This window comes from Euleptes europaea, chromosome 3 (assembly GCF_029931775.1).
Source record: "Euleptes europaea isolate rEulEur1 chromosome 3, rEulEur1.hap1, whole genome shotgun sequence".
Classification (NCBI taxonomy): domain Eukaryota; kingdom Metazoa; phylum Chordata; class Lepidosauria; order Squamata; family Sphaerodactylidae; genus Euleptes; species Euleptes europaea.
Genome location: NC_079314.1, coordinates 103,535,608 through 103,607,696, shown reverse-complemented (window position 1 = coordinate 103,607,696; position 72,089 = coordinate 103,535,608). Strand labels below are relative to the sequence as shown.

Below are 72,089 nucleotides of genomic sequence, written 5' to 3'. Positions count from 1 at the left end.
AATCCATCCATGTAAACAGAAAATGTGGGAGACGTGCACAGTTCCTGTTTACCTTGCAACACCCCCGCCCCCGGTGATTGGTCGTTTCCCGGGGCAGGGAAGGCCCTCATTGGTCAATTTGAAACTGGTCAGTTAGAAACTCAACTAGGTCAGACTTTTAGGTCAGGACAGGTTCTACATTTATGATAGAGACAGAAAGCTGGCATCATGCTTGGCTGCAAACATACAAACGGGAGGTCAGGTGTCAAGAGATTATATTGTGATTTTGAGTTAAAATCCTGTATGTAAGTGTCTCAGGATCTGTCCTTGTGAAGCATAATTATGCACCTGTATGAGGTTAGTTCTAGCCTCATGTAATTCAGCTGGGAACTGTCAGAATGTTACTTTGACAGGAGAGCCTTTTCCGTCCGTCCTACAATCCATACATGGTCATTTCATACATTGACATCATTCAGCCACCCACTTCCCATCTACAAATGGTGACTGTATTGTTGATTTGAACACTTTCTGTTCCCATGTCTCCTTGAGTTGTTTGTGGCCATGTGTGCTTGTCTTTGCAAAACATTTTGCTGACAGTACAGGTTATGACCTTATGACAGGTTTTATGACCTTGTGACTGTCTGGACCCTTTGCTCACTTCCCCTTTTTCAACTCCCATCTGTTAGTTTCTTTGGGTAGAGTCCAGATTCCCCCTCCCTTCTCTGATCATAACCTGCCCTCCATGTCTTAAGTTTGGCTGTACTTATCTGTGTACCTTCTTATTAATCCTATATGGGACACTGGAATCTTTTAGTGTCCTATTGCTTCGTCCAGAAACTAATAGTTGGTGGTATTTGAAATTGTCTCCTGACCTAATCAATGACACAGCAAGCCTTTTCCAAATTCTGCTCAACCTTACTTTCCTCTCATCCTGATCAATGAGATTCCAGGGCTTCAGCATAATTGTTTTACATCTAGGGCATTGCCATCCTTTTCCTTAATGTAAGCTAGTTTGGTTTCTCTGGGGGTTAGGGCAGGATGGCCAGATCTCACCTCCAGTGATTTCCCTGGCAACCTTTCAGGGTGGTAGTCCTTAATCAAGGTCGAACAACTCCCTTTCCTACAGATTCCTAGTGTTTACCCCTTTCCTATACATCCTAAGTTAAAAGCCATATTTATATATGCTACCATAGGTGAACAGGTAACCGTCTCTCTCAATGGTAATAAATGTTTGACAGTTGGTGATCTAGATTGAAGGTTGGCCTAAGCCTGTTAACTCATCAAGAAAGTAATTAAGTAATTAGTGGGTAATTAACAACAGGGCCAGGTGTATATAAAGAGTGGAATCACAGCAGGAAGAGAGAGCTTGGTCTTGGCTTAGCTTGGATGCTGGCAGGGACCACATTTTGCGTGATTATCCAGAAAGAAGCCTGAAGGACCAGAGGAGTTAGAAGAATTACCTTTTGGACTAAACAAGGCAAGGAATTTTACTTCAAGGCTGAGCTGCTGAAGAGAGCTGGCTGGAATCTCTGTAGCTGTCAAGTTGGAAGTTATCCTCAGGATTGGTGGCGAGGAAGAGTTGAGGAGACTTGTTTTGTAAATATCTTGCAGAGACTGCACATTGCTGTTTTGTAAGTTTTTATTTTGTAAATAAACCTTTTTCTAAATTTGCTAATTAAAGGCTTATGAGTGCTTGGAAGGTCAAGACTTTATAATAATGGGAGGTGGCATCTAGGTGTTTATGGAGACAATGACCTCAGGAAGCCCCCAGTTACCAGTGAGTAAGGGGTGAGGTTATTACATCAGGTCATTGGGCTGACAGATGCAAGCAAGCTTTACAGCTCACAAGCGAAGAGATCATCGGGTTTCCTCGGGAAGTGCTACATCTCATTGCATTGCAAGCAAGCTTTTCAGCTCACAGGTGAAGAGATATCGGGTTTCCAACACTAAGAAGCGCCTTTCCTGGGTGGAAGTGTGTGTACCCGCATCGTTCTACAGGATCAGCGACGGATTATTGTGGCAACCCCAGGATTCCTGGGTAGATTTTCTTATTTTGGGACTTGTACCTTCTCAGACACGTTTTGTCATATGATCTACATGTATATGTTGTATGCCTTATCTTTACACCAATTGTGTTGTTATATCAGACTTTTGGATTATAGAGATTGCATTTTTATATCATTTATTTGTGTTAATAGACTTTGTTGTTCAGCCATCAGTGCTCTTGATTGTTTTTGGAATTTCCATTATTAGCACGAGGTATTCTTTGAATTCCCACCTTAAGGTTGGCAACCCTATCCCTGACTGTCATCCTCTGCCATCTGAAGCTGTAGGAAGCAAGATGAACACATGTCTTAAAAGAAAGCAGAAGGTTCTATTAATGTCTTGAAACAGCTGTCAAGCTTACACCACTTTGAGACCAATGGGAAAAATAATGCAAAATGTGCAGAAAAAGATGCTTAAGCAGCATTTTCAGTGCAGGAAAAGATGCTATCTAAGCGTATTAAAGGACTAAAAATATAACAACCACCTGACACATAGGAGGAGGAGGAGGAGAGTTGGTTTTTATATGCTGACTTTCTCTGCCACTTAAGGCAGAATCAAACTGGCTTACAATCACCTTCCCCTCCCCACAACAGGCACCCTGTGAGGTAGGTGGGGCTGAGAGAGTGTGACTCGCCCAAGGTTACCCTGTTGGCTTCGTGTAGGAGTGTGTAGAGGGAAGAAAAAGACGTTTATCAGCCCACAGCTATTAATTGGGAACCAGAAGCCAAATCAACACATGAAACTGTCTTATACTGAATCAGACCATTGGTCCATCAGTCAGTATTGTCTTCACAGATGGCAGTGGCTTTCTTGGGGTCTTCCACATCACGTACTACCTGATTCTTTTGACTGGAGATGCCAGAGACAACCCAGAACCTTCGGCATGCCAAGCAGATGCTCTGTCACTCATTGAGCCATAGGTCATGGCACCTTAAAGACTCACAGAATTTTTTTTCTGCATAGGATTCCCAGAGTCAAACTCAGGCCAACATTCATAGAATAGAATCATAGAGTTGGAAGGGACCACAAGCGTCATCTAGTCCCACTCCCTGCACAATGCAGGAAACTCACTACTTCCTCCCCCCCACACCCCCTGTGCCCAGAAGATGGCCAAGATGCCAGCAGAGCGACTCCAATTTGGAGCAGAAGTTAATCTTTGAGCTAAAGGTTTGTAGGTAAAGGTAAAGGTCCCCTGTGCAAGCACTGGGTCATTCCTGACCCATGGGGTGACGTCACATCTCGACGTTTCCAAGGCAGACTTTGTTAAGGGGTGGTTTGCCAGTGCCTTCCCCAGTCATCTTCCCTTTACCCCCAGCAAGCTGGGTACTCATTTTACTGACCTCGGAAGGATGGAAGGCTGAGTCAACCTTGAGCCGGCTACCTGAAACCAACTTCCGTCGGGATCAAACTCAGGTCATGAGCAGAGCTTTTGACTGCAGTACTGCAGCTTAACACTCTGCGCCACGGGGCTCCTAGCTAAAGGTTTACCTGTGTGGAAAATGGGAAATAGTGGTTTGGAAAATGGGGGAGGGGGAGAAAAGGTTATCTGTCCTGTTTTGCAAATAAATCAGATGGAAAAGGAAGGGATCCAGTGTGTGCTTGGAGTCTGTTGCAGTTCGGTTAGTATTGTCAGAAGTCAATAACACTCTTATTCTCAATCACTCTATAATTACCTGAGAATAGAGAAGAGTCCAGACCAGAGAATTCTGTTGAAACATTTATTGATCAATAGATGGGAGTCAGCTAGCACACTCAGGTGCCCTAGCTGCTCAAAGCATAAGGTCCAGTGCTTGCTCTTTTATAGCCATCACAGATGTCCAGCCCTACAGATGCCTGAACCGCCTCCCTCTTGGCTTTCCTTTGATTGGTCCGCCAAGTTACAGCCTTTTTCCCATACATCCTATAAGCCATACATGGTCATTACATACAATTGACATCATTCAGCCACCCACTTCCCATCTAAAATTGGTTACTGTTTTGCTGATTTGAACACTTTCGGTTTCCATGTCTCCTTGAGTTGTTTATGGTCATGTGTGCTTATCTTTGCAAAACACTTGCTGACAGTACAGGTTATTTCTGATGTTTAATGACCCTGTGACTGTCTGGACTCACTGTTCACTTTCCCTTTTCTCTCTCTCTCTCTTTTTTTTTTTGGAAATTTTTAATTTTTTCTTTCAATACATCCATATAAAAAACAATATTTGACACTAAAAGTTTATAAATGTAATAAAAAATCTATAATAAGCATATCATGACTCCCCCCTCACTCTCTTCCATCTACAAATAAAGTGTATATACTTTTGCTAATTAAACTAATCCCCATATTAATGAATATATATTTATCTTATATTATCTAATATTATTCATTCAGTACCTTAATATATAATCATGATAGAGAATATATATGAGAGATTAAGTCAAAGAATATCCCTTAAACGGTCCCATCAAAAATTGATTTTTACAGTAAATTCTCCATGCCTCCCATTCCCCCCAAAATTGTACATTATCATTCTGATTTATCAAAGCCGTAAGTTTTGCCATCTCCGTCATTTCCAGCATCTTATTTATCCAGTCGTTTCTAGTCGGTATCTCGTCCGTCTTCCACTTAGCTGCATATATCACACGTGCAGCCGTAGTGGCATATATCAAAAAAGTCCGATAGGTAAAAATAGTGTCTGGTATCATACTCAATAGAATCATTTCAGGTGTTTTGGGAATATTTTGATGTAAAATCAACTTTATTTCATTATATATCATTTCCCAAAATTTCTTAGCTTTTTCACAAGTCCACCAAATATGATGAAATGATCCAACTTCTTTGTTACATTTCCAGCAGTTTGGTGACAATGAGGGAAATGATTTTGCTAATTTCTTCGGTATTAAATACCATTTGTACATCATTTTATATACATTTTCTCTTAATTGTTGCGAAGATATAAGTTTCAGATCTCTTGTCCATAACCTTTCCCATTTTTGCAACATTATATCATGACCCAACATTTGCGCCCAACTAATCATGGTTGGTTTTATTCGGTCTTGTTCACAATAAAGTTCTAACAATAGTTTATACATTTTAGATATTAGATGATCATTTGTATCCAGTAAGAGTTTCTGTAAAGTTGATTTAGTTTTAGATAATCCTGTTTTCAAATCTTGTTGAAAAACCGAATTTATTTGATGATACTGGAACCAAGTCAGTTGATCTCTAATTTCTTCATATTCTTTAAGTGAACATTTTATACCTTCCCATTTCAAAAGATCTTGGTAAATTACAAATTGAGCGGGTCTTAGTGGGCGTAAAGTTAACATTTCTTGTGATGAAATCCATAGCTGAGTTTTTGCTTCTAATAAATGCTTATATCTAATCCATATCCTATAAAGAGATGATTTAACCATATGTTGTTGAAATGATGCATGATATTTAACTTTATTGTACCACAAATAGCCATGCCATCCACTTCTATTGTCATATCCCTCTAAGTCCAATAATTGTGTGTTTTTTAAATCCATCCAGTCTTTCAACCATACTAAAGCAGCCGCTTCAGCATATAATTTAAAATTAGGAAGTTCAAGTTCACCTCTTTCTTTCAAATCAATCAAATATTTGTATGCAATCCTTGGTTTTTTACCTTGCCAAATAAAATTCATTAAGTCTTTTTCCCAGGTATTAAAGTACTTTACTTGGGATATAATAGGAAGATTTTGAAACAAAAATAATAATCTTGGTAATACATTCATCTGTATTGTTAAAATGCGGCCTAACAGTGACAGGTTCTTATTTGTCCAAATCATCATATCTTTCTTTATTTCTTCCCACAATTTAATGTAGTTGTTAATAACCAAGTCCGCATTCTTTGTAGAAATCCAAATTCCCAAGTATTTCACTTTAGTCACTTTCTGCCAACCTGTCATAGCAATAAAAAGTTTTTGTTCCAAACCACTTCCCTTTTATTTTAGTGAGCTGTTCAATTCCCCTTTCTCCCTTACTCCTGAGTGGACTGTGCATACCTCTTAACTTTCTGGTTGGTGGGATCCTGCCATCTCACTATGAAGTCCAGAGACCAGCGGACAGGCAGTGACATCTGGGATGAAATACCCCTGTCCAGTAATTGAACCAGGCCATTCCTCCCTATATCTGCTGCTGTCTTCACTTTGGCTCTCTAACTTAGTGAGGTTTTCCCATGCTTCGCATGTTTGCCCAGTCAACCCCTAATAGAGGCCTGCACAGCTCTCAGGCATGGAAAAGGAGGGGAACGTCTTCCATATAATACTTTATGTCTTTCCTATATTATTGTTAATCTATATTTATATATGTGAAGCATTCCCATTAGCTCCGAGCATGGTTCAGAGCAGACAAAAGTCCAAATATTATTTCTCCCCCCCCCCATTTCCCATTTTAGATTCCCTTTTCTGCCTCCATGTGTTGATGGAGAACGGGCAGACCATATTCCCTTACCTGATTCCTTTAAGCTTTGCTGAGTGTTTTATTTTGACTAATATATAATTTGCTAAGCTTAGCATATTAAATCAAAATATTCTCTCTTGCTTTTCTGCTTATCAGTCCTTCTGAGCTTGCATGCTAAGACTTCCGCAATTCTACCTAAACTCAAACAGGAAGCAGGCCTGACCACAAGAATTGCTTATAATAAATCTGTCTGGATCTTCAGAAACAATGTGACAAGCTAGTTTGTGAAATTCAGCTCTTTCCCTCTTGAACTCTGTAGGGTTGTGGCCTATTGGCGAGCTGGCACACCACCGCCATACCACACAAGGCCTTGGGGCAGTTAGGTGATAGCTGGCACACCACGTCATCTACACTGCCCCTCTGCAGAGGGGTTTAGAACAATAGACAAAGGCTTCTAGTTCCTGCACCATATATGGAAGATGTTATTTGCTCGGCTGCCCTAGTTAGCTATCTCTGCTGCTACCATGGTTACTCACAACAGTTACAAGTTACTTATTTACAGCTTCCTATAAATAAAAGACAGCTCAACTGTTTGAGGTCTGCTTCTTTGACACTGAGTCTTTTGTCTTCACTCTCCCAATTCCCACAGAACTCTCCAGGTCCTACCGGGAGACTTTGTTTGATTCATCCTAAATAGCCTATCTAATTTATATTTCTTTATTAAATCTGCCATAGGCAAACTGAACACCTAGCTGTCTCCATCAGTATCCAGGACCAGACTCTCCTTCCTGGCTCTAAAGCCAGGTTACTTATACTGTTTTTGGCCCATAGCATAAAATGGGCTATTTTCAGGAAACAAAAGATTATGACGGGGATAAAGGAATACTTGAGAGTAATCAGGGGGATAAAGGAATACTTGAGAGTAATCAGGAGAAAACAATGGAACTGCCTAAGCGGCACCTGGAAGGGCAATAGGAAGGGACGTTTTTTATTGAATTAGTTCAGAATTAAAAAGCTGGTCATGGTAACTAAGCATATTTGAGATAATGAGTCCTTAGAGGGTGAATGATCCAATTGCATCATCACCTGTATATAAAACACAGCCAGCTCTACGCTGCTCATTCAATTGCTCAAGGTGGAAGCTGAGAAATTTCTATAGAAGGTATGCTACAATGGCTTTTTTTTAATCATTCTGTTATGGACCATATAAAAGAAGAACTATTCTTCTGTCCCTCTTCCTTTGAGAATACAGGGCTGCGGGAAATTGTCATCCCCCCAAGCACAGGGCCCATGGGTGACAATTATACCACCTGCAGAATGCTCCAATGGATCCAAGTGCACAGTCACCTACCATTTCAAACAGAGGGGTCTCAGCTGTATATAGTTCAAGACAGTCATATAGACATAAGTCCTAAGCACAATTAATTTTCCTTTCCCCAGTGATTATCATCCTTTAGCCAGTATGCCAGGGGTCCCCAATGTGCCCCTGGGTACCATGGCACTCTCTGACTCAGTGGTAGGGCATCTGCTGGGAATGCAGAAGGTCCCAGGTTGAATCCCCAGCATCTCCAGCTAAAGGGACTAGGCAAGTAGGTGATGTGAAAGACCTCTGTCTGAGACCCTGGAGAGCCACTGCCGGTCTGAGTAGACAATACTGACTTTGATGGACCAAGGGTCTGATTCAGTATAAGGCAGCTTCATGTGTTCTGACACCTTTTCTGGTGCCTGCCAAGTGTTTTTACAAAGGGGGCAGGGCCAAGTAGGGCTTTTGTCCAGCAAGGCTTCTGATCGACTATTGGAAATTTGACTGGCTGTGCAGATTTTTTAAAATGTTGCTTTGGCAGCAGCTGCCACCACAGCACAAGAATCTGCATTATGTTACTGAAATTAACTCTTCCCTTTACCCCTTAGAAGCTCCTTGATCCACTGATCTTGAGAAATAGAAACAGGTGATACCAGAACCAGTGTGTGGACCGAGCACCACTATATGTCCTCTTGCAGGGGTGCAGTGTCTGTAGGTGCATCTGTCCTGGGTCACCCCACATGGGAGCCGCTGACACAAGAACTGGACTTTGGACCAGGACCCAGCATGCGCCATCTCGAAGAGCACAGTCCCCTGAATGTGGGGGTGTATTATATGTGGTGGTCCAATCCATGTTTTGGGGTGCAGAGCTCCAGTTCCTTATTCAAAACTTGTTTGCAATACAGGTTTCGGGGGGGGACCCACAAAGAAGCCACTGGTGCCAGAACCGGTGTTTGGACCAGGCACCACTGTATGTCTTCTTGGAGGGGACAGTCTCTGGAATGTGGGGATGTGTCATTTGGGGTGGTCCAAAGATTATTTTGGGGTGCAGTGTCTGTATGTGCATCTGTCCTGGGCCACCCCACTTGGGAGCCGCCGGCACAAGAACCGGACTTTGGACCAGGACTCAGCATGTGCCATCTCGAAGAGCACAGTCCCCTGAATGTGGGGGTGTATGATATGTGGTGGTCCAATCCATATTTTGGGGTGCAGAGCTTGTGAATTGTCCTCAAAATCATTCAGGAACTAGGAAATGTGAATAAGGAACTGGGAGTAAGGAACAAACTGAGAATAAGGAACCAACTTCAGCCTCCTCTTACATTTACTGTTTTTGGCCCATAGAATAAAATTGGCTATTTTCAGGAAACAAAAGATTATGACGGGGATAAAGGAATACTTGAGAGTAATCAGGAGAAAACAATGGAACTGCCTAAGCGGCACCTGGAAGGGCAATAGTGTCAAGCTCCCTGTTCTTCCCCCCATCCCGGTCTCCTGGGAAAGTTTCTTCAGTTTGGGAGGAAGGTGTGAAGGCCGGAGGCACTAATACTTCCACTTCAAAGCAAGCCCTATTGTAAATCTGCTATCTGTTCTCAAAGTGTCAATTCTGCCAGAACCCTGGCATCTCTAGAAGCTTGAAAGAACCATGATGTTTTGCATTTCAAAGCCATTACGTGTAATCAATTCTAGTTTGTGTCCCCTATAAAGATGACCTGTATTTCCCACATCTGTATTCTGACGTTAAGTTTGGATAGACCTACTGAACCCGTTTGCCTTGTTAATAAAACTTTAAACTCTCTGCAACATCTGGAGTGAAGTTTACTATTGCTGAAATGCAAGGAGGTACTGAAGTCTGACAAATAGGAAGGGACGTTTTTTATTGAATTATAGTTCAGAATTACAAAGCTGGTCATGGTAACTAAGCATATTCGAGATAATGAGTCCTTTAAGGGTTAGAGGGTGAATGACCTGATTGCATCATCACCTGTATATAAAACACAGCCAGCTCTACGCTGCTCATTCAATTGCTCAAGGTGGGAGCTGAGAAATTTCTATAGAAGGCACGCTACAATGGCTTTTTTTTCATTCTGTTATGGACCATGTAAAAGAAGAACCATTCTTCTTCTTCTGTACCTCTTCCTTTGAGAATACGGGGCTGAGGGAAATTGTCATCCCCCCAAGCACAGGGCCCATGGGTGACAATTATACCACCTGCAGAATGCTCCAATGGATCCAAGTGCACAGTCACCTACCATTTCAAACAGAGGGGTCTCAGCTGTATATAGTTCAAGACAGTCATATAGACATAAGTCCTAAGCACAATTAATTTTCCTTTCCCCAGTAATTATCATCCTTTAGCCAGTATGCCAGGGGTCCCCAATGTGCCCCTGGGTACCATGGCACTCTCTGACTCAGTGGTAGGGCATCTGCTGGGCATGCAGAAGGTCCCAGGTTGAATCCCCAGCATCTCCAGCTAAATGGACTAGGCAAGTAGGTGATGTGAAAGACCTCTGTCTGAGACCCTGGAGAGCCACTGCCGGTCTGAGTAGACAATACTGACTTTGGTTCTCGTAGGTTATCCGGGCTGTGTAACCGTGGTCTTGGTATTTTTTCCCCGGACGTTTCGCCAGCAGCTGTGACCGGCATCTTCAGAGGAGTAACACTGAAGGACATTGTCTCTCAGTGTCAAGTGTGTAGGAAGAGTAATATATAGTCAGAAAGGGGTTGGGTTTGAGCTGAATCATTGTCCTGCAAAAAGTAACAAAGGTAACGTGCTAACCATTCTCCTGTAAGTATCAAGTTAATGTGCTAATGAGGGTGTGGTATGTTAATATGGAACCATTGTATCCTGAAGTGAACTGTTAATGTGTGAAATCCAAAGCTAATCTGCATGGCTATTGTTGACTGTAGTCTTTGTTAGTCTGGAGGTTTTCAAGACAGGAAGCCAAGCCTTATTAATTCTTAAACTCTCTTCTTTTCTGTTAAAGTTGTGCTGATGTTTATGAATTTCAATGGCTTCTCTGTGCAATCTGACAAAATAGTTGGTAGAATTGTCCAGTCTTTCAGTGTCTTGGAATAAGACCCTCTGTCCTGTTTGTGTCAGTCCATGTTCAGCCACTGCTGATTTCTCAGGTTGGCCAAGTCTGCAGTATCTTTCATATTCTTTTATCCTTGTTTGTATGCTGCGTTGTGTGGTCCCGATGTAAACTTGTCCACAGCTGCAAGGTATACGATATACTCCTGCAGAGGTGAGGAGGTCTCTTTTGTCTTTTGCTGATCGTAGCATTTGTTGTATTTTCTTGGTGGGTTTAAACACTGTTTGTAGGTTATGTTTTTTCAAAAGTTTCTCCATCCTATCAGTGACTCCTTTAATAAATGGCAAGAATACCTTTCCTATGGGAGACTGTTTTTCCTGAGTTTTCTGATTTTTGTTTGGTTTAATGGCCCTTCTGATTTCATTCTTGGAATAGCCGTTTGCTAGCAGTGCGTGATTTAGATGATTAGTTTCTTCCTTGAGAAACTGTGGTTCACAGATCCGTCTTGCACGGTCCATTAATGTTTTGATTATTCCTCTTTTCTGTCGGGGGTGGTGGTTGGAGTTTTTGTGTAAGTAGTGATCTGTGTGAGTTGGTTTCCGGTAGACCTTGTGACCTAACTGAAGGTTTGATTTACGGATGACAAGGGTATCAAGAAATGGGAGTTTACCCTCAATTTCCTTTTCCATGGTAAACTGAATGTTTGAATGGATATTATTAAGATGATTTAGAAAGTCCATTAATTTTTCTTCACCATGGCTCCAAATAGTAAATGTGTCATCTATGAACCTGAACCAGACTGTAGGTTTGTAAGGTGCCGATTCTAATGCTGTCTTTTCAAAATATTCCATGTAAAAGTTTGCTATTACTGGACTGAGTGGACTTCCCATACTGACTTTGATGGACCAAGGGTCTGATTCAGTATAAGGCAGCTTCATGTGTTCTGACACCTTTTCTGGTGCCTGCCAAGTGTTTTTACAAAGGGGGCAGGGCCAAGTAGGGCTATTGCCCAGCAAGGCTTTTGATTGACTATTGGAAATTTGACTGGCTGTGCAGATTATTTAAAATGTTGCTCTGGCAGCAGCTGCCACCACAGTAGAATGATTTGCATTATGTTACTGAAATTACACTCTTCCCTTTACCCCTTAGAAGCTCCTTGATCCACTGATCTTGAGCAGCGTAAATCTAATGTTTGAGGGATATAAGGACTGAAATAAATCTTGCCACTGACAATGTAGCCTTGGGATCCCTGTCACTTAATTTAAAAAGGCATTATGTCAGACACAGAGACATTAGATTTATGTATTAAAAGGGGAAAGATATAAAGTGATCTAAGTTCTTCATAAAAGCGGCATCCCCAAAGGGCTTGAGCTAATGAATCAATAGAGCCAGTAGAGCAAGGACAGGTCCTTTCTGGCTAAGGCTCTTTCCAGAAAAATGTGTGCCTGCTAAAAAATACCCTCCACATATACTCCCTGCCCCAGGATGTGATAATGGCTGCCAACTTCGAAGGCTTTAAGAGGGGGGTGGACATGTTCATGGAGGAGAGGGCTATTCACGGCTACTAGTCAAAACGGATATTAGTCATAATGCATACCCATTGTCTCCAGGATCAGAGGAGCATGCCTGTGGAACACAGGTAGGAACCCAGGCATGATGCTGCTGCAGTTGTCTTGCTTGTGGCGCCTGGTTCCTAGAGGCGCCTGGTTGGCCACTGTGCAAACAGACTGCTGGACTTGATGGACCTTGGTCTGATCCAGCATGGCTTTACATATGTCCTTGTCAGTGAAGAGGAAGCCCCATATCAGTTCAGAACATTTGTATTTCTAGGCTTCCAGTATTTCCCCCAACAATGACTAACTGTTCTAAATGAGAAGGCTCACAATCTTATCTCACAGTTCTGCAACAATGTACAAGATCATCTATATGCATATATCCACTAAAGTTACACAAAATATTTTGTTAATACCTTCTCTTCCACTCATAGCTATGAATGTCTGGGATAGCAATTGTAACTTTCTAATGCTTATAATTATGTATTGGCAGTTAACCAGCATGCTTTATCCTTTGTATTGTATCATTCCTTCGTTCCTGCTGAAGTTTTTCTCACCATATTCAAGCACTCCTGGCTCCTCCTGGGTTAGAGAGATAACTGTTTCTACTGATATCTACTGATGTACACCGTGTCCTTTACAGAGTCCTCAAAGATACATTCTTCTGAAACCCCATTTCTTATTCATTCTTTGTGTAACATGGGAAGGTATCAGGGTCATGCTCACCCTGGCCTGCAGAGATAGCTTCCATCTTCCTATTATCCATAGCAAGCATCAACCCTGCCATATTCTTTGCTACTTCTGTGACAAGGATTTGAGTTAGATATGGGAAGGGGCAGAAGGAGGATGGAGCTGTTGATAAGGAGAGGGGCTGAAACACCCAGTGAGGGAGGGGCTGTAGCTCAGTTTGTAGAGCATCTGCTTGGCATGCAGAAGGTCCCCAGGTTCAATCCCCAACATCTCCAGTTAAAGAGACTAGGCCAGTAGGTGATGTGAAAGACCTCTGTCTGAGACCCTGGAAAGCCGCTGCTGGTCTGAGTAGACAATACTGACTTTGATGGACCAAGGGTCTGATTCAGTATAAGGCAGCTTCATGTGTTCATGTGTGAGAACAGGATCTTTCTCAGAATCTGATGTTGGAGATTGTTGGAGATTGCTCAGAGATGTGGGGGTGAGCATAACAATAGATACATGTCTGCAAATAAAACACTGAATTAACAGGTGCCCTTTTCAGCCTATCTCCTGCCTCTGGTATGCAGGTATGAAAACCAGAAAGGCAGTTCTGAATGCAGGAACATCTGCTTTTGTCATATTAAAAACAACAACAACAGAGGGATAAACTGTGCTTGAGCCAAGTTTCAGGACCAATGGAGGGCCATACAGGAAGGCTGATGTATGTCTGTATGACATTGCAAAATATTGACTTCACCCACCTACCCAGGAAAGTGGAGGGACCTGAGTTCCCAAGGCATGAAAGGGCAACCAGCAAGGAAGTAGAGCAATTAAGCTACACAAAAGCCTAAAAAGGAGGTCACCTTTTCACTTTGCATGACAAAACAAAACAGTCTATCACATCACAATAGCCTCAACTGGTGATGGGGAAAATACCCTCTAGGGTAAATCAGCATCAGAGAACACAGCCAGTGGAGAGGTTGCTTATCACCCTGAAACAAGTCTTTTTCTTGTTTTTGTTTTGCCTTCAAGTCACAGTGGACTTATGGCCACCCCATAGGGGTTTCAAGGCAAGAGACTTTTGGAGGTGGTTTGCCATTGCCTGTGCAACCCTAGCCCAGAAGCTGTATGGCTCACTACTCCCCGCCCACACACAAAAAATCAGGTGATCCTCCCAAAGGCTCCTTCAACTTCAGAGTCTCCCATTTTTTAGTGGGAATGTCTCTTGGATGTAGCAGGATGTAACTCTTGCATGAGGTGGGCCTGCCCCACTGATTCCTGCATGCAAGCCTTCCATTAGGAAATCTAAAGTCCACCCCCAAGGCCCTTCTGATTGAAAGTGAGGTGGGTGTCTCAGGCTAGACTCCCTTAATTCTCTCCCTCGATAAAAATGTAAAGGTCCCCTGTGCAAGCACCGGGTCATTCCTGACCCATGGGGGGACGTCACATCCCGACGTTTACTAGGCAGACTTTTGTTTACGGGGTGGTTTGCCAGTGCCTTCCCCAGTCATCTTCCCTTTACCCCCAGCAAACTGGGTACTCATTTCACCGACCTCGGAAGGATGGAAGGCTGAGTCAACCTTGAGCCGGCTACCTGAAACCGACTTCCGTTGGGATCGAACTCAGGTTGTGAGCAGAACTTGGACTGCAGTACTGCAGCTTACCACTCTGCGCCACAGGGCACTCTCCCTTGAGCTACTGCTAAATTACAGAGCCCTTTATAGAGTAAAGAGAATACAGAAAAGTGGTTAACATATTCCATTGAATCCCCCTAACATATTCCACTGAATCCCCCAAGTCATAATTAATAGTGTTCAGAAACTAGGATGTTAAGCTGACCCTTTCTGGAAGGGCCTTGCTACAGTCCCGTTTGCCAAGTACTCTTATTTCTCAGAATTGTGCTTATATTTGTTCCTTAATAGGATAGAGGTTATTAATATAGTTTAGAATATGTTAGAGAGGTCTTATGAATCTTCTCTGCAAAGCATTATGGTTAGAAATATGTCTTAGCCTTACTTAGGCCTTTCTTAGCCTTATTTAAGCCCTATTGTCAGATTTCCCGGAGCACCTTTGGAATTCTGACACAGTGTTGTGTACAGGCAGGGACCAGGCTGAGGTGCTTGGCCTCTGACCCCACTCCCAGCAATGGAGGGTACTGGGGGGAGCAGAGCCTGTCGCGGTTTACTCTTCCCGGTATTGTGGGCGGACTGAGTGCGTAACCCAGGCAGCACTCTAAACAAGGAACAGGTGAACTCACCAGCACGAGTTCCTTCTCTTCAAGGTCTAGGCTAGGTGCTCCCAGGTTCTGCAGGGATGCCGGAAGGGCAGGAGCAGGTAGCTAGCACCTAAGCAAGTGTCAGCTCTTGGCCCATCGAACCAGAAACCACAACAGAGACAGTCAGGTCCAAAGAAGATGGCTTTACTGGTCAAATAGGTATTACAGAGCATGAAGGGAAAGGTGACAGCAATGAGCTCGCTGTCTAACACTCAGCGAGTATAAAGGCAAGGATATTTGCAAGTGATTACAGAACACAAACATAGCTGCTGTTCCCAGGACTGTTCCCAGAGCTTCAAACAGGCTTTGGTATGCAGGGTTGTCCTTGAGCTTAGTCAGTGGTCAGGTCAGCGATAGAAACGAAAGCAAAACAAAGTAACTGAGATACAGGCCTGACAGCAAGACAATACTGTGCACAGAGATCTCAGCAGGAGCAGCAGAGCTTGTGTTAATTAGCAAAGTTGTTCCCACACTGAATGACTTGACAGCCCAAGATTCATGGCTGTTGCTCAGCACTCCCTTCCAGGGCCAGCTGTTCTGCATCACTTGCTGGTGTCAGTTCTTGTAAACACTTATGACCAAGTGCTTGTAATCTCGCTTCCACGCCTCTCCTGCAAACTGAGCCGAACCTTTGATCTTTGCCGACTAACTGGACTGGGCGGGTTTGGAGGTGATAACCTTCTCTGTTCCTCTGCTCCTTGCCAATATGCACCACCTTCTTCTGCATCTTGCTCAGAGCTACGGTCCAGTCGCCCTGGTAAGACTTCCACAGGTACATCACCCTGCTCTGCCACACCTTCCTCCTCTTGATATGCCTGTATTATTGTATTTATTCCCAATGACAATAACACAGTAAGAGGTTGATAGTTCAAAGCAGTTTGTTTATTAGGCCCAATATACATACCGGGTGAGAACTGCCCCAAATGCGCAGGACAATTCACACACCCGAACAAAGGATTGCAACAACGTTTATAACTTCTGGTCAGGGGTGATACACATACGTAGATACACAAAGACCCAATAATGGACACGTTTGGATTAGCATAACCTATCAGTGTGGTTTTGAGGTGTGGATCTAGGTGGCTACATGATCTGTAATGGAGAAACGAAACTTAACATTCCTATCTGACACCCCTAAATCACTGCCTTCGGCCTCATTAGAGCGGCTAGCTGTACCAGGCCTGCAAGGATGATCTCACTGGCACCTGATTCATAGTGTATGCCCGTTTATGCTAACTCAGTGATCACACAGGAGTGAATAGGAACCAAAGAATAATACTTGACCCCTTATACATGGGGTATTGCCATTTACATATGTGTGCAGAATATGGTATTGTGCTAGATGCTAACCCTTATACCCCGGGCTTAGCATCTTTATAAGTGTGAGTATGCGGACTGAGTATAAAAGCACACATTTTCAATAATAATGAAGATTATAGACATTACACTCTTCCTCCGAGGAGAGTTCAGGCTGACTCACGACACATAGGGCGCAACCACAAAATAGCTGTCACAGGAGAAGGAGCCAACCACACACACACACAAAGAGGAAACCCAGTGTGGTGTAGTGGTTAAGAGCAGTGGTTTGGAGCGGTGGACTCTGATCTGGAGAACTGGGTTTGATTCCCCACTCCTGCACATGAGGGGCGGAGGCTAATCTGGGGCTAGTCACATTCTCTCAGCCCCACCTACCTCCCAGAGTGTCTGTTGTGGGGGGGGGGGAAGGTGATTGTAAGCCAGTTTGATTCTTCCTTAAGTGGCAGAGAAAGTAGGCATATAAAAAACATCTCTTCTTCTTCCAAGTGAAGGGGACAAGAGGGGTATTTTAAAAAATATACTGGGAATTAGGATTAAGAGATAATAAAACCAACACTGTGGTGGCAGCTGCCATCAAAATATAATTATTTTAACATGTGTAGCCAATCGGAAGTCCTACTGGGCAGGAGTCCACCCACTTCCAGAAACACTTGGGCACCAGGAAACATGTTGGCAGTTACCATGATGCCCACGGGCACCACATTGGGAATCCCTGCTCTAAGATTATCTTCTATTGAAGCAGATGGGCCAAGAGTGTCTGGCTGTAGTAGCATTGGGGCTCTTTGCTGGACCTTCTAAAGTGCCCCATTAGACTAACCTGTTCTTGGTGGTATTGCTGATTCTCTAAACATACAGTTTATACAAACCTCAGCACAGCCCTCTTAATATTTACATCCCCCCCATCATTTAAAAAGACTGATTCTTTCACATATTGTTTAGACTTGTTCAAATCAGACCCAGCACAAATGGAAAGAAAGCGTTCCCCGCATTAATTCTTGGAATGCTTTTAGTCAAGATAATAAATTGGTAAAGGTACTCCTGTGCAAGCACTGGGTCATTACTGACCCATGGGGGGATGTTACACTACGACTTTTACTAGGCAGACTGTGTTTACTACACTTCGACTACACTTTACCCCCGGCAAGGTCATTTTGCTGACCTCGGAATAATAAATTGATAGCAGCCTAAAGTCTGCAATCGGGTCATGTACATTGATAGGACTATAATATTATTGTAAACAATGCATATGCATTGGTGCGATGTAGCAAAGCAGGTGGGATTTCAAGTGGGGAAGTAATTAACTGAGAGTCAGGCGAGGTAATATGGACAAGCTTTTATTAAACAAATCTGCTTGAGACTCCTGAACACTCTGTTCACTCTGTCTCCAAGGTCACTTTCTGTAGCTATTTGTCTTTTCTCTGTCTCTCTGAATTATCCCTCCTGTCTCCTTCTAATCCCACTCAGTTCCACATATATTGATAAAATGGGTGGGGGTGCAGAATGCTTTTAATTAAGGAGAGAGAGAAAAGAAGGAAAAAATGCAGTCTGACAGACGCTGATAAAAGGGCTGGCGATATGGCTTGAACTAAATATTTATCTGTGCCATACGTTATCCTTTATCATGTATGTAAACCATTTTTGGCCCCCATTGGGAAGAAAGGCAGGGTATAAATGAAGTAAACCAATACATATAAACAAGAGCTCTTTTAAAAAAAATCTTAGGCCATTTATGCAGGGTCGATTTTGATGCTCGCTCAAAGATCCTTTTTTAAATCCGACCTTTAAAATGCCTATTCACAATCCCGATTCAAGAGGAGAAAGTCAATCAAATTCCACCCCCCCACTCGCCTCTCCTTCCTTTGCATAGCTATTAGCAATCGTTATTTGCATAGCTAAACCATGGCTGTGATTCTTCATGCTTCCTTGAGTGGATGCTTCAAGGCGGGGACAGAGCAAATAAAAAAGGTCGCATTAAAGGGGCTCTTAAGAAATGCGAAGCAGGTATGTGCCAGGCTTCTCAGTGACTTATAGAATCATAGAGTTGGAAGGGACCACCAGGGCCATCAAGTCCAACCCCCTGCACAATGCAGGAAATTCACAACTACCTCCCCCCCACACCTAGTCAGGATGTGACGTCACCCCATGGGTCAGGAATGACCTGGTGCTTGCTCAGGGGACCTTTACCTTTACCTTACACTCTATAATAAATTATAATAACTATTTGTATAACATTAGATCAACTTTTACAAGCAGGTTGTAACCTTCGTCACACTTGTTTGGAAGTCAGCCCTGTTGCAATAAATAAGATTTATTTCCCATTAAACCATTGTTTGAGATATTAAAAAGACAGAAGTGGGGTTAGAGAAGTAGACTTCTACAGGGTGTCTTCTGTCAATTTATGTCATTTAGACTGCATGGGAGTATGGTTGCCAACCTCCAGGTGGGGCCTAGAAGTACAGCTACAAGAATGTAGCTTAACCACAAGAACATAGATGCAATCTAGCGTTCCATGCAAAACCACAATCGCTGTGTAACCAGACCTGTGTTAAGACCTTTTGAACTGAAATTCATGCTTTTAGCAAAGAAGGGGAAACGGGGGGGGGGAATGCCAAGCTGAAACAAAAAGATCTGCAATGGGCAGCCAGGTGGAACTGACAGGAAGACGCTAGCTTCACCACAAACTGCCTGGTTACTCAGAAATCGCTTGAGTTGCTATATCTGTTAATCAAAAATGCTAAACACCTGCAGGGAAGACAATTTCCAAAGTTCAGGGAACAAAGGGCTTGTTTTCTGCGAAAGCTTGAAATAAAAGATGCTTTACTAATATGCTGGGGGGGTTGTTGTAAGGTGGATGGTGGGAGGGGGAGGTAACGCCATGGGGGATTATTCTATATAAGGATTTAAATACTATATACGTGTCGCGATAGGTAGACTGTAAGTCTTCCGTGTGGCCTGTCATTGGCCAGAGCAGGGGTTGCAAAAGTGTGGCTCCAGAGCAGAAAGTGGTTCTTTGGGCCCCTGAGTGCAGCTCTTCCCACATACGGAAGCAGCGCCCTAGGCCGGCCGAAGCAGCGGGAGGGTCTCCGAGAGAGGAAGGAGTGGTTCTTCCTCCTTCTCGCCCCAGCGCCGTCCCCGCCTCCCACCATTGCAGCGGCGGCTGGAGAACAACAAGAGCCCCTCAGCTGCCACCCCCCCATCTTTTCTTGCCACCCGGCTGCGCGCCTTGGTTTGGCAGAGAGGGGGCTCCTCCCTCCCTCTCTCCTCCCTTCCTTCTCTCTGCCGTGAAGAGTGAGGTGTGGCTGTCCGGTCCTCGTTTTGGCCGCCGCCTTCCCTCCTCTGTCTCTATGGGCGACCGGAGCTGGGCGACCTCTCACCCCCCACCTCCTCCTCCTCCTGTTGGCTCCTCCTGGCCCCGGGCGGGGAAGGCGACGATGCTTTCTGGGCCAGGACCGAGCTCGCTTTGCCCTCCCCGCGCCTCAGACGGAGAGTTTGGAGCCGGTCCAGCGCATCGCTTCCCGCCCCCCACGCAGGCCACGTCTTGCCCGGCCGGGATCTTGTGGGGGAACTTCCAGGGCAGGGGGCTGATTTCGCGCCTTAATCACTGGCCCACTTGGAAGGGGTAAACTCTCCTCCTCGCCACCTTCCTCCTCCTCGTCCCCCTCAGGCGGCTCCCAAAGGTCCAGCTCCAGGCTGCCTTTCTTCCCCAGTTCCTTCCTTCTCTTTCCTTTCCCAGTTCCTTCCTTCCTTTCTGTCCCTCCCCCACTCTTCCTTCCTTCCATCCTTCCTCCCTTTCATCCTTTCTTCCCCAGTTCCTTCCTTCTCTTTCCTTTCCCAGTTCCTTCCTTCCTTTCTCCATTCCTCCCCCCTCCCTTCCTCTACTAGCGTTTGCTGTTCTTTCCCTTTTCGGTTCTACATATTCATGCAAACAATCTTTTTCAAGCATGAACCTTATCAAGAGTAAATTGAGAAGTTGTCTTATTGATGAGAACCTGGAATCATACCTAAAATTAAAAACAACAACATACAAACCTGATTTACCCAAACTTTCCAAGGAGATGCATGGCCATTGTTCACATTAAGTGTTTGTCAGTCATTGTCATGATTTAGTTTTTGGATACCTTACCTACAATTTAATTTTTATCAATAAATAAGATCATTATTAAGTATGATATCAAGTTTTATTCAGTGTACCTATAGTTTAATTAAGACTTAAAACTTTAATTAAAGTTTATTAAGTTAATAAACAGTGTACCTACCTATATAGTTTAAGTTTAAGAAATTTGGCTCTCAAAAGAAATCTCAATGGTTGTACTGTTGATATTTGCCTCTCTTGACTAATGAGTTCGCCGACCACTGAGCCAGAGGATGAGAGAGGAAAGTTGCGTCGGTGCCTTAAATTGAGCTACGCTGCGACGTAGACACCCAGAGAGCTGCACTGAGGTGCCCCTCTCTCCATCTCTGCAGACATGTATTTTCAAATAAAACCACTTTGCTGCTAGCTGCCTTGTCATGACTGATCTTTGATCTGTCTATAACAACACCAATCTTATTTTTCGTGTTCGAGCTACTCACACACTTCACAAGCACTGCCAGCGCCATCTGGAATGAATGCCCTTGGTAAGTTACAGGGTCAGTTTCCTCCTGAGTATTTACCTCCTTCCTTCACCAGGTTGTTGTGAGGATTAAAGGGAGTGGAATTTCTTGTGTATGCCACCTTGAGTTCGTTGGTGGAAAGGTGTGGTACAAATAGGGTTGTCAAGTCTGGGTTGAGAAATGAAAGGGATTTTTTTGGGGTTGGAGCCATTTTCTCCAGGGGACGTGACAAACTGTCATCTTTGTAATTCCAGGAGATCTCCACACGCCACTGGAAGGTGACAACCTTAGATAAAAATGTGGTAAGATTCTGTTGTTCCTGTTGATAGTAGCACCTTCTTGTTTAGGATTTCTGACTAAGGCTAGTGGGAGTTAGGAAACTGCTGTTTGCAGCAAGGAATGCATAAGCTACACTAGGTTACTTAAAGCCAAATTAAATGTGGTGGCTACAAGGATGCTGCCACCATTTTAAAGACATTTTAAAATGCCGCAGTGCCGCACTCTTGTCCCACCTCCATGCTATTTCAAGTGCCAAAACGGACATGGACCACGCCCCCCCTCCCACGGCTGTTTCAACACTTGAAAAGTTGTGGGAGGAGGACACAAGAGCACCACGCTAAATGTCTTTAAATGGCAGTTGTTGGCGTCCTTGTGGAGGCCATGAGGATGCCATCTGGAGTTGCCATCTTCCAGGCGGAGCCTGAAGATCTTCCACGATTAGAACTGATCTCCCAACAACAGAGACCAGTTCCCCTAGAGAAAATGGCTGCTTTGGAGGGTGGCACTGTACCCCGCTGAGGTCCCTCCCCAAACCTCACCCTCTCAGGTTCCAATCGAAAGAGTGAGCGATGTAATCAGAAGGGGAGTGGGCCAATCCCATCACAGGAAGGTCAGTGATTAGGGTTGCCAGGTCCCTTTTCACCACCAGCGGGAGGTTTTGGGGGCGGAGCCTGAGGAGGGTGGGGTTTTGGGGAGGGGCTTCAATGCCATAGAGTCCAATTGCCAAAGCGGCCATTTTCTCAAGGTGAACTGATCTCTCTCAGCTGGAGATCAGTTGTAATAGCAGGAGAGCCAGCGTGGTATAGTGGTTAAGAGATGCGGCTTGGAGCAGTGGAGTCTGATCTGGAGAACCGGGTTTGATTCCCCACTCCTCCACATGAGCAGTGGAGGCTAATCTGGTGAACTAGATTTGTTTCCCCACTCCTACACGAAGCCAGCTGGGTGACCTTGGGCAAGTCATGCTCTCTCAGCCTCACCCACCTCACAGGGTGTCTGTTGTGGGGAGGGGAAGGCGATTGTAAGCCGGTTTGATTCTGCCTTAAGCAGTAGTCAGCATATAAAAACCAACTCCTCTTCCTCCTCCTCCTGGAGGTTGGCAACCCAATCAGTGATTAAGAGGAGTGATTAAAAGAGATTTAAGAGCATACACGCTTACGCCCAGCTGGGGTCAGTGAGACATAGGTATCTCAGACCTTCTGTGGATTGTTTAAGTGAGTTTAAAAATGCCTACGTAAGAAGGCAGGTGCAGTCCGGGCCCTGTATTTAGCTACATGGTACTCCTTAGAAAGATGGATGTGTGCCCAAAGAGATTACACTGTGTCTAGGTCTACTTACTGCAGATAGCGGGAGGAGCAAAACAGTGGCAAGTTGTTCTTGCGGTCAACTTGCAGAAGACAAAACAATTTGCAGGCATTTTTCATGGAATATGGGAAACGCTGCCTTTCCCTCTGGGCAAATGAAAACATACAGTATTATGACTATTTTACCAGCCCCAACTGCAAGATGTGAACAGACAGTCCAAGTCTACGATTTCCAGGAAATAATTGGGGTAGAGGTAGAATGCTGGAGGCGTTTCTGCTAGAAAATACATGCTTTGAAATGCAGATGAGCAACTGAACTCACTGTTAAGTTTCTTTGAAATTCCAATTAACTTTTATTTCTTCCCATGTTTATCTCCCTTGGGAATCTGAGAGCCCAGGGAGATGTAATTTGACACAGGACAAAAGGCCTGGTTTGTGTGTATACAATTTCAGCAACAAAGAGACATTTATTTTCATTTATTTGTTTAGACCAAATCTATATTGATAACTGGCTTTTTGCTCATTGAGAATCCAAAGTGGCTGACAACATCATTCATCCTTCCTCCATTTTATCCTCACAATAACAGTCCTATAAGATGGCCCAGGCTAGCCTGATCTCTTCAGATCTCAGAAGCTAAGCAGGGTCAGCCCTGGTTAGTATTTGGATGGGAGACCACACAGGGTTGCTGTGCAGAGGAAGGCACTGGCAAACCACTTCTATTAGTCTCTTGCCATGAACCCCCCCCCCCCCCGCAAAAAAAAAAGGGTTGCCATAAGTCAGGTGTGACTTGAGGGCACTTTACATACACACAAGACAGTTTAGGCTGAGTGAGAGTGGCTGGCCCCAGGTCACCCAGTAATCTTCCACACATGACATAATACACCCAAAGCCACAAATAACAGAAGGGGGTGTGTTGGGGGGGCGGGGGCATTATTAAAAGGAAGTCAGAAGGCTCAGGGTCCCAAGATAATACTGTGTTGCAGAGACGAGGCTGAAACTGATTCTCAGTTCCTTCTTTGAATTTCTTAGTTCTTTATTCATTTGTGACTTATTTGTGAATCCAAGCACAAATATTGAGTGGGGGCACCCCACTTTGGAGCAGCTGGTTCAAGAACTGGGCTTTGGACTAGGAAACAGCATATATCTCCCTTGGAGGTCAGACAGTGTCCCCCCCTCTTTGTGGGGGTGAATGATGTGTAGGGTTGCCAGCTCCGGGTTGGGAAATGCCTGGAAATATTGGGGGTGAAGCTTAGGAAGGGCAGGATTTGGGGTGGGGAGGGATTTTAGTGGGGTATTATGCCATACAGTCCACCTTCCAAAGCAGCCATTTTCTCTAGGGGAACGGATCTCTGTCACCTGGAGATCAGTTCTAATAGCAGGAGATCTCCAGCCACCACCTGGAGATTAGTCTAGCAAAAAAGATAAACACCTATGCTGCAAAAAGTGGGTAATAAACCAAAGTACAGCACGAGGCCCAAAAATATTGTAAATAGAAATAATGACAATACTTATTGCAGTGTGATAACAATCACTTCAATATATTGTGCATGTAAACTTCATAAATGTATTAAATGTTCTTAGCCTGACATTTCCAAGTAACAACAATTCAATGAATTTCATAAATACAATAAATATTGTCGAAGGCTTTCACGGTCAGAGTTCATTGGTTCTTGTGGGTTATCCGGGCTGTGTAACCGTGGTCTTGGTATTTTCTTTCCTGACGTTTCGCCAGCAGCTGTGGCAGGCATCTTCAGAGGAGTAACACTGAAGGACAGTGTCTCTCAGTGTCAAGTGTGTAGGAAGAGTATATAGTCAGAAAGGGGTGGGGTTGAGCTGAATCATTGTCCTGCAAAAAGTATCAAAGGTAATGTGCTAATCGTTGTCCTGTAAGTATCCAGATAATGTGCTAATGAGGGTGTGGTATGTTAATATGGAACCATTGTATCCTGAAGTGATCTGATAATGTCACTTCAGGATACAATGGTTCCATATTAACATACCACACTCCTCTGAAGATGCCTGCCACATCTGCTGGCGAAACGTCAGGAAAGAAAATACCAAGACCACGGTTACATAGCCCGGACAACCCACAAGAACCAACAATAAATATTCCTATATATAATTAATGGCAGTACAAATTACCAGCATCTGTTGTTAATTGTGTGTAAAAATGCTCTAATATATAACCACAGACTGTACCAAACAGCAGCTAGTATTAATGGTAGAATGCAGTTGTGAACATCCCTGTATAGATTGAAAGGACAGGCAAAATCACTAATAAGCCTTTTCAAAAAGCATAAAGTAAATGATACCAATTGACACCCCTCCACATTCGTTCAGTACTTGAAGATGGTTATCATATCCCCTCTCAGTCTTCTCCTCTTCAGGCTAAACATACCCAGCTCCTTCAACCTTTCCTCATAGGACTTGGTCTCCAGACCCCTCACCATCTTTGTTGCCCGCCTCTGGACATGTTCCAGCTTGTCTGCATCCTTCTTAAACTGTGGTGCCCAAAACTGAACACAATACTCTAGGTGAGGTCTAACCAGAGCAGAGTAAAGCGATACCATCACTTCACGTGACCCGGACACTATACTTCTGTTGATACAGCCTAAGATTGCATTTGCCTTTTTAGCTACCGCATCACACTGCTAACACACACAGGAGGAAGTATTTCAGGGAAGGGAAAGAGGAAATAGTGGGGGAGGGGAAAATGAGATGCCCCCACAAGTCCTTGTGGGTCCCCTGCTTGTGTATACCTGTTATTAGGGTCTTGAGAAACAATAGGTTACTTAGAATCACCTGGTGAGTTCATAGCAGAGTCAAGATTTTGATCCAGATCACATGAATTTATCCTGTTCGCTCTTATACTACTTCAACCTGAATAAGTAGGGTTGGTATGGCTGCTAGCAACTTGGAGAAAAAAATTCCTGTTCCTTTAAGAGACTCTTAAGATGATATTTACCAGGTTATATTATTTACCTCTGTGCCATTGAAAAGCTTCACCTGCCATTTGTACTTATTAAGCCTTTCTTAAAGAGACAGGGCAATCCCCATCCCCCCCCCCCCAGTCATTTGCAACCCCTAAAGGCTGGGAATTGTCTGTTAAACCTCTGTCCTTTGTTTACAGTATTAAAGCAATCTTTTACACATAAAGCTGCCTTATAGTGAATCAGACCATCAGTCCATCAGGGTCAGTATTAGTAGAAAAGAGCAGGAGTCCAGTAGCACTTTAAAGACTAACAAAATTTCTGTCAGGGAATGAGCTTTTGTGAGTCGCAGCTCACTTCTTCAGATACAGTTAGAATGTGAGCCTATCTATCTTTAAGTAGAGAAGAGTGAATTCAGATGCCCAATGACAATATCATGTAAATATCAATAGCAGGTAAATTACATTAGCAGGGGTGATTGGATTAATTGTGATATGCAGAGGGGTTGTAGGCTGGAGAAAGCATTGGTAATGAAACAGGAATTCCAGGTCTCTATTAAATCCAGGAGAATGCATAGTCTTGAGCTTCATTATTAGTTGTAATTCAGCAGTCTCTCTTTCTAATCTCCCTTTGAAAACCGTTTGTAAGAGAACTGCTACTCTTAAATCAGCAACTGAATGTCCTGGAAGGTTAAAATGTTCCCCCCACTGGTTTCTGAATGTTGTGGTTTCTGATGTCAGACTTATGTCCATTGAATTAATATTAATGTAATTGAGATTATCCTGAGTGAGAACCAGTCATCTCACAGCAACCAGTGTAAACTAAATATTCTTTATTATAAAGAAAAAAGTTTAAAAACAATACAGTCCAGTGAGGGCTCAAAGCACATAAAAGCAACAAAACTAACTTCCTAGATACACTCACTGAATGTTCTTACAACATCGATGTTAAGATCTTGAAGCACTGTCAAATTCAGTTCAAAATTAAGCAGGGTAGGGTAACACAGCAAAGGCTAAAGACCCAGTTACTGAAGGAGAAAGGTAACAGGCAGAAAGAAAGGGGTAAGTCTTCTCAGGATAGTCGGCTGTCCTCCTACAACCAATCAGGATACTGTCGAGAGAGAGCTTTCTGGAAGACGAGCAAACCCACCCCCCAACTCTCACAGCTGTCATCTCATTAGCAGGACTGGTGGATTGCTTTGAAATGACCTTGAGTTCCTGAAGGCTAGTGCTGGGGACAGCCGCTCTCACCAATTGCTCACACCTGGTATTCACAGAGCTGGAACAAGAAAGGAAAAAAATCTTTGACATGGAATTTTACTCAAAGAAAGCTCATTCCCTCGACACCTTTATGCAGAAGTAAACCCTACTACGTTAAATAGCGCCTAGGACAACGCAATTCACATATTGCATCTTCAGCCAGATCTACAATAATTTCATCACTGCTACTGCTTTCATCATTGTGGAAAACAGATAGATTTGAGTCCAGTAGTACTTTAGAGATCAACAGTACCTGGGAGTGTCTTACTGGAGATGGAATTTGCTTTAGAGTAACAGCCAACAGCAGTGTAAGTAGAGTGTGAATGCCAGAGTTATGCAGGTGTACCAAGGAACAGGAAAAACCTGACTGTTGTTGTAGACTGTTAACACCCTTGTCTGCTTTTGGGCCCTCATTGTAATGATTTGCAGAAGGCCCTGCATGTATGAAAACAAATATTATTTTTGTTGCATCTGAACATCAGTTTGCTTTTCTGCACTTCTGGCCTTGCCGCTGTATGATTCTTTGTTCATTTCTGGAAATAGGTGTGTCTGTTTGCTGTGGATTTTAGGCGAGCAATGTGAGGATGTTGGTGCTGAGGATTTCCCGATGTGCAGCAGACAAACAAGTCCAGGTGTGGAAAAAAAGAGGGGTTTCCAACCCACCACAGCCTTGCAAGGACAATTTGATTCCCATATCTCCAAACCTGGGACCCACATATAAATCTCCTTCTGATAGTCTGAGGGAAACTCGGTTTGGACTCTCACACATGCAGTAGAACACACCAATTAAAAGCAACACCAACAAAACATTTATTGAAAAGGTTAAAAACAAGGTTCAGGCTTGATTATAAGGCAAAAGACAAAGAAGTGCAATGAAATAAGCAAACCTAACTTCCTAACATACATTTACATAAGCGAAGGCAAAAAGGTTACAACATCTTCAAATCAGCATAAGTAGCAAAGCAGCAAGTAGGAGATACAGCAAGATTATCCCTGGCCCATTACTGGTCCTGATGGTGTCATTAGGCCATGCTTGAAAAAATTTGTGCCAGATGGTTATAGGCTAACTTTATAGGAAACTGGACCACTGGCCCCCTGACCAGTATAAGCCAACCAAGAACGTGATCCAAAAGACTCCCCCCTCCCATCTGACATCACTGAGAGCAGTTAAGTCAAATTGCTTCTCATCTTGGGAACACAGGAAGCGTTTGTAAGCCTTTGATATGGATCTCCCTCACCCACCGACCCACCCCGCCTTATTCTTTAACACTTGGAGGAAACAGGCTTTCACTTTAAATTTATGGCATGGCCAGCAGGCTGATGTTTATAAATTGCTGGTTGATTGATATATAGGTGACCACTTCACATCAAGTAAGGGCCTTTGTGAGAGATGGTCTGGCTGGAGGCCAAGTAGAGGAAGAAGGTTGCCAAGTTGGGGAGGGGAGAAAAATAGTTTGCAGTTTAAAATGTGGCATGTCTTGATTGTCCTATCAATAAGTGGAGTTATCTGCTCAGTGGAAAGGCAGCCTATGGCTAGACTGTGATAGGAAGGATTCTGCTCCACTGATGGGACCATCCGTGGACTATCTCACTTTCTCAGTTTGCACCTGGTTCCATAACTTTGTACAACCTTTGTTGAAATTAGAAGAAAATCATGTGATTAATTTAATTAGAAGTGTGATAAAATACAAGCAACTCCTCAAACAAAAGATATAATGTAAGATGAAGGAGCACTGGGAGAAATTGAGCTTGGGGATGGGAACTTTGGGGAATTCTAAGAAGGCAACATAGCTACTCTTTGCTAGATGTTATTTCTTGGGTTTTTCATATCAGTTTGGATGGGTTTCGAGTTGGCTTGGATATTTACAGTTTTGTTTTAATTCTTGTTTTGGGCAGATCAATTGATACAATGGTTCCTAGCCTCAAAGCTGTGCTTTTATTTTATTTATTTACTTCATTTATACCCAACCTTTCTGCCCAATGGGGACCCTATATGGCTTACATTGTTTTCCTCTGCTCCATTTTATCCTCACAACAACCTTGTGGGGTAAGATAGGTAGAGAGCGTGTGACTGGCCTAAGATTACCAAGCAAACTTCCATGTCAGAGTGGGGATTTTAACTGTGGTCTCCCAGACCCTAACCTAACCAGTACCCTACACTGAGTGGAACCAGATTGTCTCAAGTCATTAATGATGTATGTGCAAAAGTCCCTCAATCTAAGCGGTTTTACTCTGCATGTTTTCCAAAACAATCCAGTATTTGGAACATTGGATCAGTTTAACAAACATCTGCCTCTGTCATTCATGTGTCTTTCCAAATGATCCACTGTTTAATGCCAAAAATTGATGCCACAACTTAGCCTAAACAGGGTTCAACCTGTAACTATCCTATGATTTGCTATAGCCAACCTTCAGCCAAGTGATCCTGTACACAGTATTTAGATATCAGTGGTGCTTTGGATGCCAATAATCTCTTCCAGTAATGACCCAAGACCATGAGGTTAGCTCAAATGTTTATCCTGATTAAAGGAAGAATATTCTATGACCTCTATTGTCATTGGCATGCAGAAGGTCCCAAATTCAATCCCTGGTACCTCCAGTTACAGGGACTGGGCAAGTAGGTGATGTGAAAGTCCCCTGCCTGAGACCCTGGAGAGTTGCTGCCAGTCTGACTAGACAATACTGGCTTTGATGGACCAAGGGTCTGATTCAGTATAAGGCAGCTTCATGTGTGTTCATGGTGTGAGGGGGAAGGTGCCCTGAGGAGGCTATAAAAGTAAGAGCAGTGCTTCAGAGAGAGAGAGAGAGAGGTTCCATAGTCAGCTTCTTCATTTTCAGCCTTAAAGTTGAGTATTTCCCCAGTAGTCATTATTTTTGTCTTCTTGATGTTCAGCTGTAGTTCTGCCTTGGTGCTTTCTGCTTTCACTGTCACCAGTAGTTGTTTTAATCTTCATTATTATCTGCCAGTAATGTGGTATCATCGGCATATCTCAAATTGTGAATGTTCCTCCCCCCAATTTTCACTTCACTTTCATCTAAATCTAATCCAGCTTTCCTTATGATATGTTCTGCATATAGATTGAAGAAATAGGAAGATAAAATACAGCCTTGTCTGACACCTGTGCCAACTGGAAACCATTCTGTTTCTCCAAATGGTCCTAACAGTAGTCTCTTGTCCAGAGTGCAGGTTGCACTTAAAAATAATCAGATGTTGTGGCACACCCATTTCCTTTAAAACCAGCCATAGTTTTTCATGATCCACACAGTGAAAAGCTTTGCTATAATCTATGAAACAGAAGCTGGTTTTCTTCTGGAATTCTCTCTTATGCTCCGGTAACCAACATAAATTTGTGATATGATCTCTAGTGCCTCTTCCTTTTCTGAATCCAGCTTGAACATTAGGCATTTCTTGTTCCATATATGGTAACAGTCTTTCTTGTAAGATTTTGAGCATCCCTTTGTTCATGTGAGAAATTAATGTGATGGTCTGATAGTTGCTGCAGTCTTTGGCATCTCCTTTTTAAAATTCAAATGTAAATAGATCATTTCCAGTCAGTGGGCCATTGTTTTGTTTTCCATATTTGTTTCCATCACCCTCCATCCCAAAACACATAACCAGAAGGTCTGTGGAATATGGATTAAATACAGGATCCCAAGCACCTTAACAAAGGTTTCAACCTGGAAGACTACCTCCAACACCATGTTGTTTGTATCTGGGCACTGGAGAAATAAAAGGGCTGCACCAGTCACAGGAGATAAAAAATTAAGGCCAAGGCCGATGGTGCAGCCTTTTAACCTCAGTTAAAATTCCCTACACATTTTGCCAAGAGGCTTCTTCAGGGGAAACTGTTAGTTTAGCAGTGATTTTCCAAAAGAGTACTTTGCAGATGCTGAGACAATGGAAACTGCCTTACATTGGCCAGTTCCAGGGGTTCATCTGTTGTTTTCTTTCCAGCAGCAGAAGGGAATGCAAGTATTGTAATCTTTCTCTGTTATTAAAACCTTAAACCTTCACTCCACTTGTGTGCTTATTGTGTGCAAATCCCTTTAAGGAAAAGAACTACTGTCTTCTTTAGCAACACACCCAGTCATCGTCTTTGTGCCCCAGAGGACATTCCATTTCCCTCCATGCAATACTGGCACTGTCAGAATTAGCAAGGCTGACATATTAGTATCTGACCTGACAGGTTATAGATCTTGGCCATCTAGATTGGAGAGAACCTGGAAAGTCCCTGACTGATGTCATACTATAAACCAGCCAGAACCTGTTTAAGCCAAAGCTGATGCAAGGTACTGCAAGAGGGCAGTGAGTCAGCACTAACCTGATTGGTGGCTGGTGGGAAGCAAATGTATATAAGTGAATAGCACTGTAACTATTGTGTGGGAGAATATTGTGGATGGAGTTCGTGTTGGAGATTGCTGTAAATCTCAACACTAAATAAATCAAGCACTGTTTTTAGTAGCAAGGAGCTCTGGTGGTTTTTCCTGGGACGTCTGACTAATCCGCTAGCTCCCGCGACAAGCACTGCCCTGCATAAACTGGTGTAGAAATCCAGGAGTCAGGCAGGTTGAAAGTAAAGGAAGCTTTATTAGCTCTCAGATACTGTGGCCACAGGGCAACATTGAGGTAGAGCCACATCAGATGACTATAGATACAAACTTACATAGACCCCTTGAAGGGGATTTCCAGAGCATAGGCAAAGCAGTCTTACACAGTGGAATTTTACTAGATATCACCTTGTGTTACAGAAGCACAGCTAGACTGGTTTGATGTGGTCTAGTGATTGCCTTGTGGGGTTAACCGTGTCCTGTGGTTGTGATATGCTAATAGCCCTGGGCTGACCTGGGACACCCCAGCAAGGTGTTCAGGACTGGAGCTAGTGTGCAGGGATGGAACAGTGCTGTACAACCAGAGACAAACAGGGGTCTCCTGGCATCCATCTTGTTTGTGCAAACGCTACAGAAGCTGACTGGGCAAGGTCAGGCTGCATACCAGGCTTTCCCCTGAGAGGAACATTGGAGGTACAAGAAGACAAAGAGATAAAGGACAGACGCGTTTAGCATTTCTGTAGCTCTCTTGCAGTAGGCCAGACACACCCTACCAAATCTTATCAACTCCATTCAGATGGACTCCTAATCTCATCAAGTAGCCAGCCAAGCCCTTTGACTCACCTTGCTAGAACCTTTTCCAGACCTCCCTGCATTTCTAATTCTATAGCCCTACCCTCAGATTCTTAACTCTCAAGTACCCAGCCATTGTTTCTGATCTCCCTTATATCCTGGCTCTATTCTACTGCACCCTTATAATCCAATCTAGAGCAATCAAGCCTTTGTCAATGACCAGCCATTCCCAGCCATTGCCAGGCACAGTGAGGCATAGCCTCCAGCTCCCTTCCAGGGGTATAAATATATCCCCAATCCACCACAGCAAAGAGCTGGCCCTTTTCCTGGATCCAGGATACTTGTGTGTATCGTTTTCCTTGCAAGTAGCACAGGTCCTTACTTGTCCCCACGCATCTGCCTCTATCTGGAACTTCGCTCTTTGAAAGGTAAATATAATTTCCCCTTGGCGCCTTCAATCCTTGTGACCACCCCTTCAAACCTTTACTTTCTGAGTTCTGTACATATTTGGGAATTTGTGGGTGTGTATGTGTAAACTAATTGGACTATTTTAATAAAACCCTTAAAATTCATAAAACTCTTCTTTATTGGGAACCTTTTCCACTGGGGCACTCATCCTTGTAAAAATTGGTCTTTCAAAGATCCCCATGCCAGCCTCTCGCAAAGCTCTACCAGTCTCCAGCTAATTCCCCCAATAAAAGGAGACCCCTCTGCTTGGCATAACACTGTTAACCAGGCACATTTTTCAGAGACAGGTTAGCAGTACTTTTACTAAGAAAGGCTAGAACATCCTATTGCAAGGTACATTGCTAACAAGGCAGAATTTTATGTGACTTTAACTCCAATATGGAGACAAAGAGATCCCTATGAGGAGCGGTTAAAACGCTTAGGGCTGTTTGGCTTGGAAAGAAGGCGGTTAAGGGGAGACATGACAGAGATCTATAAAATTATGCATAGTTTAGGAAGAGTGGTCAGGGAGAAGCTTTTCTCCCTCTCTCATAATACTAGAACTTGGGGTCATCTGCTGAAGCAGGCGGGTGAGAGATTCAAAACTGATAAAAGGAAGTATTTATTCACACAACACATACTTAAAATGTGGAACTCCCTGCCCCAGGATGTGATGATGGCTGCCAACTTGGAAGGCTTTAAGAGGGGAGTGGACATGTCCATGGAGGAAAGGCGTATTCATGGCTACTAGTTAAAATGGATACTAGTCATGATGCATTTGTATTCTCTCCAGGATCAGAGGAGCATGCCTATTATATTAGGTGCTGTGGAACACAGGCAGCATGGTGCTGCTGCCGTTGTCTTGTTTGTGGGCTTCCTAGAGGCACCTGGTTGGCCAATGAGTGAACAGACTGCTGGACTTGTTGGGCCTTGGTCTGATCCAGCATGGCTTTTCTTATGTTCTTATGTACTTATCTTTATTTTCTCAATCATGGAGACAAAGGCCTTCTTTTTGCCATCAAAGCGTAGCACAGCTTACCTCCCCGATAAGTAAAGGGAGAGTAAGGGGAGTCTTAACTATGTTTAAGGTTCTCATAAAAACTCAGATTTATAAACTGCTGATTGAACTTACCTGTAAGTCTAATGGAAACTATAAAAGTAAATGACATAGTGATCGATGATAGGATTCACATCTCAACTTTCCACCTCAACACTGCCTTTCCCTCTTTGCACAGAGAATCTATCCTTGGAAGATTCATGACAGAATTCACATCAAACCATTCTACATCAACTCTTCCTTCCCTGCTTATAATCTTCCCCATAAGAAGAATTCCCATTATGAATTTCCCTTCACATATCTGAAGAAGTGAGCTATGATGAAAGTTTATATTTAAATAAATGTTGTTAGTCTTTAACATACTCCGGGACTTTTGTTATATAGTCATCTAAAGTATGAAGCTTGCTGGGTGACCTTGGGCCAGTCACACACACTCCGCCCTGATCCTGACAAGTATTTGAATGGGAGGCAAGCAATGTCAAACTACCTCTGAATATCTGTTGCCTTTGAAACCCTACAGTAGATGTGGCATGGTGACCGAGAGGAACTAGGGCTGTCAACCTCCAGGTGGACAATGGAGGTGAAGTGCTCGACTGGTTGCATGCAGCCCCATCCTGTAGCCAGACAGGGAGAACAATAATTATTTGCAGGATCCTGGCCAAATTACAGTACAGCTGCAGGAGCTCAATACCTGCCAGCAGTGCAGCTGATCCTGATTACTTCCCAGCCTATGTAGCCTGAGGCTTGGGAAGAATGCCTTACTGGATCAACCAGTCCACTAGCGCAAGTCTGTGTGCTAATTTCTGTTCCTTATCTTTAGTTCTAGCTTCTGACTGCAGATAGCCTTGCTATCTGGACCTGAGGTTACTCACTGCTGCAAGGGAGACAGATAAGGATTGATTCTCTCCCTCTGCTCGTGCTGAACTATAGTGATGGAGAAATATCAATTTGGGGTCCACCGGAAGGGGTCTGAAATGACTGAATAAACAAAGGTAAAAGTAAACCCTTTATTAGTGAATATGGATCATGATCGGGAGAGTACTTATTCTCAAGCGAGTGCAAAATACTGACAAAATGTAATGTCTGAACAGAACATATATAGGTCTTGTGACATCAGCACTATATTAACGTAGAAACAGTGAAACCTTACATGTAAATCAGTAACAGTTTTGTTAACCAAGGAGAGGCAAGCATGTTTCCACCATTGTCTCCTCTCAGCCAGTGGCATGAGGAATCTCGCTTATCTATGCACTATTCTTCTAACTACCATCAGTTAATCTTACTATGCTTAACTTTTAAAAAAAGTTCTAAGTGGGGCACATTTGGTGTGTAGCAAGGGAAGGCAAAGGCAAGAAACAGGATATGGGGGAAGGGTATGCATGCCACAAAGGTTGGAATGCAGACTAGCTGTTGCCAAAAGCAATAAGGGTAAAGTGTAATAAATCAGGGCAACCTGTCTTCTAACTAGGCTGAAGTCGGCAAGACCTAAAGATCAAGAAAAACTAAAAGATACAGAAAGTTGAAGTAGAATAAAGGGTTTGACCTAAATATGAAGAAGTTCCTTGATTATATTTGCTTATATTTTGTAATTTCCCCTTAAAGAGCTCTTCAGCATGGTTCACACACTGGGAAGGGGACTAAGAGGGTTGTTCACTCTCTACACTACTATTATTTAGCAAGGGGGAAGTTCAGGATCTCAGAGTTCATATTCTTCCAGGTTACAGCTGGTATGTTATAAGCTATGTAACCAGAGTTATTGGGGTGGGGGAAATGGAGAACAAGGATTGCTGGAATGAGTAGGAACAGGTAGTGGTAAGGAACTTCCTGAATATAGTAGATGGACAGGAAGGTGCAGAGCAAAATTATTGGCATACGGAGCAGCATAGAAGCATGAGTGGCTCATCCCAACTGTGCAAAATCCCAGACCATTTTTGCATGGACATTAGCAGTGCGTTCCAGGCTGAATTGCCCTGCATATTTTTTTGAATTTTTGCACGATGAACTGTCATTCTGGAAGTGACTGTGAAGCCGGTGCTTACCTGCTTCGCATTACCAAAGAGCCTGTTTAACCCGACCTTTGGTCTTTGCCAAGAAGAATCACCCTCAAGGAACCATGCAAAACAACAGAGGCGTGTTAGCTATGCATATGCTAATAGCTATGTAAACAGGTACAAAGGAGCAGGCGAGTGAGGGGAGTGGAACTTCTTTTGCATCAGGACCGTGAAAAGGCATTTTTAAAAAGAGCTTTGAGTGAGCATCAAAATTGACCATGCAAAAATGGCCCCAGTGTCTTGGACTCCATTCAGATCTCCGGTAGCTAGCCCCCAGGTGTCACCTAAACTAGAGACTCTAATTATCTATGTGCTGTTGTACTGCAGGCTTCTCTGTTCTGTTATATGTGACTAGTTTTGACACCAGGGCCATTGTAGAATGGCCTCAGTCAGTGTCTTGTTCCTTTGTACCCAGTTGAGCATGTTGATTAGAAGGCTGTTTCAGAGTATGAGAGATGCAGGTTCTCATCCTGTCTTTTCATTCTATTTTGCAACTGACTGGATTGTTGCTGGCCAGAAGGAAAAGTGTACCATTGTAAGCTTCTATCTGGGATTCAAACCGCTCCCTCCTGTTTCCCACCTGGGTGCTTTCCTTCTGGGAGCTATTGGGGAGATGACAGGGAAGCCTGCTATGGTGTATGTTCAGATTTATGTGCTGTTGTATGTTCTCTCATTGCTACTGTAGTGTCTGCATACCCCTTAAGCTTCCCGAGGACGTGAAGCTTTGGGCAGCATAGACCCTGGTATTGCTATATAAAATGCTTCTGCTGAATGAATTGTGGATTTGGGTGATCTGGTCAAAATGGCCATGTGTCCTTCTCTGTGGGGCTGTTGTGGCAAAATGAAATTTGGATTCAGGAGAGGAATCAACCCATTACCTACCGATCTCCCCAGAGTATGTTCATTCCAGGGCTTCGTCTAGTGGGCATGCCATAGCATTCCCTACAGTAGAGGGTGCTCGGTTTCCTTGCTTCCTTCCCTTGTTGTGTTTTCCATTTGGTTGGGTCCTGATGATGTTACTGTTCTTTGTCTGGTTGCTTCCCTGTATAGTTGACAGGGGATTGTCAGCGTGCCACTATGTGATTGATGTGTATGGGTCATTTTGCTATGGACTCCGGTGCAATTGCTATACGCTCTCCTTGGGGTGGGGTCTTTTTGTTAAATACTGTTGCTTGCTGAGAGAGTATAGGGCGCTGACAAATGAATAAAAGTAATAATAATTCAGCGTCTTATGGTTCCAGTCCTTTCAAGAGGTGTAGGTCTTACAGAGGTCCGGTTATCTCTCTGTTTCGGCTAAGAAGCCTTCCTCAGGGACCAACACTAGCTGTTAATAACTTGCTTACGCGTTATAAGAGATAACCGGACCTCTGTAAGAACTACACCTCTTGAAAGGACTGGAACCATAAGACGCTGAATTATTATTACTTTTATTCATTTGTCATTGTACAGATTGAATTTATGTTCAGCGCAATTGTCCTTGCATGGACTTATGTATATCAATGTATATACTATGTTGAATGTATCTTACTTTGTATATATGTAACCCAGTGGTTCCCAACCTTTTTTTGACCAGGGACCACTAAGACTTTTTTGTTCGGTACAGGGACCCCAAGGTTCAAAATAAAAATTCCTAGAATTTGAAAATAAACTTTAACCATAACTGTTAGTTAAACATTAAACTTAGAATAATATTTGAATATATTTTTTATAATAGAGAACTTTTAATTGAAAATATTAATTTATTATGGGTTTATAACTTTGTTTCGCGGATCTTAATTTAGTTCTCGCGGACCCCTGGGGTTCCATGAACCCCTGGTTGGGAACCAGTGATGTAACCTATAGTGGATATGACATAATGATACCACTACTGTTATAGACATCATACTTTTTCTGCATTATTGCTGCTGTTTCTGTTCACCGAGAGAGTATAGGACAGCAACTAAGTACTCTATTGTCATGCTGACACCACTAATATGCCAATGTCTGGAGTATAGGATTGCTCTGCCGGTCTCTTGTCTTGGTATAAACTAAAATACAATATAACTGCAAAACCTACAAGGTGGAACATTTTCCTCTAATAGAGCAAAAGCATGCTCTTTAATATTCTCAGTGGTGAAGAAAGTTTCCAAAGCTCAAGTCATGTAGTCAAGGGTGCAGAGGTTTCACTTCCTCAGCTTTGTAACAGGATGTCACTTTGTAACAGGATGTGCTAACCACAAGGCAACCGTTAGACTAGATCAAACCAGTCTAGCTGAGCTTGTTCTCTGAAATAGCCGGTTTGAGGGTAACTGGATCCCACTGTGTAAGGACACTTTGCTCACGTTCTGCAAACCCTTTTCAAAGGGTCTTTGTAAGCCGGTTTCCAGAGTGAAGTAGCTGGCTATGACAGAAGACATCAATGGATGCAGTCCAAGGTCAAACACAGGTAATACCGAGTCCAAAAGACCAAAGCAGGAGAGGGCAAATCCAGAAGGTATGGTCAGGTATGGTTCAGAAGAATCCGTTTGCAGAGAGTCTGAAATAAAGCACAGCTGCAAAGGCAGGCACACAGGAGGTGTTGATGCATTGCTCCCACAGTAGCTTCTCTTTGCTGGCTATCTAAATAGGGAATTATCTTGCTGGGACAGATAAACCAGCTACAGTTAATTCAGCATTCCAAGCCAGGTGTAATGCAGTGGCCCTGCATTGAGTCAGTGCTGCTGTTGTGAGGGATTGCTCTATGCTGAGCCAGTAATCAGGCGCTTCTCCATCTTTCCTAGAGTTCTAGTTGTAACTGCCTCCTCCTTTGATCTAAAGGCTCTGGTGACCCTAAAGGTGAGGCTGACAGTTTCTGGTACTCAGAGCACACAAGGACTGAATACTTAGAGATACCTTTTTAGGCAAAAAAGTCTTAACCCATATGGAAAGTCTGAGAACCTCAGGCCATGCAAGGCTCAAGGCTCAAAGTCTTTTACATCCCAGGTAAGGGATGGAGATCCATTCAAGTCAATGGGTATCAACTTGTTAGGGACTCTAACTCTCGGCTAGGAAGTTCCTCCTTATATACCTTTCAAGATCAGTATCCATCCCCACCCTTGATGGTGCTTGGTAGGATCTGATCTTGAGATTCTTTCAGTGCATCAGCACTTTTGGAACTTGGAGCAGCAGCTCTCACCCTGTTAGGTCATTTGCTGACCTGGCCATATACTAAACAGTCAGTTTATGGCTTTATGATATTTCTTAAAATATAACTTTTCCCAGCATTCTTGAAGCAGGTCGTGCCTTTCAAGTGTCTAGGCTCTTAGAATGGACCACTTCCTGAGAAGTGACATGTTATCTTATTCAGCCAGTCACCTACTAAGCAGGACTCAATGATTTTACCTGCTTTAAAAAGGCAAGTCTTTTTATTGATGTACTTTTAGTAAAAATGTGTAAATATGTATATGCAAGTATTACAAAGTCTTACATTTAGTTACAATGTATTCAGTTACAATGTATTCAGTAAAAGCAAGCAAGTTCTACATACTATTCAGTTTTAAAATCCAACTCTTAAAATATAACAGTCAAATAAGTCTGATTTAGTTCAAAGTATCTAATTCACAATATCTAGAATAATATATTTGTAAAGCCATACATACCAATAGCCTTCTTCGAGATCCTCTGAAAGAGGTCTCAAAATCTAGCCTTTCTGTGCCTGTATTTATACTGTTTCAAGCATATTTAATAATGCTGATCTTGAGAGAATTAAATTCTCCTTCTTACTACTCAAGCTCAGTAGCCTTCTTTCCCATTACCAAATATGGACTTCCTTTCCTTTAGTCTATTTTGCTGAAATTTTAAACAATCAGTTTTGAGCTTTGTGATTACTCTACATACTCATTTTAACATCATTCTCATCTCCAGCAAAATACGCTTTGATTAATCCCATTCATGAATCAATAGCATCATGTTTACATGTTTAAATCATAAAATACAATTATTGCTTACATTGCATTTTTATATCTTGGTCAGCATATCATACCATCTGGATAGCTGTTTGTTTTTCAGTAAAAATAATCTCTTATGAGAACTAGTTTTCCATGAGAATTAAAATGTCATGAGAATTAAATTGCCATGAGAATTATTTTTCATTTCCCCAGTTGGTAATGAGTCATAGATTGAGAAGAAAAAAGTCACATCTGTGCTGACATTGCAATTGTAAAAACACAAATCTCTAACAATTAATATCCAGGCTTTTCTGTCCTGGAAGCCTCTGCTGTATTCTGTTTGCAGTTCAGTCTGTGTAGTTTGTATGTGTAGTTTGGGTTTACATTGAATAAATTCTGCATATGTATGTCGCGAGGAGCTAGCGGATTAGATTAGAGTCCTCAGGATACAATCCAGAAACGCCAAGTTACAAAAAGCCAGTGTTTGTTTATTTACAGTGCACAGATTATTTACAGCAATCTCGAACACTCTCGACTTCCACCAAAATCTCCCCACACCCAGTCACAGGGTAATAGACATTTATACATTTCACAGGCTTCAGGAACCAATCAGCTTACAGCTGAGTCATTGCTTAGTCATTGCTCCTATTTCACCTTATTTCATCAGCCATGGTTAACACCTGTTCTAACCAGCTCAAGGCAGTCTCCCAGGATGCAATGTGTTCCTGAGCTTTCAGTTTCTGATATGCCATGACTTGCATTTCTTGACAATGTACAACACAATATCATAGTTCATGTGCTGTAATATGTCAGAGCCTGTGACATTCTCTTTGTGTTAAGAATACGGTTAATTTGATACCTGTCTTACCTCTGAAAGACCTTCTTAACTTTAAAAGGACTTAAAACTTCATATAACATTGTCGTTTCATATAACATTGTGTCATTTCATCACATCATTGATCATAGTCAGCATACTGTTATCAGAATACAGAGGGAAAGTCAGAAACACCTTGATGCTGCTTGTGTTTCAGTAGAGAACATCCTGGGAGCCTCCTCGCTGGCTTCAAGGTCAGTTTAAGCCGAGTAATTTAAGCTGAGTCATTTCCTTTGAGGATCAGGCTTCTGAAAACCCTGTTCTCTCCTTACACATGAAGCTTATATGGATTTCAAATGGGAAAATTCTATGTTTTTCCTTCATTAGCCCACGACAAACTGAGGTACGTTTAGGGCACCTTTCCATCTTCTCAAGTCCACCCTCTCCCACAGAGATAACGAGGGCTTGCTGATTAACGTTTATTTGCACTTTATTTGGTGGTGGAAAGTGCCATCAAGTCAGAGGCGATTTATGGCAACCCCATGGGGTTTTCGAGGCAAAAGACAAACCAAGGTGGTTTTTGCCATTGCCTGGCTCTGCGTAGCAACCTTGGACTTCTTTGAAGTTCCAGATTCTAAGCAGGGCCGACCCTGCTTAGTTTTCAAGAGAACATAAGAAAGGCCATGCTGGAACAGTCCATCAAGGCCCAGCAGTCAGTTCACACAGTGGCCAACCAGGTGCCTCTAGGAAGCCCACAAACAAGACAATTGCAACAGCAATATGCTGCCTGTGTTCCACAGCACCTAATGCAATAGTCATGCTCCTCTGATCCTAGAGAGAATAGGTATGCATTATAACTTGTATCCATTTTGACTACTAACCATGAATAGCCCTCTCCTCCATGAACATGTCCACTCCCCTCTTAAAGCCTTCCAAGTTGACAGCCATCACCACATCCTGGGACAGGGAGTTCAAGAATTTAACTATGTGTCTAGTAGTCTACACTGGGTAGCCGTGTTAGTCTGTCTGCAGTAGTAGAAAAGATACAGGTAGAATGTGAATCCATCTGTCTTTAAGTAGAGGAGAGTGAATTCATTCAAGCATTAGTATGTAAATGTTAACAGTATGTAAATGTGAATAGCAGGCGTGATGGGATTAGGTGTGGTATGCAGAAGATTCTGTGATGTCCAGATGGATGTGGAGAAATCAGCATTGGTAATGAGCCATGAATGTAAGGTCTTTATTCAGCCCAGGTAAATGCATTGTCTTTAGTTTGAATATCAACTGTAATTCAGCAGTTTCTCTTTCCAATCTCCCTTTGAAATTCTTTTGTAAGAGAACCCACTGGCACCTCTCCTTTACTTGAGATTCATTGATGACATTTTCTTTGTCTGGACTCATGGCAAAGAAGCCCTTGAAAGATTTCACCAGGCTTTCAACGACTTCCACCCCACCATCAATCTAACTATGAATTACTCCAAACAAGAAATCAACTTCCTAGACACCACAGTACGGATCCACAGGGGACACACAAGCACCACATTGTACCGGAAACCGATGGATCGGCAAACGTATCTACATGCGTCCAGCCACCACCCCAACCATATCAGACAATCCATTGTCTATAGCCAAGCCCTACGCTATAGTCGCATCTGCTCCAATCCTTCAGACAGAGATACACACTTGAGAGACCTACAGCAAACATTTTTGCAACTACAATATCCTGCTGATATGATGAGAAAGATGATTGAGAAGGCCAGAATGATACCTAGGCACAACTTACTATAAGATAAGCCCAGAGAGAATGAGAACAGAACACCTCTGGTTGTCACTTATAGCTCCCAACTAAAACCAGTCCAATTTATTATTAAGGACCTACAACCAATGCTGGATTGTGACACTTCCCTCGCTGAAGCACTGGGGGGGTGGGGGCGTCCCTTTCTTGCTTACAGACAGCCGGCTAACCTAAAACAACTTCTCACCCATGATGATAAACTACTTAACAGGAACATGGACTCTGGCACCAAGGCCTGCAACAAACCAAGGTGCCAACTTTGCCCTCATATAGATTCTAGGAACATCATCTCTGGACCCACCAATGTCAGCCATACTATCTCAGGTTCATACTCCTGCTCATCTTCTAATATGATTTATGCCATCACATGCCAGCAATGCCCTTCCACAATCTACGTTGGACAAACAGGTCAGTCTCTTAGACAAAGATTAAATGGACATAAGTCTGACATCAGAAACCACAATATTCAAAAATCAGTGGGAGAACATTTCAACCTTCCAGGACATTCTGTTGCAGATTTAAGAGTAGCAGTTCTCTTACAAAGGAATTTCAAAGGGAGATTGGAAAGAGAAACTGCTGAATTACAGTTGATATTCAAACTAAAGACAATGCATTTACCTGGGCTGAATAAAGACCTTGCATTCATGACTCATTACCAATACTGATTTCTCCACACCCATCTCTCCCCTGGACATCACAGACTCTTCTGCATACCACACCTAATCGCATCACGCCTGCTATTCACATTTACACACTGTTAACATTTACATACTAATGCTTGAATGAATTCACTCTCCTCTACTTACAGCTAGAATGTGAATCCATCTGTCTTTATCTGAAGAAGTGAGCTGTGGCTCACGAAAGCTCATACCCTGCCAGAAAATATTTTTGTTAGTCTTTAAGGTGCTACTGGACTCTTGCTCTTTTCTACTGTCTAGTAGTCTGTTCACACAGTGGCCAACTAGGTACCTCTAGGAAGCCCACAAACAAGATGACTGCAGCAGCATCCTGCCTAATATAATAGGCATGCTCCTCTGATTCGGGACAGGATAGGTATGCATCATGACTAGTATCCTAGTATTTTTACACATGCCAAATAATGCACTTTCAGTCCACTTTCAGTACACTTTAACAATCGTTTGCAAGTGGGTTTTGCTAGTTCACACAGCAAAATCAAGCTTCAAAGTACATTGAAAGTGCATTATTCAGCATGTGTGAGGAAATACACCTGTTTTGAATCTCTCACCCTCCAGCTTTAGCAGATGACCCCACATTCTAGTATTATGAGAGAGGGAGAAAAGCTTCTTCCTGTCCCCTCTCTCCATACCATGCATAATTTTATAGATCTCTATCATATCTCCCCTTAATTGCCTTCTTTCCAAGGTGGGGTTGCTAGGTCCCTCTTTGCCACCGGCGGGAGGTTTTTGGAGCGGAGCCTGTGGAGGGTGGGGTATGGGGAGGGACTTCAATGCCATAGAGTCCAATTGCGGAAGCGGCCATTTTCTCCAGGGGAACTGATGTCTATCGGCTGGAGATCAGTTGTAATAGCAGGAGATCGCCAGCTAGTACCTGGAGGTTGGCAACCCTATTCCAAGGCCATTTATGCATGGGAGGTTTTGCCTTGGATTTGCCACTCTCTAGATGCACATTTCCCCCATCTGAATTCTCAAAACTAAAAAAATAAGCCCCTGTGCAGAGTTTAGAGAATTCGGATGGGGGAAATGTGCATCTAGAGAACAGCAAATCCGAGGCAAAACCTCCCGTGCATAAATGGCCCAAGCTAGCTAGCCCTAAGCTTTTTAACTGGTCCTTATAGGGCAGATATGGCCAGATCGGGGCCATTTATGCATGGGATGTTTTGCCTTGGATTTGCCACTCTCAGTGGTTCCCATTTTTATTGGCCATGCCCCACCTAAGCATCTCTAAAATCCTGATGCCCCCCCCGAGACATTGCCACCAGCTGACCACCGTGTACATTCTGATTTTAATTTTAAAAATGTATGTCACAATATATATTTATATATTGTATATGAGGCCCCTAGAACCATAAGAAATGCAAAAAAACCCCAGTTAATAACATTCTCGAATGCCCCCCCCCCAAAATCAAATTGCCCCCCTGTGGGGCGTGTGCCCCTCGTTGGGAACCGCTGCTCTAGATGCACATTTACCCCCCCCATCCACATGCTCAAAACTCAAAAATAAGCCCCCATGCAGAGTTTTGAGAATTCAGATGGGGAATTTGATCTAATTCAAATTTTTTGAAGTAATTAAGATACCAAAGTTAAAGATTAGATTTTAAGATAACTATAAAGGTGGTTTATTATAATGAATCAAGACATTACATACAAAGAGAGAAATAAGGATATTAAATGGACAGAGGCGGGGAGAGGAAGTCAATTGTATATATTTGTTTAGTGATAAGAGAAATTGTTTATATTATATACTATGTGAATGGAATGATACAATAGAATGTGAATTAGTCTGAAAAATAATAATTATATATATATATATATATTTTAAAAAAGAGAATGCAGATGGGGAACATGTGCAAGAGAGCAGCAAAATCCAAGGCAAACCCTCTCGTGTTTAAGTGGCCCGGGCTAGCACGGGCTGCGCTCGCGTTTGCAGCGAGAGATTTCCCTACCCGGGGGGGGGGGGTAGGATGCGCGGTTTAAAGGCGCGCAAATAACCACGCCGGCAGGGGGCGCTCCCCGCCCGGTTTGCCGCGCGTCAGGAGCCGCCGCGTCTCCTCAGGGAGGGCGGCGATCCTCTCAAGCGCTTTTCTCCCGCCCTTCCTTGTGGGCGGTTCCAAGCGGCGCGGGGGGGGGGGAGGAGGAGGGAGAAAAAAGAGCCAGGGAGGGCACTCATGGCTCGTTACTCTTCAAGCGGTGGCAGCGGAGCGCCGAGGCTCTTCCCGGGGGCTCACAGAAAGCCCCCCAAAGAAGCGCCCGGCCGCCCCTTTCCCCCCTCAGCGACGCCCTCGAGGCGACGCCGCCCGCTCCGCGCGGGTTTTTTTGGACCCGCCGCCGCCGAGGGAAGGAACGTTAAACGGTTTCAACGGCCTTTCAACGGCCCTCGGACCAGTTTTTTTCCCTCCGGCTTCCCCCTCGCTCCCCCCCCCCGTGGGGAAGAGGCGGGGAGGGCCTCGGCCGTCGTCCCCCCACCCCCAGAAAAACCAGCGCCCGAAGCGGCAGTTTGTCGCCTCTCTTTTCCATGTTGCCGGGATCCCCCCAACGGTGCCAGGTAGGGCCGGGTCGTGGGGCGGTGCGGGCGGGGGGGAAGGGTTCAAAATGGCGGGCGGCGGAAACGCGCTCTCGTTTTGGTTTCTTTTTAATTGCAGCGCGGGGGTGGGGTGAGGCGGCGGAGTCGTCTTTTTCCCCTTCTCTCCTCCGGTTTGCTTCTACTAGGGGCCGTGGCTCAGTGGTAGAGCCTGTGCTTGGCATGAAGAAGGCCCCAGGTTGAATCCCCGGCATCTCCAGCCAAAGGGACCAGGCAAGTAGGTGATGTGAAAGACCTCTGTCTGAGACCCTGGAGAGCCGCTGCCGGTCTGAGTAGACAAAACTGACTTTGATGGACCAAGGGTCTGATTCAGTATAAGGCAGCTTCGTGTGTGTGTGTGTGTGTGTGTGTGTACTCCCCAAAAGCCCTCTGGATGCACCTCCCAGCGCGGCGCGCGTCTCCTGTGCCCTTCCCTCGTCTGTGCAAGAAAGTGCTGAACTCTGCATCTTTCTTTCGCTTGCTGCTTTCCCCCTTTAGCGTGCTTTGCTGTTCTTTGAGGTGTCGCACGGGCTATTGCTTTTCTTCTCCTTCTTGCTGCAGCGAATAAGCACGGCGGGTCTCTAGTCCTTGAAAGCTTATGCTTAGCAACTGAGGCCGTTTATGCACGGCAGGGTTTTGCCTTGGATTTTTGCTGCTCTCTAGATGCCCATTAGGAGGGAAAGAGCAAGAGTCCAGTAGCACCTTAAGAGTCCAGTAGCACTCTTGCTCTTTTCTACTACTGCAGACAGACTAACACGGCTACCCACTGTGAATTAGGAGGGAAGGCAGCGCGGTACAGCCTGATCTCGGAAGCTAAGCAGGGTCAGCCCTGGTTAGTATTTGGATGGGAGACCACCAAGGAAGTCCAGGGTTGCTGTGCAGAGGAAGGCCCTGTTAGTCTCTTGCCATGAAAACCCTAAAAAAGGGGTCGCCAGAAATTGGCTGCGACTTGACGGTACTTTACACATACAGATGCACATCCCCCCCCCCATCTAAATTCTCAAAACTGCACGGGGGCTTATTTTTGAGGTTTGAGAGTTTGGATGAGGAAATCGTGCATCTTTGAGAGCAGCAAACCCAAGGCAAAACCTCCCGTGCGTGAATGGCCTTAGTAAGGCTAGACTCATTGTTTTCATGTTGGATCTTGTTCTTCTGATGAGTTTCTGGCTAAGAAGCTCTTAACGGATGAAAAATCACAGTTTACACTCTGACTGCTAAATTCTGTGCTGCAGCTATTAAAATACGTCTTACCCTGACAGGATAAGAGTAACAGAAATACTTTTATTACTCCAAATATTAAGGGGGTCGCACCGAGCTATACGATGTTTATATAAATTTTATTCATACACATAATATGTAATTTTTAAGCTTAGATTACTTGTAGTATCAGTAGTAGCTTTTGTGGTTTTCATATTATCTGTTGTGGTTGTTTGCTTGTTTTTGCTGGTCAGTGACCATATTAATAAATTATTATCATAATTATTATTATAATTATATGGTTGGGCTCTAGTCCTTGAAAGCTTATGCTTAGAAACTTAGTAAGGTGCCGTTAGACTCCTTGTTTTCATACTGGATTTTGTTCCTTTCCTCTTTGCCATTACCTTTCCCCCTTTATAAGGCGCAGCAGCTTCCCTCCCACCCTTACCTGTATGTTCGCATACAGCTGAGAAGTGAGAGCCACGCAAAGAGCCCGTTTGGTGCAGTGCTGTGTGCGGAAATACAACTTTGCAGCCCACAGTTCAGAAGACCAGTGGAGGGGAAATGACTGAAGGTATCTGGCAACTGTGCTAAGGCTAAGGCATCAGCCCTCCGACTATGTGTGTGCTTAATGTAATAGTTGAGAGCATCTCTGAGCATTCTAGTTAAGCAGTTTGTGACTAGGTTGTGGAAATCTTCATTAGTGCTTTCCTCTTCATTCATGCTTTCTTCAGAGGTCTTTCTGAAATCCCTTTTTGTGAAAGCTGCAAAGCAGAATTGCCTTTGAGGCTTACAGGTTTTTTTAACCCTAACACAAGTTTCCTAGCTTGTGTTGAGTTATTGCTGATATTTCTCTAGAGATCTGAGTGTATCCCTCCCCAACAGATGTGGCTCCTCGATAATTTTAGCAGGGATTCATTTTGCAGTAATAAATGCCTTTTATGAATTCATAGTGGCATTTGAGCAGAAGAGGACCAACGTGGCTATTCACAAGGTATTTGTTTTTGTTTTTTAAGGAAGTACATGTGTTAAAAAGCCATAATGCCAGAACTCAGTCTTGAGGCTCAAAAACAAATGTTGGTTCAGTTATTATCTCTACGTATTGTTTTATTAGAATATAGGAAAGTGACTAGTTGTAAGAAATAAAAAATAATAGTGGGAGCTCATTTATTTTTATTCTACTCTTCCTTCAGGGAATTCAAGGCAGCATATATGGTTCTTTCCACAGATTTGGCCTGTGAGGTATCTCACTGGGGATTTGAACCAAAGTCTTCTTGGTTTGGCTGTCTAACCACTACAATTCCTAGGTAACCCTGGACCAGTCACTCTCTTTCAGCCCAGCCTATTTCACAAAGTTGTGAGGCTGACATGGAAAAGGAGAACTGTGTATATCTCATGGGGTAGGATGAAAATGTACTCTGTGTGTGTGTGTAAAGTGCCATCAAGTTGCAGCCGACTTATGGTGACCCCTTTTTGGGGTTTTCATGGCAAGAGACTAACAGAGGTGGTTTGCCAGTGCCTTCCTCTGGACAGCAACCCTGGTATTCCTTGGTGGTCTCCAATCCAAATACTAACCTGGGCTGACCCTTTTTGCGTCTGAGATCTGGCGAGATCAGGCTCGCCTGGGCCATCCAGGTCAGGGCTGAAAATGTACTAGGTAGTTCTCAAACAAAATGTGCGGCCTACTGTGTTCATTGGGGCTTACTTCTTACAAAGTGAGCATATGATTGCAGGCCTGATTGCCTTGTTGCATCCTTTATTATAGGTTGAGATGTGAAATTTTTGAAGCCATGGAAAAAATTTCAGGGATGGAGAAAAATTATAGGAAAAAAATTGTAAGGTGTGCAATGCATACTTCCCTGGCAAATCTACACACTTTAACTATTGTTAGTGTGTAAAATTGTACTAATAGGTGTATTTATGGAATTTTAGAAATATAAACACTAGTTTTCTACAAGCAAATATACAAATATACCCAATACTTGAGAGTAAGCTGCAAAGTACAGTATCTTATACTACCTCAGCACATTTTTGGTATATGCAAAGTAGAAACAGATAGACATTGAAATAAGGCATCATACGGTCACAATAGCTTGGATTGCTGACATCTTTGGATATCAAGTTATATTTTATAACATTGAAAATACTGATATTTTACAGAACATTATCAAAGACCTAGGGTATTGTTGCCTAAATTATCCACATTTAAACAATATGCACCATTATGTATATCTACAGTATATATAACAATTATAATTATTTAATTCTATAAATTCCTGCATAAATCTTTTTCATGCTATACTTTTTGAATGAGTAAAATTTTGTCTTTCAAAGGAATTATCTCATAACTCTAGAGAAAATGCATCAACCCCTCCCCCAGTGTTCTGGAAAATTTCCCAATGTTAAGAATGGGTTTTTAAAAAGTGTGTGTGAGTGTGTGTGTGTTTTTGGGGGACTGGACTAGATGAATCTGGGAGCATAAGAGGCCCAGGTGAGTTTATAGCGCTATAACCATATCCTACTTGCTTATTCCTGGTTGAACATGCCGGGTGTCACCACTAATTGTTAATATTCCTAACAGAAATAAGAGTATTTCTAGGCGCTAAGATCCGTACCCGTGGCTATCTACCAACTATTGACATGGAAAAATGGCAAAAGCCTGTTAAGAAATGCAAGTCATGGCATATCAGAAACGGAAAGCTCAGGAACACATTGCATCCTGGGAGACTGCCTTGAGCTGGTTAGAACAGGTGTTAACCATAGCTGATGAAATAAGGTGAAATAGGAGCAATGACTCATCTGGGCTCATTGGGGGCTTGTGGGAAAATACCAACCCATTGAAAAAGTGGCTTACCCTACATTGGTTAATGGTAGTGAAAGGGAATAAAAGGGATTGAATTGGAAACCTCAGAAGTAATCTTTGGGGTGTCATCGAACCTTGTTCACTTTCTGGTTGAATCTCAAAGACTGATCACGTTTGTTGTGTGAGCCTTCATTCTAGGAGTGGTTGGGGAGGGACTGTGGCTCAGTGGTAGAGCCTCTGCTTGGCATGCAGAAGGTCCCAAGTTCAATCCCCAGTATCTCCAGTTAAAGGGACTAGGCAAGTGATGTGAGAGCCTCTGCCTGAGACCCTGGAGAGTTGCTGCCGGTCAGAGTAGACAATACTGACTTTGATGGACCAAGGGTCTGATTCAGTATGAGGCAGCTTCATGTGTTCATGAGACTTGCAATATGGTTTGTGAGATAAGCTTTGTACAGTTTATGTACTTCATTTAAACTCTTCCTTTTTCATCAATGGGGACCCAGAGTGGCTTACAGTGTACCCCCCATTTTATCCTCACAACAACGCTGGGAGGTAAGTTAGGCTGGTAGTGTGCCACTGGCCCATGGTCATCCATTGATCTTCCATGGCAGAGATGGGATTGGAGTCTGGGTCTCCTAGATCCTCATCTGACACTCTTAACCACTACATTGTGCTGACTCTTGAATAGTGGTTACTTTTTAAAAGAAAGAATAAAGTTATGTGGATCAGCATGTGAGCTGTGGTAGTGGCAAACTGTGAACTGAACCAATTAATATGCTGAGGACTTGATGAATAATGCTTGGGTATGCACGAAGTATCCAACATTTCCAGTATGTTTAAAAATTACTACAGGAGCAGCATACAGATTTAAAGTTTCCCCCCCCCCAAAATTGGAGGATGCTTTTGTGAGGGAACAAGGTTGCAGTCTTATTGTAATATTGTATGTATTACCTTCTGCTTTTTTATGTATGTAACCTACCTATTCTGCCTTTATGGTATGTCATACCTTACAGTTTTTTGTTTGCATTGTTTTCTAATTCTGTAATCCTAGTGCATTGTTTATTGGCTGTCTTATGCTGCCTGAATTTTTTGTTTATATTTTATAATCTGCCTTGTCTTTGCCAGAAGGTGGGATAAAAATGAAGTAAATAAACATTTGTGTACGCTGATGTGAAAAATGTCAAGCTCTTGTGATCTTCTTTCCTAGAAGAACTGAAATTTGCGTTCTGTTTACCAGCTGTAAAATTATCCTTGTGTTTGAAATACTCAGAATGCCAAGGTCATACCTTAATGAAATCCTGTACAGATAAGGATGGAATCCCATTCAGCAAAGAAAATGTGCTTGTGTGTTAGGTTGGATCAGAATCAAACAGATAAGTGAGAGTAATATTGGATAAAATACAGTGTTATTTTGCAGGCAGAGGTATTCGCATGTTTTTGACAACTCTTCTAGATTTCTTTCCCCCCGGGGTCTCTTAATCCATACCTTAATCAAACAATTACAAATGACCCAAGGTATCCAATTAAATCATATTGATGCCCTTAATATCCAACTCATTTGTTAAACATTTTTTAATAGACACGGTTTCCATTGCCTCCTAAAGGCACTGACAAATTTAGGCGTGATTAAAACAGAATTTTAGAACACAAGGGATGTCACTGGCAATCCCCAGTAGGTATTTTAATAGAGAAATAAAGTTAATATCCTGAAGCTTTTACAGAATATCTTTAATGACTTTATTACCCTCATTTCTCAGTGAGAGTCAAGGTGCAGTATAGAATATACAACAATGCAAACAGGCAGCATGAGACAACCAGTGAACAGTGCAGTAGGACTGTGTGTGTTAAGTGTTTCCGACTCACGGCGACCCTATGAATCAGAGTCCTCCAAAATGTCCTATCTTTAATAGCCTTGTTCAGATCTTACAAATTGAGGGCTGTGGTTTCCTTTATTGAGTCAATCCATCTCTTGTTGGGTCTTCCTCTTTTCCTGCTGCCCTCAACTTTCCCTAGCCTGACTATCTTTTCCAGTGACTCTTGTCTTCACATAATGTGACCAAAATATGATAACCTAAGTTTAGTCATTTTAGCTTCTAGGGTCAGTTCAGGCGTGATTTATAATGTGAATAATTATAATTATAAAGAGCATTTATAAGAATATATTCTCATAATTTATATCAAAATACAAAGGTTTAACAGAGTGCAGTAGAGTAATTGATGTTAGAAGGCTAGACTCGACAAAATCTTGACACTTAATATAAACTATATTTTTATGTTGGGTAAACTGTCTTGACTTATGTAGGCCATGCAGCCATGAAACATCTATGCATATAAGTAATTTTGTATTTTTTCTTGAACTGTTCTATTTTGTGAATGTCCCCCTTTCCTGTATTTCCCCTACCCCTTTGCTGTATATCAAAAAATAAAATGATTTTTTTTAAAAGCTGCTTAGATGAACAAAGGTGTCATGGTGGAGCGTAACAAGTATGTGGGTCCAAGGTCATGAAATGCTTTGTAGGTGATAATCAGTGCCTTGAATTGAATCCTCGGATATGTGTTTGGACTGGTGGTTTTCAACCTGTTCATCACTGACCTGGAGTTGAGGATGAACAGTGAAGTGGCCAAGTTTGCTGATGACGCCAAATTATTTAGAGTGGTTAAAACAAAAATGGATTGTGAAAATCTCCTAAAGGACTTCTCCAAACTGGAGGAATGGGCATTAAAATGGCAAATGAGATTCAGTGTGAGCAAGTGTAAAGTGATGCATATTGAGGCAAAACATCCCAACTTCACATATACACTGATGGAATCAGTGCTGGCAGTGACAGACCAAGAAAGGGATCTTGGGGTGGTAGTGGATAGCTTGGTGAAAATGCCAACCCAGTGTGCGGCTGCTGTGAAAAAGACAAATTCCATGCTGGCCATAATTAGACAAGGAATAGAGAATAAAACAGCTGCTATCATACTGTGTGTGTGTGTGTGTGTTAAGTGCCGTCAGACCAGCAACGGCTCTCCAGGGTCTCAGGCAGCAGTCTTTCACATCACCTACTTGCCTAGTCCCTTTAACTGGAGATGCCGGGGATTGAACCTAGGACCTTCTGCATGCCAAGCAGATGCTGTACCACTGAGCCACAGCCCCTCCCCAAACAGCACAGAAGGCTCCTCACTATTTAAAAAAAACCCCACACCATTGGTTGCCATGGATAAAGCAATTTTGATGCAGAGCCATACGCTTACCAAGAAATCCACAGCAGAATCTCACTGCTTTTCCTAGCATGACTGTCTTTTCCAGTGACTCATGACGTGACCAAAATACGATAGCCTCAGTTTAGTCATTTTAGCTTCTAGGGTCAGTTCAGGCTTGATTTGATCTATAACCCACTGATTTTTTTTTTTTTTTGGCAGTCCACGGAATCATACTGCCCTTATACAAATCTGTGGTGAGACCGCACTTGGAATACTGTGTACAGTTCTGGTCACCACTCCTAAAAATGGATATTGCAAAGTTTGAGAAGGTGCAGAAAACAGCAACGAAAATCATTAGGGGGCTAGAGCAACTGCCCTATGAGGAAGAGTTAAAACGCTTAGCACCGTTTAGCTTAGAAAAAAGGCCGTTCAGGGGAGACATGATAGAGAACTCTAAAATTAGGCATTGTGTGGAGAGAGTGGACAGGGAGAAGCTTTTCTCCCTCATAATACTAGAACGCAGGGTCATCTGCTGAAGCTGAAGGATGAGAGACTGAAAACAGACAAAACACACAATACATAGTTCAGTTGTGGAACTCCCTGTCCCAAGATGTGATGGCTGCCATCTTGGAAGGCTTTAAGAGGGCAGTGGACATGTTCATGGAGGAGGGGGCTATCCATAGCTACTAATCAAAATTAATACTAGTCATGATGTATACCTATTCTCTACAGTCTCAGAGGAGCATGCCTATTCTATTAGGTGTTGTGGAACACAGGCAGGATGCTGCTACTGCAGTTGTCTTGTTTGTGGGCTTCCTAGAGGCACCTGGTTGGCCACTGTGTGAACAGACTGCTGGACTTGATGGGCCTTGGTGTGATCCAGCATAGCTTTTGTTATGTTCTTATGAACTTGTTACAGGCTTTGACATATTGGAACATATGAACTGTTATGTTAGAATTGTACATAGACAGAATTTCCCTATTGAAGAATCATAATTCTCACAAAAAGCCATTTACAAGCTTGTCCTCCCTTAGCTAGGCAAGCCTAGACATGCCTGGGCAAAAGACTCTTTCTTCTATTCAAGAAATAGGTCTGTTTTGTTTTTAACTTACAGAGTAGCTGTTACTGCTGTCTCTGTGACTAAGCACTGGAAAGACCTTGAGAATGGAATGTGTACCAAATAGTGTGCCAAGTTTGTTATCAGAGGAAGTGCTGTTAGCTGCTACCTCTCTAGTATCTTACAGCAACTTCAAAGCATATCACTAGCAGCTTTTAACAACTTTAGAGTTTAGTGTGACCTTAGAGTGTTTCCCTCGATCAGTTAAAGAATACTCCATGGTGATTATATAAATGTTGTATGGGTTTTAAGATTTACACATAGGGTTTTGATAGAATATTGAAAATACACTCATTTTTACTGCGTTCCTTAGGAGATAAGTATGTTAGTAAAATTAAATATTACAGATGTACAGGATAGCTAAAATAGTTGAATTTTGTAAAGCTATTGCTATGACAGCAGATAACCCAGCTGGAAGAGGAACTCCTTATATGGGATAAGCACCTGAAGTGGACTTGCAGTTGTGAACATCTCAGAGTGCAAACTATGTTACATAGTTGATATTGGACAGTATAAATACAGGCAGGGAAACGCAGGAAAGTAAGATTTCTCTAAGTCTTTGACTGAGAAGGTCTCAGAAGATACTGGCTTGGTATGTATGAACAACTTATATGCTATTCTAGATAGTGTGATCAGATTCTTTTAACTAAATCAGACTTCTTTAACTTATATTTTAAGTATTGGATTTTAAACTTAGTAGTATGTAGAACTTGCTTGTATTCTTGTATACACTTTTAAGACTTTATAATACTTGCATATACACATATATTACATTGAAGCTATTCAATAAAAAGAGTTACTTTTGTGAGTAAATTTTGTGTCCTGCTTAGTAGGTGACTAACTGAATAAGATAACATACCACTTGGTGACTAGCTGAATAAGATAACATACCACTTCTCAGAAAGGGGTCAATTCTAAGAACATAGTCAACTGAAAGGCACTGACCTGCTTCAAACTTAGTAACTGATTAGTAAACAATGGAGTGACTGCAGAATGGAAATGACAGGCATGATCTGGCTAGACCCAATAGCAACTGGGCTGCGGTGTTGTGTACCAAATGGAGTTTCTGAGTTGACTTTAAAGGCTGACCCTCACAGAGTGCATTGCACTAGTCTAGCCTTGAGGTTACTATAGCACGGATCCACATGGCCAGGTAAGTCGAGACAAGATGGACAAAATGAAGATGGGTGAATGCATTTTTTGCAGTTCTTTCTCCAGCAATAATTCTGCACCCAGTATAACCCCAAGGATCATTACAGAGTAAGCAAGAGTCACCTGGAACTGATCAAAAAATGGGAAGTGCAATATTTTTCAAGACCCTCAGCCTTTCCACCAGCATTACCATAATCTGGTCAGCATTCAGTTTCAACTTGTTCACCTGCGGCCATTTAACTGCTGCAGTAAGGCACTAGTTCAGGATCTCTACAGCATCACCAGTCAGTTTGGATAAATTCAGATCTGGGTATCCTCAGCATGTTGAAGACAGCCTAACCCAAATCTGTGAATGGTTTCTTCTGTTGGCTTTACGTAGAGGGCTTTACATAGAGATCGAATAGCATGGGAAATGACTTGAGCCAGAAGACAAGTCCCACATGATGGCAACTGGTCTCCAGCATTAACCCTTTGAATCCTACGCATAAGGAACGATTTAAAACAACCCAAGACACCCATTAGTCCCTGCTTCTACCTTCAAAAGCTAGTGTGATTGGCAGTATCAAAGGCTGCTGATAATAACAGTGCCTTTTTGTTGCTCTTATGAAAATTATCTACATTCAAACAAAAGTCTCTGTCCCGTAGTCCAGACTGAACCCATAATTTAAGAATCTAGAGCTAATGAGACGTCCAGGCAGACCTAGAGTTCTTCAGGACATTTATCATCTTGCCCAGAACTTAGCAGGTGATAATTGGCCACATCATTCTTCAGTGATTGATCTGTGATGGACATCAGAGATTCATTGATGTGATCCTTACATGATTTCAGTAACCATGATGGAGAAGGATCCAGAGTGCAAGTGGTAGCCTTTAGAGATCCCAGGATCCTGTTGACATGCATTGCGGTAACCTGAACCAAATGATCCCTAAATGGACTTGATGGTGTACTTGGCTCAAAAAAAGTATATCTGCTCAACTGACAATGTTCTCCATCTGTGCTTGGCTGGCTTTCCCTTGTCTACAGGCTCACATTCTCCCTACTGTTTTGGTATCTGAGTTCTTCCATTTTGTGGTTTCAAAGAATTTACTGCAAGATCTGAAGTTAACTTAGTGTTGACTGCGTATTAGGTGTATTAGTAAGCAAGGCATGTTTTTCTGCAAAAAGCAGAAGTGAAAATAAGTTTATTTTGTATGTTCTAATACATGTTAAATATAGAAACGTGTTTTTCTACCATTAGAGCAGTGCTTTTCTACCATTAGAGCAGTTAGTCAATTCTACTAACTTGTAGATGTTGAAATATTTATGCCTAGATTAGTAACTGACAGGATACTGAGTTTTATAAAGCTCTAACCACAACTGCAACGAAAAGGATACAGATGTCTGAAACCATATCTTAAGACTAACCACAAAAAGCTTGAGAAGGAACAATTGGTTACAAAGTGCTGTGAGTGGGCAAAATCATATTTGAATTCTGTTTTACAGATAAAAAGCTTCTGGTTTATTAAGCTGTATACTAAGTATATTTTATTTGGGTTAAGGTCAATGCTGAGTAAAAAGGCAATTTTTAGTTTTCTCAAAGCTAAAAAGAACGGAAGTATGAAAAGGGTGCAGCGGAGTCTGAAATAGGATACAGCTGCAAATGTTTTGTTAACTTATTTAATTTTGTTTTTATAAAAAAAGGGGTGATAGGAATTGATATCTTTTAATGGGTCTAGATATATTTAAGCCTTGAGGAAGAGCATGGGTATTCTATTATAATGGACTTCGTTAGTTATAAGCTGTAGGTGAAGTATATTTTAGTTTTTGTTGAAAACTATATGGAGACTAATGTTCATAAAACCTATTCCCTTATAGATCTTATAATAATCGCGGTGACCCAAGTCTCTAGATTAATGGCAGCAGATATTGGACCAATCATTTGGTCCGACCACGCTTGGGTAACCTGCTCATTGAGCTCACAGGAAAATAAACAGCAATTCTCAGACTGGAAATTGAATAATTCTGTTTTAATGAAGGAAAAGATCATTTTGGAAACAACGAGTATTAAAGATTTTTTCCTGCACAGTGAGAACTGTGGGATAACATCGCAAGTGGTATGAGACGCATTCAAGGCGGTAATCCGAGGTAAACTAATTTCAATGGCTTCTTACTATAAAAAAGAAAAAGAAAAACAGACATTATTGGAATCCATAGAGAAATTGGAAACCAGGCATAAAAAAATTGGTGGGAGGAAAACATATAAAAAACTCCAAGATGAACTCATTAAATTGGAATTGTTAGAATCACACATGGTGCAAAAAAATCTCTTATTCATGAAACAAAACTATTGGAAATCAGGTGCAAGGACCAGCAAATTATCTAGTCCATAAATCTGCGATTGTTTTTCTCAACACTTTGCAGATAAAATCTTTCACATCCATTCCAACTTGGACAGTACATTAGCACTGACAGGTTTGGATGGACTCAGGATGCCATCTTGCCCAGTTGTATGGGCATTGTATGGGCTTTCGACATTGTTCAATCTGAGCCTGTGGACAGGATTCTTGAAACTTTGAGACCTATTACTGCTTTGACAATATTTGCCCCTCCTGGCTTCTTAATCTGTTGGTGTGTGTGTGTGTGTGTGTGTCTGAGAAACTATAGATACCTCCTTGAGAGATAGGGTGGTCACTGTTGCCTTGAAGCGGGCAGTGGTGAATCCACTCCTAAAGAAACCTACTCTGGACCCAGGAGAACTGACTAACTACTGTACAGTCTCAAATGTACCATTTTTGTACAAGGAGAATGAATATGAGTGGTGGCTGGGAAAGTTTATCAATTCCTGAGTGAAGCAGATTGTTATGGGACCAAAAAGGCCTTGGTCACCTGGTGGATGACCTGGCCTGGGAGATTGATGGGGGAAAGCACCCCGTTGTTTCTGTTGGGCCTCTCAGCGGCTTTTGATACCATCAATCGTGGTATCCTTTTGTACTGCCTTTTGGGTTTTGCACTGTTCAGCAGTGTTTTCAGCCCTACCTCAAAAGTAAGTTAGTGTTCTGGGTGATATATTCATTAGGGTATGTTTCAGCACTTGCTCCTCTCCCTTTCATGTTCCAGTACTGCCTCTACTACTTCTTGTTCGTACTTGGTCTTCAACCGGGCTATAGTATAAATGAGGTAACGTTCACTGTAGTTGTATGCTGATTAACAAATGTACAACTGCCTGTTGCTACAATTTACTTCTTTTGCTGAGATTGTCAGATCTCTCTAGGCAAACTACTTGTTCAGACATTTTTGCACCTATTTTGTTTATATGGAGTGAGGGATTTTTGGAACATAATCTCTTCTACTTTCTTTACTAGTAGTATGTTTATGGGCTTGAAATACTGATTGTAATCAATACAGTAAGAACCTACAAAACTATTAAACAAATTTATGGTAAAGAAAGCAATTTTTGTATGTTAATGCCATATTAGATTGGGGATTGACAGAATTTGTACAGCAAACAAGATTGCTGTTGTTGTTTTGCTGGGGTTTTGTTGTTGTTGAGAAAGCTGCATTTCTATGTAGACCAAATTACACCTTATTTGAATAAATATCTTTACCTTTCCTATAGATTCTGGATCATAAACCACCAGCAGCACGATGGATTGGACTGTAAGCCCACTTCACACTGCCAACTTACAAGCAAGGAATTTTCAAGTTCAGGGAATGTATCACTCACAGCAGCCTGCATCTGGATTTTCTCAAGCAAGTACATCAACTGAAAATTTTTCAATTTACACTGGAAATGATCAAGTGATAAGAACACATTCCAGTACTGAGAACATGGTGGCAAATGAACTGCCTTCTCCAAATAATGTGGGATCCAACAACTTTCAGCCACCTTTCCTAAAGGCATCAGTACCTAATACAGGCTTTGGGACAACACAGAATTTCGTTGCCCTGCATCCACCTATACAACTTTCCAACTTGACTGTCCAAATGACACCTGGCATGGCTAAGAACACCTGGCCAAATTCTAATGTGTACACTTTCTCCCCTGTAGCACCACAATTTAGCACAGGAAATACTGTGCAGAGACCTCCGAATCCATATATGGCCTCAAGCATGTACAATAATCGGCCACAAAAAATTTGTTCTAAATCTGTACAAGCTTTTGTTTTTCGAGGTAACATAAATAGTTCACGTTCTAAAAGGTTTCCAATGTTAGTGCCCAAGTATCGACATACTGACTCTCAAACACATGCTACAGTGTCTCCTAACCAAGTATCGAGCCATTTCCTAAATTCTCAGCCTAATTCTTCATGCCTTACTTTTCCTTCAGGGCAAAATATTCAGAACCAAATAAATGACATGAATTCAGCCTCCACTACAGCGGTGCAATCACAGCAGTATGCCTCCAACTGTGTATATTCACCATATACCATACCTACTCATTATGCAGCCCAGGTCATTCCTCAAGCTACTAATACAAACCTTCCACCACCACCATATGCAGTGCCTCCTATACAAATAAATCATGGGGAGTTTGTACTACCACAGCCAGTTCAAAATACGTCTAAAGAAAGTGTTCAAAACCCACAGAATCTGGAGTTGAATCAGAGTAGTGGTTCATATTCTGTTCAGGGCTTTCAGACACTTGAATCTGTACCGATCTCTAGAGAAACCAATGAAGTTGGAGGTGCTGCAGATAGTAGACATGGACATAGCGCTGAAAATCAGCCTTCTGATGAGTTGACAGAGTCAGCGGTTGAGGCCTTAAAAAGTATATGTAACAATCTTCAAATACCTGGAACCATTCCTCTTGATAAAACGTCAGCGCCACAGACAACTAGCATTACAATACAAGATAATATATCAAAAAGCTCAGGAAATGTTCTCTATAGCTTGATTAAGTCTAAACCTATAACAAAAGAAAGTCTAGAACTGGATTGGCAAAAAATACTTGCAATAACAAAAAAACGTGACATTCTGCAAGCCACCTACAAGTTAAAACAGCAGTTATTTGAATCTGCAGAACAGAAGTCAAAAACATCTGATCCCACTATGCACAATCCTGATCTTTCACCTCCTTCATCTAATACCAATCAGCAACCTGCTGCATTGCTGCAAGCCACTCAGCAAACATTTTCACTTCCCTCACATGATGCGACTCAGAAACTTGCCTCCTTACTGCCACATGACAACACTCAAAATCAGCCACCTTCACTTCTTGCCCGTCGCTCCAGTCAGATCCAAGACAGTTCCTCATTGCCACTGAGGACAAAGAGTCACTTACATCCGATTCTTCGGGATTTACTTAAAGGTACTTCTGATGAAGAGATGTTGCTTAATATGCATGTTGCAGGTACTGAGGGAAATCAGAATAAACAGTTGGTCATCCATGAGAAGAATTCCTCTGATTCTGTCTTAGATTCCAAATGTGCCAAGTCTGAAACCAGTGTGAATGATATGGAGAGAGCTTCCAGGCTTAGCCCTAAAATGTCACAAACTGTTTCTACCCAAGGGCCTTTGACATCCACGGATGTCAGGCCACGTTTCGAACAAACTTCTGCGTTGAGCAAGGATCAGTTAATTAAAATGTCCTTCATGTCGAACAAGGATAAAATAAGAATGCTTATTAATAAAATACTGACTAATCGTCAGAGTGTAGTTTCAGTTCAAAATCCAACTGCGTCAAGTGCATCTTCACAGTTAAGAGAAAGAATAGCAAAAAAAGGAAGTGAAAATTTCCAGAATTTTAGATCTGAATTTATCCAGCAGAATAAAGACAATTGTCTCCGAGCACCTGATAACAGCATTACCTCTTGGAACAGTGGAAATGATAGCTCTAACTCATCCTCTCTTGCTGTCACTGTTCCAGAAGCAGGAATAGTTCAGAGGTCCTCAGTTACTGGGAATTCTTGTACTGTGGAAAGAACTTGTTCTTTCGAGGAGCTAGAAACAAGTCTTGCTTTGTGGAGGAAAAGCTGTTCTGCATCTCTAAATGAACACTTAGGTGAAAAATCAAAATCAACAACTAATTCATTCCCATTAGATATAGTAGAGGATAAAGAGAGAGCCTGTGCTATGAAAAGCTTCCCAAATGCATTAACAGACTGTGAGAAATCTAGTGTTGCAGTTGGAAAGAATGAACCGAGTCTGTCTTCTGTTCCTTCATCTCTTGGACAAAAGCTTGATACCATGAGTTCTAGTTCACTGAAGAGCTCTGAACCTCAAATAGCTATTGTTTCTCCCTTAATACTTTCTAAAGAGGGACTTCAAAATGAAGTGCAGGAAAAGAAAGTATCTTCTATATTGGAAACAGTGTATCCAGTTATTGAAGAAGGCAGTGTACACAGTTTATATAAATGTGTTCTCACAGTGTCAGATGCTGATAAACCAATAAAAATAACTGCTTGTTCTCCATCAGATTGCTGTGGTACTGTCAAGGATGTACATTCAGGTATGCCACAGAAGATGGCCAAATCCACCGGGAAAAATGGAATACAGAGAGCTGAAATTGGAACAGACTGCTCTTGTGATCCAAACCAGGGGCTAACTGGTCCTTTAGAACTGGGGAAAAATATACCGCCACTCTATTCTAGAGACTGTTTTCTACCAGGAACTGATAATGATAGCACAAGTCCAGTTTCTCAAAAGTGTGCTCCTAAAACCAGTCCAGATATGGTAGAACCAGAAGATTCTGTACTGAATAAAAACATATTGCAGATATCCAGCGTGTGTACTTTAGTTCAAGGGGATGCATTTTATAATTCACAAATAGCTAGTATCTTTAATACTAGTTCTTTGAAATCTAAAGCAGAAAATAACACCTCTTCAGAGGACCAGAGGCCTGATTCATATAATAAAGAACAACAGTTGAGCCACTGGAAAAGAGACTCTGAAATAAATGGGAGCACATCTGTGGGAGATGTCTTGTTACCATCACTAGGTCCCCAATCAAAGGCCGCTGCAGAAAAACTGTTAAACTTACCATGTTCAAAGGTACCCCAAAGTGGTAAGGTTTCAGATGAGGTGAATGAAAGAGATTCTGAGGAAGAAAACAACACTGACTTATGTAATCCTAATTCTGGAAAGGATACTGAGCAAAATATATCTTGCAATGATGTTCACAGCGCAGATTCGGCCACTGGTAACCAAAAGGTACCTGGAAACAGTATTGTTGATGAGGGTAGCACACAGAGTATCCAAGAGTATGTACCAAGTGATGAGAATCAAGCACATTCCGTGAACAATATTGACATCGCACTGACATTGCCAAACGATCAGCTGACTGAACTCTTAAAAGAATTTCCTTATGGAATTGATGATTCCAAGGTATTAAAAAAAACTGGAAATGAAGATTCTGCAACTAAATTAATCTATATAAAAGATGGACAAGAGACTGAAACTTGTGGACAGAACTCTGATGCAAATCATGCTCTGGACCAAATAAAAATCACAATATTAAACCCTCAACAAATGAAAGAATTGTTTCCAGAATACAGTAGTCAGTCCTCTAACAAACTGGAAAATAGAGAAAACGATAAGATCTTGATAACTTCAGAAGATACAAATAAAAGCCATATTCAGACCATACTTAGTGAGAACACAAATACCTCAGCAGAAACAGTCCAGAAACCGGCAAGTCAGTCATATTGTTGTTTAAAGGGTTGGATAGGTTTAGAGTATGTAGTGGACCCTTGTCAATGTATGTTGGATAAAGAGGCTGCTTTAAAGCAGCAATTGGGTCAGTATTTGCCATCTGAAATTACAATTAAAGAGGAACCAGAAACTAATGATACTTCTAGTACTGATTGTTTATTAAACAGTCAACAGCAGACTATATATCCTTTCAGCAATAACCTTCCTTCAGAAGATGAAAATAACAAAATTTGCAGTAAAACCTTTGTACACAGAGAAAATGACTTTCAAGAAAAGGAGTGTAAGCCATTGAAAGAAGAAAAAGAACTTATTCCAGTTCCTTCGTTAGAGAAATTAGAGTCTCTGAAACTTAATAAAAAAAAGCAGAGGACAGAAGAACTGCCAGAAAAGGTTCAGATTGAATTGTGCAACCAAAAATGTGCAACATTGGTTTCTAAAAGTCAAGAACTGTTGTATTCAGGAAGCGGTTACTCAAAGGGGGAATCTATAAGATCTGCCTGTAAAAGAGAATTATCTAACAAAGAGAGGATTCGAAGAGAATCAGTGGTCGACAAAGCAATGTCAGATACCCTCCGGCATAGAAGTATGGTAAACAAACCTAGTAAAAAAAATGAAAAATATAAAATTAAAAGAGATTCGAGTGAAACTCACATAATTAAAGGACCAACTCACACCTTAAAGAGGGGGCTGAAGAAACATACTGCAAGTAAAGAAAAACTGAAAACTTCAGAAAGACCATGTAGTACTGTTACAAACTCTTCAAACTTAAGTAGTGTTGACTTGGTTTCCAGAACGTACAATAATACTCAGCATTCACAAGAACATTTAAACAGACAGAAATGCAAAATTAAAAGACATTCAGAGAATAACAAAGCCATGAGAACAGAACATAATGAATCTAGTAGTTCTGGGCCTATCCGGCGGAATAAAGAAAGCTTGGTGAGAAGAAATCTGAAGAAATTTGCATATCCAGAAGAGAGAGGAAATGTGTGGCAATACAGAAGATCACTTTCAGACAATACCAAAACTTCTAAACTGCAAACATTTAGAGGGCAGCATCTCAATATGTACAAAACTAATTATTTGGGCAAAGAGGCGGTATGGGGTGCTCATAAGAGAGACGGGGGCAAAATCCTTTCTGATAAAAAATCACTTTGTAATAGAAAAAGTAATATACTTACACTTCAAAGGGAGCAAAAGAAAAATTATTTGAATAAAGTTGCATTCAAGCAGACTGAGCGAAGCATCTGTTTGACAAACCTAGAACAATCACCTTCCAAATCAGTCTGGCATGTGAAATCAAGTACTGCTGAAGAACACCCTGGAGATGAGAAAAACTACACTCCATGTTCCCAGCAATCAGAAGTGACAAAAACCCCAATGCTTGAATTCAAGATGTGTCCAGAAATAGTGTTTAGAAATTTGGTCTCTGAAGAAGTTCCAGAGGTGAAGAAGCTTCCTGAAAAAGAGGCAACTCCTGTTGCAGGTACTGTATCCATTTTAAATAGATGAAACCCATGTATGTTGGAGTAAATTAAACACAAGGCCAAATGCAGAATGGAAATTATTTTGGTATCGAAACTGTTGATTTTATAGTGTGACTGTGTAAGTGGTGAGAAAGCATATTCATGTAAACGAAGAGTCCTTTTTAACATTTCCCCCCGTTACAAACCACAAAAATAATCTTCATGGCATGGATACAACTTTTGCAACTATCTAATGAAGTCTGTGGCTACAGCCTGTGTTGGGCGAGGTTGCATTTCTGGTTTAAGGTGCAGACTTACAGTGTAGATGTGTTTTCGAATCTGGCACTGTATTTAGATGGCTCAGGTGGTGATGCTGGCATTTTCCCAACTTGGGCTGATTTGCCAGCTATGTCTTCTGGAAAATACATGGCTATTCATGCTTCTGTGAGTGTTGCAGTATAATACATACTTTGTGTTCTTTGCTTTGAAAAGTGGTCCAGAAGCAACAGCTGGGCCAGAATGAGCCTGCAAAGTTGATTGTTGATTGGAACACATTGAATGCTGATTAGCTCCCAGTTGCCTTATGGTCCTAAGTCAAAGTTCTAAGTACAAGTACTAGCCTTCAGAGGCCTTCAATAGTCAGCCTATGATTATGATCTCTTAAAGACTGGTGACCTTCCGTATGAGCCTCTCAAGACCCTGTTCAGTTTAATTTCGCTATGTGAGGTGAGGTAGCTGGTGATGTGAGACAGGGCCTTTTTGCTGATGGCACCAACACTGTGGAACACCTTCCTTAGGGTGGTGCAACTTCTTCTGCGCTAGTGGTAGATGTCTGACAACGTGTAGTTCTTCTGAAGAGCTTTTAGTATTCTTTTTAATTTGTAAACTATATATTCTGCTGCCACTCTCTTCAGTTAATTTAATTACTCTTCTGTTGAGTTTGTTCTTGTGTGTGTTTGGTGGGGATGGTTTTTATTTGTACTGTGGTTTTTAGGAACTATTGGCCACTTCATTGATTCCTTGAATTAAAAGTTTGAATATAAGAATTGTAACAAATAGCATGGTATCAGTTATGTGAAAATATTCCAGATTGTGAATGCCAGCCCGATACTGAGTGTACCTTTTCTGTGAATTCTGACTTCCATGATCTCATCTGTAACTGATGATGCATCGGGTTCAATATCTCCTGATCTTTTGGGAGCAAGAAGGAAGTTGCAATAATTATCTCCTCCCAGGGTAGAACCCCCAATCCTCAATTCTGATCAGGGGCCAAAAAAAATCCCCCAATCCTCAATTCTGTTCAGGGGCCACTTCCACTGCACCATGTTAGTTTTTGCTGAACCTTTTCGTAGTTTGGCATATATTTCATTAATGGATTTATTAAGCATGTCCCAACTTCAGGGTGACTGACTAATTTCCTAATGAATACTCAGGGGTCGGCAAACTCATTAGTCAAAAGAGCCAAATATCAACAGTACAACGATTGAGATTTCTTAAACTATATAGGTAGGTACACTGTTTATTAACTTAATAAACTTTAATTAAAGTTTTAAGTCTTAATTAAACTATAGGTACACTGAATAAAACTTGATATCATACTTAATAGTGGTCTTATTTATTGATACAAATTAAATTGTAAGTCCCTGCCATTTCCCCCTCCCCGTCCGGAGTCCTCGTCTGGAGGCCTGGTCTACCGCCATAAAAGCCTATTGGTAGACCTGGCCTCCGGCTGAGTCCCAGGTCTACCGACAAGTCCAGCTCTACCGACAAGAAAGCCAGTGGGTAGACATGGCCTCTGAGGAGGGAAAAAAATAAGTAAGGTATCCATAAAATTAAATCATGACAATGCCTGACGAACACTGTACATTTTCCCCATCTGCATTCCCAAAACTCTGCAGGGGGGCTTATTGTTGAGTTGTGCAGCTGAGTGGCAAATCCAAGGCAAAACCTCCAATTCATAAATGGCCAATAACCCCCCATGCAGAGTTTTGAGAATCTGGATGGGGAAAATGTGCATCTGAGTGGCAAACCCAAGGCAAAACCTCCCATTCACAAATGACCAATAACCCCCATGCAGAGTTTTGAGAATCTGGATGGGGAAAATGTGCATCTGAGTGGCAAATCCAAGGCAAAACCTCCCATTCATTGGCAGGGCGAAGGTCTCGCCTGTCCGCGCCGACCCCCAAGCCACGGCCCCTCCCAAGAAGCCTGCTCTGCTATCTCCCCCCCCCCCCGGTCAGCCAAACGTCCACCCATGCTCAGCCAGGGATGAGGATTTTGTCCCGAGTCGGCAGAGTTACCGGCCGACACGGGACGACAAACCGACGACTCCGCCGACTCTTTCACCCCTCGCAGACAACGAGGGGAGCTGAGGGAGGGGGGCGGGCTCCCAGCAAAACAGCCGGCCGGGAAAGAGGCGCGGGCAGCCAGGGAAGCAGGAGGTGGGGCAGGGAAACAGCCCGGCACACCCCGCCTAACAGCTGGGCAGGCGGAGCCCCACCAGCCTCGAGACAGCCCAGCACAAGGCGGAGCCTGCCTCTCCCCCCCCTTGCAGCAGCAGCCTGGGCGGCCTGCCGCCGCCTCTCCCTGCCACCCCGCTGAAGAGAGAGAGAGAGGAGGGGAGGCCGGGGGAGGGGGCGCCGCCTCCCGCTCGCCTGCTGGCTCCTCCCGCCTGGGGCATGCTAGAGCCCTGCAGGAGCACGGCACCTCTGCCTGGCTGGGCGCGGGGATGTGGAGGAGCCACATCAGCCGACAGACGGGGGGGTGGGGAGCCGGGGAGCCACACTCAATGGACCAAAGAGCCTCATGCGGCTCCGGAGCCGCAGTTTGCCGACCACTGGTCTAGCATAATGGAAAAGACTAGCAAAGAGGACAAGCACAGTCACAGAGAGTCCGTGTGGTGTAGTGGTTAAGAGCAGCAGACTCTAATCTGGTTTGTTTCCCTACTCCTATGCATGAAGCCTCCTGGGTGACCTTGGGACTTCACAGTTCTATCAGAACTCTCTCAGCCCCACCGACTTCACAAAGGTGTCTATTGTAGGGAGGGGAGGGGAAGGCAATTGTAAGCTGCTTTGAGACTCCTTAAAGGTAGAGAAAAGCAAGTTATAAAAACCAACTCTTCTTAAACTGTATGTCAATCGGTCTATTAAGATTTCTTCTATCAGCTACTCCGTATCCACAGTGGTCAGCTAGGATAATCCATAAACTTCCTTCAATTGGCATAGATCCTGTGCGTTTGATGGACCTAGGGTTGGACAGAGCAAAAGCTATAGTCCACCAACGCTTCCGTGATATGGAGTTTCAGTTGGAGATTGCGCAACTTTCTGGGGTGTATAGGGATTTATTATTTTGTGGTGTGGCAAAGCCATGGCCCCATATCTCTTCAACATCACGTCACCTCAACTGAGATGGGCATTCTCTAGAGCACTATTTGATGCCCTCCCTGCGGCTGTTCTTCTGGGCAGATTTTTAAATCAACCCAGAGAGCTGAGAAAATGCTTACGTACAATGGGAGTGGAAGAGTCCCTGTCACACATTTTATTGCATTGCGAATTTTATTTGGAACTTAGAAGATCCATAATTGAACCCTGGTTACAACGATTTGGCCTGTTACATCAATCTATAACTAAAGAGAGTTTATTCAATTTCTGCGCGAGGATAAAAATCCTGCTATATCCTATGATGTAGCTTGTTGGAAGGCCATTACCAAAAGGAATGTTCAAAACAAAAAGGGTTATATTATTTGCGATGCATCAGATGATGAGTAATGCGTGAATCAAGGTATAATGTTTATTGGTTTTGTTTTTTTACTGGTATTTTAATATGTTGATAAACGTATTTTAACTTGTCCTTTTTAGGATATCTTATTCTATTCCCTCTGCTTTCATTTAACGGTATATATGTACCTGCACTGTTTTGTAATTCTATGCTGGCCATTAGCTGTAACAATAAACAAGATGAGTCCCAGGTGGTAGTTCTGATCTCCTTCCCTTCCTCACAGAAAATTCTTGCTGGGTCCTGTAAGGGGTATGGTGAGAAGTTATAGGAGGGTATTAGTTGGTATTTGGAATTCTGATACCGTGGGGAGCACAAAATGGGCCCATTGGGCTGCCTATGACACACCCCAGATGTAGAAGCTCTCCCACTCTCTGCATGAGCTACTCTTTAGAAGCTGGCGGGATTCCAGTAGCTTGTGACTGGCCAGATGGTGACCCCTATATAGTCCTTTTCACTTTCCTACAAATTATATGGGACCAAATCACTGCCCTGTGGCGCAGAGTGGTAAACTTCAGTACTGCTATCAAAAGCTCTGCTCAAAACCCCAGCGTTCGATCCCAGCGGAAGTTGGTTTCAGGTAGCTGGCTCAAGGTTGACTCAGCCTTCCATCCTTCCGAGGTCAGTAAAATGAGTACCCAGCTTGCTGGTGGTAAAGGGTAGACAACTGGGGAAGACAGTGGCAAACCACCCCGTAAACAAGAGTCTGCATAGTAAACGTTGAAATGTGACATCACCCCATGGGTCAGGAATGCTTGCACAGGGGACTACCTTTACCTAAATCATGTAGTGTCATTGAAGGGTAGTAAGCGCAGACCCAGTTGGCAGTCTTCATGAGATAATATAGGGAGCTCCAAGAGAGGAAACAGGCTATATCTTTAACGCCATACTTAGAACACTCAATGAGTGTGTGCAAACCCAATACAAAGATGGCAGCTCTCAGGTGATTTGGGAGATCACCTTAGTACATAGACGATGTACTGACACCTTGGTTATGAAGAACTGATTCGTTTTAAACTTAACATTTGTAGTCAATCAGTTGCTACATTAGTTAGAAAACTTTGAAGCTTCTATTTTTTTTCTTTCAGCTGTCAAAAGTAAAAGAGAAGATTGGTTAAATTGCCTTCCCCCGAAGAAAAGAAAAATTGATGAAGTGGCAACTCAAGGTAACTCTGTTTTTAGGTTAAAATTAAAAATTTGTGTTTCGGAGGTGTATGTGTGTGTTAAGTGCCATCAAGTCGCTTCCGACTCATGGCGACCCTATGAATGAAAGTCCTCCAAAATGTCCTATCTTTCGGAGGTGTAGTTTGGGACAAAAATACCATCCAGGCTGAACCTGGACTACTCACCTGTCCCCTGCTTTTTGCACAGTGCTCACGAATGTGAAGTGACTCAGACTGCTCAGACTATCAAATATGATGTACTATGAAAGATGAGATCGCATTTAAATGCTGTGTGTAAGGCCAATAAAACTGTGCCTGATGTATGATATAATCATGGAGGCTGATTTATTAAGGTAGATGGATGTTTTTTGTCTACCTAAAATTTCAGTAATATGTTGATGGCAGCATTTAAAAATATTTCTGCTTTAGAACTTTAAAAAGCGTACTAAAATAAAATTAAACTTTTATCAAAAAGTGTTCCTTTGGTTCCAGACATCAAATACAACCCAAATTACAACTAGGAATTGATTCAGAGGGTTGGTTTTCTGTGTGACTATACACTTAGGAATGCACATGAGGGACTGCTTATTATATCTGATGTGTGAGGATGCTTTCAACCAATCTCCCTTTTGGTAGTCAGCAAGAATCCACAGATTTGGTCACAATGGTAATGATCCTTCTCTCTCCTCCCTTCAAAAAACCCAACAACTTCTGAGGCATTGGGAGTGCCTGAAATGTAAAGTCCAAGATTGATCCTGTTTCTCCCAATTTGCAGATTTGCGAGGCAGGTTAAGTGGTTGTATTGGTGGTTAGCAGTCTTGATGAGTGGGATGTAAATATTCAAAACCGTTTTTGAAAAACAAAAATTAAAACAAAGGGGTGTCTTTGTTGCCATTCTGCAGTTGAAGATCATATTCCACAGAAATCCAATGCCACATTTGAGACCTACAAGAAGATGCACCTGGAAAAAAGAAGCCGAAGCCTGGATAGTAGCCCTCTAAACTAGGAATCCATTAAGTTTTGAGCAGTATCATGGGAACGTTTACCATGATCTACTTTGCCTGACTGGACTGCATAGTCGTGTGATGGTTTTGGCCAGACAATAATATTTTGACTAATATCAGCACAGTGGACATCGTAATTGTACACCGCGTGTGCGTATTGTCCCACTTCAGTTCAGAGAACAGTCACAATTTTGTCCATGGGCCTGATTAAATAATGGAGTGATACTGTTTCTACTGGTAATCTTCGTAATCCTCTTTAGTTCATCCCCCATAATTTAGTATGTTGAGAGACCACCAGTGCAGAAAAACATAATGTGTCTTTTTATCTAGGCATTTAAATGGATATTGTGGTTTTTTAACTTTGAGGAGGAACGTGCAACAGAGGCAGATAAGCATTACCATATTTATCAGGGAACCCTGTAAACTAGAGATGTTGCTGTCTAGCTAGCTGAAACATTACAGACGTGTCGAAATTAACATTTACTTTCTTTGTAGTTTCAGTTAGTGGGGTTTAGGAAACAGGAGTCTGTACTATGGTTAAAAGAAGCAAAGACTGATGTTAGATATGGTTAGCAATGTTAACCGTTTTGAGAACAAGATTGTATTTTGACTCCAAATTCACCAGGGCTAAGATCTTATTTAGATTCTTCAGCTAGTTACTGTAAATAAAAAACCTTATTGTAAGCTATATTAGCTAATGTTTCAAACCTCATGCTCTACAAACTGTAGTAATATTGAATATTCTTTTGTGCCTTTTAAAATGTATTGATAATATTTGGAACTTCTGTTACACTCTGGTATTTTTAAAGGGTTTCATATTAAAATTGCATTTTGACAAGTTGTGTGTAATGTTTTACTTTTGGGGTCCAGCTTTGGCAGACACTGAAGAGCTTAGGAGTCCTGGTGGACCTAGTTCTAGTGTTTGAGAAACAGATTGCTGCAGTGGGCAAAAGGGTTTTTTACCAACTACAATTGGCCCATAAAGCCTTCCACCTATTTGGAGACTGCTAATCTGATCATGTCAATGTGTGCAGCCCTAACCTCAAGATTTGAGAACTGCAATGAGCTCTATGTAAGGCTGTTCTTGTTTGGAAACAGCAGTTGGTGAAAACTGACAGATCATCAGGGTGGGCTGTGACTTTTGCATTGGTTGCCTATTGGTTTCCGAGCTGGTGCTTACCTTTAAAACCCTTCATGACCTGGGACCCACACACACCTATTTATTTACTTTATTTATATCCCACCTTTCTCCCTAGTGGGGACTCAAAGTGACTTACAAAACTGATGTAGAGCTACTTTCCTCTAGAAGGCTACTGTATAATATAGCAGCAGCCACAGAAAAAGCCTGTTGAACAGATGTAGTGGAATGCATCCTCACAGGAATCATAATGACTAAAAGGTGTTGCTGTGCTGACCAGAGTTACTGCATGGTCATAGGAGAGGTGATCCTTTAGCTAGGAGAGGTAATAGGAGAGGTAATCCTTTAGCTAGCATAGTGTAGTGGTTAAATGTGCTAGACTAAGACCTGGGGAACCTTTAAGCGTACAGCTGAGGATGCACAGTTGCCAAAGGTACACCTAGCTGGGAGAGCCCAGGCTACCCTTCATGCCTCATCCATAGGCAAAGAAGTGTTGGGATGGACTACCAGAGTCATCTAGTACAACCCCCTTCCAATGCAGGAACTACAGTATCCCTGACACGTAGGTATCCAATCAATACTTAAAACTTCCAACGATGAAGAATCCACCATTTCATAAGGGAGTCCGTTCCAGTGTCAAACACACCTTACCGTCAGGAAATTCTACTCAAATTTAGACAAACTACTTTTGCTGTAATTCGTATCCATTAGTCTTAAGACTTGTCATCCAACGTGACTGAAAACCTGTTGAATACGAAAGCGTCTTGTGAGGTCCTACTCATCTCAGAGGACAGAGAAGCATCAGGCCCAGCGAGGACAGGTGGACGAGGTGAAGACTCCAAAAAGAGGGAGGGAATGTCAAGAGGTTGTGAAGACAACACCATTATCTTCCTTTTCAGCCCCCCCCCCCCCAGGGTCAAGCCTGGCATCCACCAGGCCCAGTGGGGTGGCTGATGTACCTTACTAGAAGCCTTCCTATGGATACATGCCTCATAGCCCCCTATTCCATCCTGGAGCAAAATAATCCTGTAGCCTATCAACTGTAGTTACCTTATCCTCTGAGGC

General features: G+C 42.5%; 1 protein-coding gene across 1 annotated transcript; it reads left to right on the top strand.

Moving 5' to 3' along the window:
• Positions 1–58,474: 58,474 nt before the first annotated feature.
• Positions 58,475–69,888, top strand: RESF1 (retroelement silencing factor 1). The gene is made up of 3 exons (XM_056847278.1): positions 58,475–63,965; positions 68,808–68,885; positions 69,785–69,888. The coding sequence occupies exons 1-3, from the start codon at positions 58,475–58,477 to the stop codon at positions 69,886–69,888; spliced, it is 5,673 nt and encodes a 1,890-aa protein (XP_056703256.1).
• The last annotated feature ends 2,201 nt before the right edge of the window (positions 69,889–72,089 follow it).

What these genes read in the sequence shown, in the direction of transcription:
- RESF1 (XM_056847278.1), top strand. Translation starts at nt 58,475, where the DNA reads ATGGATTGGACTGTAAGCCCACTTCACACTGCCAACTTACAAGCAAGG. An exon ending in AGAGGCAACTCCTGTTGCAG is followed by an intron (nt 63,966 to 68,807) that starts GTACTGTATCCA and finishes TTTTTCTTTCAG; the next exon opens with CTGTCAAAAGTAAAAGAGAA. An exon ending in TGATGAAGTGGCAACTCAAG is followed by an intron (nt 68,886 to 69,784) that starts GTAACTCTGTTT and finishes GCCATTCTGCAG; the next exon opens with TTGAAGATCATATTCCACAG.